The 57,887-nt window shown below is 40.3% G+C and overlaps 3 protein-coding genes and 1 long non-coding RNA gene across 6 annotated transcripts in view; 2 read left to right on the forward strand and 2 right to left on the reverse strand.

Annotated features, from left to right (window-relative positions):
* The window catches only part of LOC135550435 (transmembrane protein 164-like), a 62,223-nt gene extending 41,820 nt beyond the window's left edge, over positions 1–20,403 (reverse strand). The window contains exon 1 of the mRNA XM_064981226.1: positions 19,239–20,403. Within this exon, the coding sequence (XP_064837298.1) occupies positions 19,239–19,676 (438 nt within the window). The 5' untranslated portion in view covers positions 19,677–20,403. The remainder of the gene's footprint in view (positions 1–19,238) is intronic.
* Positions 20,404–32,088: 11,685 nt separating this feature from the next.
* On the forward strand, positions 32,089–40,735 carry LOC135550439 (FUN14 domain-containing protein 1A-like). 3 transcript variants are annotated; one of them, XM_064981232.1, is made up of 5 exons: positions 32,089–32,172; positions 34,774–34,924; positions 35,048–35,123; positions 38,774–38,902; positions 39,109–40,735. In XM_064981232.1, exons 1-5 carry the CDS (start codon positions 32,154–32,156, stop codon positions 39,184–39,186), a joined length of 453 nt encoding a protein of 150 aa, XP_064837304.1. In that variant the 5' UTR covers positions 32,089–32,153; the 3' UTR covers positions 39,187–40,735. The 3 variants fall into 3 exon arrangements, with proteins under 3 accessions (XP_064837304.1, XP_064837305.1, XP_064837303.1); XM_064981233.1 differs by lacking the exon at positions 32,089–32,172 and adding an exon at positions 33,092–33,260; XM_064981231.1 differs by lacking the exon at positions 32,089–32,172 and adding an exon at positions 33,529–33,623.
* An 890-nt stretch (positions 40,736–41,625) lies between these two features.
* Positions 41,626–42,718, reverse strand: LOC135550440 (uncharacterized). Its single transcript, XR_010457110.1, has 3 exons — positions 42,619–42,718; positions 42,238–42,307; positions 41,626–41,805 (listed from the first exon to the last, which is right to left on the reverse strand). It is a non-coding gene; the product is annotated as an uncharacterized LOC135550440 (long non-coding RNA).
* A 171-nt stretch (positions 42,719–42,889) lies between these two features.
* LOC135550438 (lys-63-specific deubiquitinase BRCC36-like) lies at positions 42,890–49,295 on the forward strand. The gene is made up of 8 exons (XM_064981230.1): positions 42,890–43,112; positions 45,628–45,747; positions 45,968–46,055; positions 46,166–46,254; positions 46,346–46,401; positions 46,590–46,721; positions 47,679–47,722; positions 47,865–49,295. Exons 1-8 carry the CDS (start codon positions 43,008–43,010, stop codon positions 48,011–48,013), a joined length of 783 nt encoding a protein of 260 aa, XP_064837302.1. The 5' UTR covers positions 42,890–43,007; the 3' UTR covers positions 48,014–49,295.
* Positions 49,296–57,887: the final 8,592 nt, after the last annotated feature.

Genomic DNA, 57,887 nt, shown 5'->3' on the forward strand with positions numbered 1-57,887 from the left:
CTTGTGTGTATAAGGTAGTAGTTTTGGAATTGTTAGTTTAGATTACTCGTTGGTTATTACTGCATTGTCGGAACTAGAAAAACAAGCATTTCGCTACGCTCGCATTAACATCTGCTAATCATGTGTATGTGACAAAATTTGATTTACAGTAAATTGACAGTTGATAGTCAGATTTGATGATTGTCGTAATAAGGAAAGGAGGAAGCGTTTTAAAATGCCTGAATAAAAAGTTTGGCAATAGGTTTAGCTACCAAAGAATCTACCTGCATGTTTGTAGACCAAGAAAGCTGTAGAGCAGCGTGTGTGTGTGCATTCTCACTTCTCAAACTACGGGCAGATTTGACACAATCAGAATGTGCATTGTCGCTTCATGTTTTTTTCCCTGCTCTTGCTGTCATTGTTATATTACGCACATGCATGGCTTGGTAGCAAATGTCATCGCCATTGAGCTAGTTATCGTATTAGCAATAAACCGCAGCCAGCAAGTCAAATGAGCCACAGAGAGAGATTTGAAAGGGAGTGGAGTTACAGCCTCGCTCGATCCAATCGCAGCAGTAGGATCAAGTTACAACCTGCCAATTTCTTGACTAGCCAACGGAGTCGTTATGATTTTTTTCCTGGCAGCTGAGTTTAGAGAGGCGCCCTGACAGCTGAAAAAAAGACTATATATAGTAGTTTCATAAGCATACGTGATCACAAATGACTTTACGTTGGACCATTTGCATTGAATCTAGAGTCGAGGTTGGAAGTTTACAAACACTTAAGGTTGGAGTCATTCAAACTCGTTTTTCAACCAATCCACAAATTTCTTGTGAACAAACTATACGTTTTGGCAAGTCGGTTAGGACATCTACTGACAAGTAATTTTTCCAACAATTGTTTACAGACAGATAATTGATATAATTTGAGTCAATTGGAGGTGAACATGTGGATGTATTTCAAGACCTACCTTCAAAATCAGTGCCTCGTTGCTTGACATCATGGGAAAATCAAAAGAAATCAGCCAATTGTCGACCTCCACAGGTCTGGATCATCATTGGGAGCAATTTCCACACGCCTGAAGGTACCATGTTCATCTGTACAAACAATTGTACGCAAGTATAAACACCATGGGACCACGCAGCCATCATAGCGCTCAGGAAGGAGAGACGAATTGTCTCCTAGAGATGAAGGTACTTTGGTGCGAAAAGTGCAAATCAATCCCAGAACAACAGCAAAGGACCTTGACCTCAATTCTATAGAAAATGTGTGCAGAACTGAAAAATTGTGTGCAGGCAAGGAGACCTACAAACCTGACTCGGTTACACCAGCTATGTCAGGAGGAATGGGCCAAAATTCACCCAACTTATTGTGGGAAGCTTGTGGAAGGCTACCTGACACGTTTGACCCAAGTTAAACAATTTAAAGGCAATGCAACAAAATACTAATTGAGTCTATGTAAACTTCTGACCCAGTGGGAATGTGATGAAAGAAATAAAAGCTGAAATAAAATCACTCTTCTATTATTCTGACATTTCACATTCTTAAAATAAAGTAGGAATCGTAACTGACCTAAGACAAGGAATATTTACTAGGATTAAATGTCAGGAATTGTGAAAAACTGAGTTTTAGGGCCTCTCGGGTGGCGCAGTGGTTAAGGGCGCTGTACTGCAGCGCCAGCTGTGCATTCAGAGACTCTGGGTTTGCACCCAGGCTCTGTCGTAACCGGCCGCGACCGGGAGATCCGTGGGGCGCACAATTGGCCTAGCATCGCCCGGGTTAGGGAGGGGTTGGCCGGTAGGGATGTCCTTGTCTCATCGCGCACCAGCGACTCCTGTGGCGGGCCGGGCGCAGTGCGCGCTAACCAAGGTTGCCAGGTGCACAGTGTTCCCTCTGACACATTGGTGCGGCTGGCTTCCGGGTTGGATGCGCGCTGTGTTAAGAAGCAGTGCGGCTTGGTTGGGTTGTGTATCGGAGGACGCATGACTTCCAACCTTCGTCTCTCCCGAGCCCGTACGGGAGTTGTAGCGATGAGACAAGATAGTAGCTATTGGAAACCACGAAAACGGGGTAAACATTTTTAAATAAATAAATAAATAAATAAATAAATATATATATATATATATATATATATATATATAAATAAACTAAAAAAAAACAACAGTTTAAATGTTATGAAAACTTTGACTTCAACGGTATGTTATTTTATATTCTCTAACAGCAGTGCCTAAATGATGTCCTTCTATACAGGTATGGCATGCTCCTATGCAAATGTTGCTCAGTAGGCTAATATCAAACCAAATGTTATTCGTCACATGCGCCAAATACAACAGGTCCTTAGCTGAGTGATGAGCTTTAGAGGGCAATATGGCATTGAATGTTGAGCTGTAGTCAATGAATAGCATTCTCAGGTTGGTGTTCCTTTTGTCCAGGTGGGAAAGGGCTGTGTAGAGTGCAACAGCGGTTGCATCATCTGTGGATCTGTTGAGGCGGTATGCAAATTGGAGTGAGTCTAGGGTTTCTGGGATAATGGTGTTGACCAGCCTTGCAAAGCACTTCCTGGCTACAGACATTAGTGCTACGGGGTGGTAGTTATTTAGGCAGGTTACCTTAGTGTTCTTGAGCACAGGGACTATGGTGGTCTGCTTGAAACATGTTGGTTTTACAGACTTGGTCAGGGACAGGTTGAAAATGTCAGTGAAGACACTTTCCAATTGCTCAGTGCATGCTCAGAGTTCAGGTCCTGGTAATTCATCTGGCCCTGCGGCCTTGTGAATGTTGACCCGTTTCAAGGTCTTACTCACGTCGGCTACGGAGAGTGTGATCACACAGTTGTCTAGAACAGCTGGTGCATGCTTCAGTGTTGCTTGCCTCAAAGTGCTCATAGAAGTAATTTAGCTCGACTGGTAGGCTTGTCTCACTGGGCAGCTCGCGGCTGTGCTTCCCTTTGTAGTCCGTAATAGTTTGCAAGCCCTTCCACATTTGACGAGCGTTGGAGCCGGTGTAGTAGGATTCAATCATAGTCCTATATTGACGCTTTGCCTGTTTAATGGTTCATCTGAGGGCATAGCGGGATTTCCAATAAGCTTCCGGGTTAAAGTCGCTCTCCTTGAAACCGGCAGCTCTAACCCTTAGCTCAGTGAGGATGGTTGGGGTATGCACTTCTGGTTGGGGTATGCACGTATGGTCACTGTGGGGACGCCGTCGTCGATGCAATTATTGATGAAGCCAGTGACTGTTGTGGTGACTGTTGTGGTGTACTTCGCAATGCCATTGGAAGAATCCCAGAACATATTCAAGTCTCTGCTAGCAAAACAATCCTGTAGCTGAGCATCTGCGTCATCTGACCACTTCCGTATTGAGTGAGATGGTACTTCCTGTTGTAGTTTTTGCTTGTAAGCAGGAAATCAGCAGGATAGAGTTAGTTAGATTTGCCAAAAGGAGGACGAGGGAGAGCTTTGTACATCTCTGTGTGTGGAGTAAAGGTGGTATAGAGTTGTTTTCCCTCTGGTTGCACGTGACATGCTGGTAGAAATTAGGTAAAAACGGATTTAAGATTCCCAGCATTAATGTCCCCGGCCACTAGGAGCGGGATCTCTGGATAAGCATTTTCTTTGCTTATGGCCTTACACAGCTTGTTGAGTGCGGTCTTAGTACCAGCATTGGTTTGTGGTGGTAAATAGACGGTTTTCAGATTTTCCGTAGCTGTCTTGGTAAATAGTGTGGTCGACAGCTTATCATGAGATACTCTACCTCAGGCAAGCAAAACCTCGAGACTTAATATTAGATGATTTCTTGCACCAGCTGTTATTGAGAAATACACAGACCGCCACCCCTTGTCTAATTGGAGACTGCTGTTCTATCTTGCCGATGCACGGAAAATCCAGCTTGCTGTATGTTATCCATGTTGTCGTTCAGCCACAACTGAGTGAAACATAAGATATTAGTTTTGAACGTCCCATTGGTAGGATAGTCTTGATCGGAGCTCATCACTTTTGTAATCCAATGATTGCACGTTGGCTAATAGGTACTGATGGTAGAAGCAGATTACCCACTCGCCGTCGGATCCTTACAAGGCACTCTGACATCCGTCTCTCCTTTATGCGAATGACAGAGATTTGGGCCTTTTCGGGTGTCTAAAGTAAATCCTTTGCGTCCGACCCGTTAAAGAAAAATCTTCATCCAGTACGAGGTAAGTAATGGCTGTCCTGATATCCAGAAGCTCTTTTCGGTCATAAGAGACGCTGGCAAAAACATTATGTACAAAATAAGTTACAAATAACGCAAAAAAAAAAACACACACACACACAATAGGTTAGGAGCCCGTAAAACGGCAGCCCCCAGGTGCCATATAAAGTCTCACATGGAAAGGCAAACAGATTGTCCTCTGTAGCACCATTGACTCCATTGATCAGCCAAAATAAACTTAATACATCAATGCTATGCACATTCACTTGTATTGTGAGTAGGCCTATGCCATCTTAATTTACCCAGTTAATCAAGAGATTTAGCTTTCAAATACTAGTATTACCATTATGTTGTTATGGTGCTACAGATGACAATCTGTTTTCCTTCGATGTGGGACTTATATTAGGCTACAGATCAACATTTGCATAGAAGCATCACCCCAGCATATCACGCATGTATGGAAGAACATAATATTAGAGGTCGACTGATTTAGATTTTTCAATGCCGATACCGATTATTGGAGGACCAAATAAAGCCGATACTGATTAAAATCGGCCGATTTTTTACAATGTATTTGTAATAATGACAATTACAACAATACTGAATGAACACTTATTTTAACTTAATATAATACATCAATACAATCAATTTAGCCTCAAATAAATAATGAAACATGTTGAATTTGGTTTAAATAATGCAAAAACAAAGTGTTGGAAAAGAAAGTAAAAGTGCAATATGTGCATGTAAGAAAGCTAACGTTTCAGTTCCTTGCTCAGAACATGAGAACATATGAAAGCTGGTGGTTACTTTTAACACGAGTCTTCAATATTCCCAGGTAAGAAGTTTTAGGTTGTAGTTATTATAGGACTATTTCTCTCTATACCATTTGTATTTCATTAACCTTTGACTATTGGATGTTTTTATAGGCACTTTAGTATTGCCAGTGTGACAGTATAGCTTCCGTCCCTCTGCTCGCTCCTACCAGGGCACGAACCAGGAACACAACAGCCACCCTCGAAGCAGCGTTACCCATTGCTCCACAAAATCCGCTTTCAAAGCAAGGGGAACAACCACTCCAAGTCTCAAAGCGAGTGATGTTTGAAATGCTATTAGCACGCACCCCGCTAACTAGCTAGATATTTCACATTGGTTACATGAGCCTAATCTTGGGATTTGATAGGCTTGAAGTCATAAACAGCTGCTGGCAAACGCCTGAAAGTGCTGTTTGAATGAATGCTTACGAGCCTGCTGGTGCCTACCATCGCTCAGTCAGACTGCTCTATCAAATCATAGACTTAGTTATAACATGATAACACACAAAAATACGAGCCTTAGTTCATTAATATGGTCGAATCTGTAAACTATCATCTCGAAAACAAGACTTATTCTTTCATTGAAATACGGAACAGTTCCGTATTTTATCTAACGGGTGGCATCCGTAAGTCTATATATTCCTGTTACATTGCACAACCTTCAATGTTTTGTCATAATTACGTAAAATTCTAACAAATTAGGCGGCCCAAACTGTTGCATATACACTGACTCTGCGTGCAATGAATGCAAGAGAAGTGACACAATTTCACCTGGTTAATATTGCCTGCTAGCCTGGATTTCTTTTAGCTACATATGCAGGTTTAAAAATATATACTTCTGTGAATTGATTTTAAGAAAGGCATTGATGTTTATGGTTAGGTACACATTGGAGCAACGATACGCACCGCATCGATTATATCCAACGCAGGACACGCTAGATAAACTAGTAATATCAACCATGTGTAGTTAACTAGTGATTATGATTGATTGATTGTTTTTTATAAGATAAGTATAATGCACGCTTGCAACTTACCTTGGCTTACTGCATTCGCGTAACAGGCAGGAGTGCAATGAGAGGCATGTGGTTAGAGCGTTGGACTAGTTAACTGCAAGATTGAATCACCCGAGCTGACAATGTAAAAATCTGTCGTTCTGCCCCTGAACGAGGCAGTTAACCTACCATTCCTAGGCCGTCACTGAAAATAAGAATGTGTTCTTAACTGACTTGCCTAGTTAAATAAAGATTAAATAAAGGTGTAAAAAATGTTTTTACATTTATTTTTTATTTTTTCATTTTTATCAGTCAAATCGGTGTCCAAAAATACAGATTTCCCGAGCGTTATGAAATCATCCCGAATTAAATCGGCCATTCTGATATACCGGTCGACCTCTACATAATATAGGCACTAGAGGTCGACCGATGAATCGGAATGGCCAATTAATTAGGGCTGATTTCAAGTTTTCATAGTCGGTATTTGGCATTTTTGGACACCAATTACATTGCACTCAACAAGGAGATTGCGTGGCAGGCTAACTACCTGTAACACGAGTGCAGCAAGGAGCCAAGCTAAGTTGCTAGCTAGCATTAAACTTGTCTTGTAAAAAACAAAAACAATTCATCTTAACTAGTTAACTACACATGGTTGATGATATTACTAGTTTATCTAGCGTGTCCTGCGTTGCTTATAATTGATGCGGTGCCTGTTAAATTATCATCGATTCACAGCCTACGTCGCCAAACGGTTGATGATTTAAGCACATTCGCGAAAAAAGCACTGTCGTTGCAGCAATGTGTACTTAACCATAAACATCAATGCCTTTCTTAAAATCAATACACAAATATATATTTTTACAACTGCATATTTAGTTAATATTGCCTGCTAGCATTCATTTATTTTAACTAGGGAAATTGTTCTGTGCAAGCAGTCAGGGTATATGCAACAGTTTGGGCTGCCTGGCTCGTTGCGAACTGCGTGAAGACCATTTCTTCCTAACAAAGACAGTAATTAATTTGCCAGAATTGTACATAGTTATGACATAACATTGAAGGCTGTGCAATGTAACAGCAATATTTAGACTTAAGGGATGCCACCCGTTAGATAAAATACGGAACGGTTCAGTATTTCACTGAAAGAATAAAAATCTTGTTTTCGAGATGATAGGTCATTAATATGGTCGAATCCGGAAACTAAGGCTCGTATTTCTGTGTGTAATATTATAATTAAGTCATTTGCCAGCAGCTCTTCACTGTGCTTCAAGCATTGCGCTTCCTGACGGGCCGCCGACAACGATGAGACAGCCTATAGGTAGGAGGTCAGAGACCTGGCTGGGTGGTGCCAGAATAACAACCTATCCCTCAACGTAACCAAGACAAAGGAGATGATTGCCTGCCATCCAGGACCTCTTACACCAGGCGGTGTCAGAGGAAGGTCCTAAAAATTGTCAAAGACTCCAGACACAGACTGTTCTCTCTACTACCGCATGGCATGCGGTACCGGAGTGCCAAGTCTAGGACAAAAAGGCTTCTCAACAGTTTTTACCCCCAAGCCATAAGACTCCTGAAGGAAATCACACACACAGAACGAGCTGTATGGCTGGTGGCATTGTCATGCTGGAGGGTAGTGTCAGGATGAGCCTGCAGGAAGGGTACCACAAGGGAGGATGTCTTCCCTGTAAACGCACAACTCTGAGATTGCCTGCAATGACAACAAGCTCAGTCCGATGATGTTGTGACACACCGCCACAGACCATGACGGACCCTCCACCTCCAAATTGATTCCGCTCCAGAGTACAGGCCTCGGTGTAATGCTCATTCCTTCGACGATAAACGCGAATTTTGCTTGGCTTGGGCGGTATCCAGATCATCAGTGTCCTCATCCCTGGACTGACGGTATTACCGACATAGCACACGAGTGGGCGCTAAAAATGCAATAAAAGACCATTGGACCTCTGCAAATTCTTTTAGAATTCTGGTACAAATTAATTACAAAATCACAGATGCTGTTAGCTAAAATGCTAATGACTGAAAATGAACAATCTAATTGCAAAGACAGGCACATTCAGCTCGAAGTTATACAAGTATAGCTAGCAGCTAATGGATGTCATTTTTGGTGGGTGTGTATATTTATAAGCGAAAGTAAACAAGAGAAGTTGTGCAAATATACAAAGTTGTGATGCATGCTTTTCTGAAGAAAGAGCAACACGTGTACACTGAGCACAGGGGAGAATAAAAGAGGAATTAAAACACTAGTAGGAAGTACATAGGGAAAAAAATGGCAACTGGACTTCTGGCAGAAAGCCATTATTACATGACCAAATGTATGTGGACACCTGCTCGTCAAACATCTCATTCCAAAATCACGGGCATTAAATACAGTTGGTCCCCCCTCTGCTGCTGTAACAGCCTTCACTCTTCTGGGAAGGCTTTCCACTAATGTTGGAACATTGCTGCGGCTTCCATTCAGCCACAAGAGCATGAGTGAGGTTGGGCACTGATGTTGGGCATCTGGCTCGCAGTTGGCGCTGCAATTCATCCCAAAGGTGTTTGATGGGGTTGCGGTCAGGGCAGTCAAGTTCTTCCACACTGATCAACAAACCTTTTCTGTATGGACTTTGCTTTGTGCACGGGGGCATTGTTATGCTGAAACAGGAAAGGACCTTTCCCAAACTGTTGCCACAAAGTTGGAAGCACAGAATCGTCTAGAATGTCATTGCATCCTGTTGCGTTAAGACTTCCCTTCACCTACCACTTTGCGGCTGAGCTGTTGGCCAAGACAAGTCATCAGTGGCAAAATAAATTCAACCACACCTTTGTTTCATTACAAAAGCGTAGAGCAACATCTGTCCAGTGAAGTCCAAACAGTTACATGGCCTACAGCATGGCGAAGCAAGGTAAATGTGTCCGACAATTTCGGACTACTAAACGATTGATTTAGAACCACAGAGAACTACCGCAAGTCGCAAAGAAAACAGGAGCGGCCTCCACTCTTCCAGCACCATTTCAACATCTACTCACCTATGATAAGTCTAATACAGTGACAACTAAAAGATACCAAAAACTATTTAGCCCAGTCAAGCTAAATATATTGTGGCTGTCCATGGTAGTGATTTCTGTGTGCAAGTAGAAAAAAACATGTGGACCCATCCTACTTGTAGAGGAGTAATGCCATCCTCTTTCATGTTGCCTAAACTGTCATACAGAGTACACACTTTTTGTTTATGTTGTCCTAGTCTACCTGGCTAAAATGCTTGCTCGCTTGCCTAACTTACTTTCATGGACAACGATGCACCAGGCTAGCTAGTTAACATTAGACTTCTACATTTTAATTTTATTTAACTAGGCAGGCAAGTCAGTTAATTAAGAACAAATTTTTATTTCCAATTACATCTAGCTACATATTGAACTTCCATCCTCTCAGGCCAGGGGCACAATGTATGAATTTATGGTTGGATCAGAATCATTGGCCAGAACGAAGAATTAAGCAAAACCACAAGTCCAAATCCTTATCTTCATCCATGGCTAATTTAGGAAAATGACAATTTTAGCTAGCTAGTCAACACAATGAGATGCAACAATCCAAGTGGTTTTTCGTCAATGACATTTGGCTTCTGATGTGATCAGTCTGATGCTTTCTTGACACTTTTTTTGGTGCGCCAAGACCATTCACAGCTGAGCTCACTCAGTTGCTTCCTCTGGTGAGATACATTTCCTTCAATTTGCAAGAGGCTGAATGTATGAAAACAAAGAGACGAAAGATACAACTTAATGTATAATTTTTTTCATACATTTTTTGGGGAAGCCTGGCTTCCATTGACATCCATGAACACACACCACTGCGTATCTAACAACAAAAACATGTTTTGGCCAAAGCATGGAAGGCTTGGCGCATTCTTATTTGCATGTCCAGGCAGGTAACTGAATGTGCAGCACCTAGCAAAGGAAACATTCCGGAATCCAGAGGCCCCATGCTAAGCGCTGCGGTCATAAATTTCCTGTTCTCTGCTGGGTGCTATGGCATGGTGAGCCATATTGTCATCTGCTTAGTTGTGTTGTTCAGTACAATAGACCCTTATGAATACCACAGCTGGCCCATTCTCCCCCAACACCAATTAAAGAAGCATACATTCTTCTAACCCAGGATAATCCATCTCCAGAGACTGGTTCAGCTCATATTCAATCCAACATCCTGGAACATACACATGATGGGACAATTCTCTTTCCAGGGATATCATTTTGGGTGCTATTTAATGTGATAATGACAGGACAAAGCATTAGTTAGAGTGCACGCCTGCACGCTGTGCTTTGGTTCCAGTGAGACGGCGGTGTGTAACAATGGGAAGCCTGAGATGAAAATGCAATCCAAACAAATCAATGTCCAGGTGGCACACTTACAAGATCTAGAAGCCTCTAGGTTAGGGACGCTTAAGCTACATACAAGGTTCAGTTGTTTGAGCCGGCCAGAAAAGTGATCAACTGACCAAGGTATTCCTGTTTGATATTACCACCAGCTTTTACATTGTAGGTTGATTCACTGAGTGATTTAGCAATCATTTGACACAAACGCAAATTGATAGAAGAACCATTGCCTAAATGAGTTTGTCATCGGTCTTCTTGACTGGCACTGTCCCACTCTCATACTGACAACACTGGAACTCAGTTGTCCTGGGTGTAGGTACCGAACCCCATAGACCTCTCTGGCACTCACCTCTGCATAGCTCATAAGTGACGGCTTTTATTTAACCTTTATTTAACTAGGCAAGTCACTAACTACAGTGTATACAGTTCAACCATGGAGCCCATCTCCCCATCCTTAATGAAAACATACATTTTGTTGTTGCTGCATTTATTCTACAGCATACTACACCACATAAATATCCATTGTTCCTTTGCATGTAAAACCCCCAACTAACTCAATGGTCTAACTAACTAATGGTCACAGCAGCAGCTCATCTTTGTCCACAGACTGACCAGATGCCTGACGGATGCTGATGAGGGGCCACAGAACAGAGCTGTAATTCTAAACCTCTGGGCCCGGTTTCTCAAAATCATCTTAAAGCTAAGTTCGTCGTTAGAACCTTTGTAGGATCATCGTCTAGTCTCCAAGAGTTTCCCAAAAACATAGTTATTAACTTGAAAACCTAATCTAGAACAGCTAAGTGTGTCGTTAGATGCTTTGCCCTTCTGCGTTACTTTATAGATCTCCTCGAAACATAGATAAACCATGTGATTCTGTCTCTGTGACCGCCGATAACTTCCGACTACAAACGCAAAAGTTTCCAATGTCTTCGCAATTGATATAAACAAGCAACGTATAGCCTAAAAAGATGCTTAAATGAAAAAATATAAAATAGTAGGCTATAGGCCTATTTCAATCATATTGAAATACATTTCATGTTCAATCAATCGAGTTCTATTTTGCTACTTGTAGGCTCAATATATTTACCGAATGTGTAACACTAACATGTGCGCAATGATGTGCCAAATCAGTGATTTAGTAGGCGATCTGTCGGTATCCAGATCGTCATACCGGGATATTCGGTAATACCGGCACTGAACACAAAGGGCACTGTTTTCAAACACCACTGATACTCTCATTCGAAGGTTAGCAATGCTAACAAGTACATGTAAAAGCACAGAGAATGCTAACTAACTGCTAACAAGCACATTGCAAACATTAGTGTCTGACCTAAACTATTCAAGTAATAAAAAAATGCTACTCACAGTTTGCTGTGTGCACAAAATAAATATTAGACAGCAAGGCTTTTGATCCAGAGGATTGTCTGCTGAAACTAAGCCAATGCTGTATTTTATAAGAAGCTAACAGGGTAGCTAGACAGCCAACTAACTACTAAATTAGAAAACCAAATACACAACTCCAGAGCATTTAGCACATTTTAAACAGTTAACTTAATAGTTCAAAGAAATCTAGCCGGCAAACATTTAGTTGTGAATTCCATATTGTAATCAGATCACAGTGAGTGACTCACAAGGCTCCGGTCTCATTGTTGTGTGCTTGTAAACAAAAACCACTTGACTGGGGATTACCGGTAAATTTAATAATAAAAAATATTTACATATTTGAAATGAAGAACACAATCTTCCTTATCTCCTAATGTATTGAGAAAAAACGTGCTACTAATGTTCACATTTATTAAAAAACTTCAAATAAATAGTTGACTGTATTGAAAAATAATCCCGTGGCTTTTTCCAAATACCCAGGTATACTTTCCAAATCTATGATTTAGTGCATTTTTATTGGGTAAGCATTAGAATAAACCACAATATTTTCAGCCATAGGTTGTAATGGGTATAGAAGCCCGTTCCCGCCACCAATAAAATTAAATCTGACTATGAGTTATGAGATAGTTAAATAAATAAAATGACTTACTAAAAGCAAGTCAGTTAAGAACAAATTTTCATTTACAACGACGGCCTACCAAAAGGCAAAAGACCCCCTGCGGAGACGGGGGCTGGGATTAAAAAATAACTGATGTAGGACAACACACACATGACAAGAGAGACAACATAACATAAGACAACAACATAGCAAGGCAGCAACACAACATGGGAGCAGCACAAAACATGGTACAAACATTATTGGGCACAGACAACAGCACAAAAGGGCAAGAAGGTATAATTAGGGTTGCTACATTCCAGGAACTTTCAATAAATGCACTGGTTTTACAAAAATCCTAGTTTGACATTTACGTATTTCCTGCTTACTCCATCCTGAATCCTAACTACCTCTAACCGGGATTTCCGGACACCGGGGGAATTTATTGAAAGTAACAGTCATTTTGCAACCCTAGTCATAGTTATGAGACAGGTTTAGGCAATCGGTATCACATGAACTCAATGTGCACTTTGCATCAGGCCCTCAACTTTCAAGGATAATCTTATGTATATCCTGAAGTCAATCACCCATTGTATACGTGTGCGTGAGAGTGAGCGAGCAAGAAAGCGTGTGTGGTGATTGTTTCATATTAATGGATTGGAGAGTTTTGTTAAAGTGAGTTGGTGTCTGTTTGATGACATCTGGTTGACATCAGATTGAATTAATTCAATTAAATCCATTAAAAAAAAGGGGAAACCTGGGATTGGTACCACCTTTTGGGGGGTTTTAAATTATTGATATATAGCCATAAGGCACGCACGTACACAGTTTGGGCTCTACCTGTGCAGAGCACATGCCTCTTTTCCCTTCCCGTCTCCAAAGTGCCCTTTTGGGTGGTGGTATAATGTCACCCAAAATAACAACTTGATACATTTTTTGTCATTGTTGTCACTTGTTCGGAACCCACTGCCCGCAAGTCATCATGACGTTGTTAAAAACACACCCCTGTCCGTTGGTTGCGCCTGTTGATCTGCCCTGTACGGAGATAGCATGCACACGTTTGTGCCCGTTTCCCAGTCTGCCCTGGTCGAAGATTGTGCATGCCTGGTCACCAGTCAAGTGTGTGTGTGTGTGTGTGTGTGTGTGCGCGCACGCGCATCTAGCTACCTAGTTTAAATATTAACAATACTGCCACAGCAGTATAAGATTTGATTAACACTTGATTGAGCCTTCATCGTCAATATTCGGTCTGGTTGGCTGATACCCGCAGCAGAGAGAGGCAGAAAGACAGTGAGGAGCGGCTACATCAACAACCCTCCGACCCAACTCTATCCATCTTCAGTCTGAAGTTGCACATGTGTCAGGGAAGCAGCAACACAGGTAGTCTAGCTAACCACCTTATTACTCTATACCAGTATTGATGCATGGACCGGTTTGGGATTTTACTTCCCTGTCTATAAAGTTGTTTCAATGTTTAGTTTGTTAAGTGTGATACGCAACTCAGGCTGCATACCACACCAAGCCCTGCCCCTCAAGGAGAGAGCAGTTGTTTAACCATGGAGTTACAAATTTTCTTGCCATTCACTCTGAAGTCTGCATGGTCAAACGGATGCAAAAGGATGTTGGTGAAAATGATACTGCTTTCCACAAGCTTTCTACAATTAAACTATTAGTTTGTGTTCCTTACTCTCTGCTAGTTTGCCTTAGCCACTAATGCTAATCACTAGTTAGCTAGCTTGCCAAATGTACCAAGAGTCAGAGCAAACTTAGATCGCTAATACAGCCCGGTACCAGTACTACTGTAGGCCTAGATAATCATGTTGTTTGTGCAACGGTATCTTAAATCAGAGAGGAATAGGTGAAACATGAATAGTTTAGCTAGCTGGCTAGCTACATAAGGTATGAAAACATGGAACGTAACATCTAATTAGGGTTCCCTGGAAACATTGATCAACCCTTTGGTTCTTACCCTGTCAATAATTCCTCCCTGGTTTATTGATTTGTTATGTCAAACAACAATGCGTTCAAGGTGCTGCCCACTATATGTGACTTGTTTCAAAAAACTAGGCGTATGTCGCGTGTCACTACTTCACAGGAAAGCAATTTGAAAGTAAACCTTCGACAGAAATGCCTTCTGGAACATGTGAACTTTCATGTGCCTAAATAACAAATGTGTATGCCATCTGTAAATATGAATAGAATTATGAGCCTAGTTGGTTTAGCCACAGAAAAAGAAAGCAACCTTCCCACTAGCCATGATTGGCTGAAATAATAAGTGGGCTGGACATGCCATCAGATGAGTTCAGATTGGTCTGTCATGTAGCACGCTTCTCACCATTGAGCTGGTCAGGTAGGTAATCCTGTCTAATATATAATATATAAATAATATATATATATATAGTAGAACTGCATAAGTGTTGCTCTCCACTTTCTGGAGGACTGAGTTTTGAAATCAGTGAAATTAGAATATGATAGCTAAGGTGATGGAGAAAACACCTGTCTCTGGATTACATCTTCAAACTAAGGGCAACCATGGCATCCGTGACGAAGAGGGAGAAGCATCCACCCATGTATACAGGTAAGAGTTCAGCCAGCTAAAGTATCAGATATTACACATTTCTAATTTTGTCATAAAGTCATTTTCATTTCAAGTTAGTGTACTGTTAGCTAGCTAACATTATGTGTATGATCTGTGTAGTAATATTATTTGTATCTAAAACATTAGCTGTCAGAGCAGCTTACCGATCACTGTACACAACCAATTACCTCATCCCCATATTATTACTTACCCTCTTGCTCCCAGTATCTCTACTTGCACATCATCTGCACATCTATCACTCCAGACTTAATGCTAAATTGTAATTATTTCACTTCTATGGCCTATTTATTGTCTACCTCCTTACTCTTCTACATTTGCACACACTGTACATAGATTTTTCTATTTTTCTTTCCTAATGTGTTATTGACTGTACGTTTGTTTATGTGGAACTCTGTTGTTGTTTTAGTCGCACTGCTTTGCTTTAATCTTGGCCAGGCCACAGTTGTAAATGAGAACTTGTCTCAACTGGCATACCTGGTTAAATAAAGGTGAAATACAAATGAAAAAAAAATCTGAGCCATTTGCTTTGCTAGTTAAAGCCTAATGTTAGCTAGCTAACATTGAACCGGGTTGGTTAGCTCAAGCAGGGTAGTAATGTCATGAGTTGGGATTATGGTTCATTGTTTACCTAGCTAGCTACATGTCTTAACAAAAGACTACACTATGCAAGTAACCATTTCAATAGAATGTTAATGATGTCACTGCGAAAACTGTTGATAGCCAGAGTGAATTTACCAGCTACATCTATCTATTTGCATATAGGCAATACAATCCTAATCGGAAGCGTTTTATCTACAACAAAATCTCTTGCATAGTTTGTTTTGTTTCGGTATGCTGCATTGAAAGTGACTAATATGGCATTGATTCAATCACAATTGCCACAGTAAAGAGAAACGTTGATAGTGTTAACAGGGAAAACTCTAGAAAGTTTAGTGAAGTTCAACCTCGTGCTTCTCTCCGTGGGCTGATACTTCTTATGCACGGCAGTCTTGGGGCTACTGCACGGCAGTCTTGGGGCTACTGCACGGCAGTCTTGGGGCTACTGCACGGCAGTCTTGGGGCTACTGCACGGCAGTCTTGGGGCTACTGCACGGCAGTCTTGGGGCTACTGCACGGCAGTCTTGGGGCTACTGCACGGCAGTCTTGGGGCTACTGCACGGCAGTCTTGGGGCTACTGCACACCCACGTAGGCAGCTTAGAGGAAACATTGGTTGCCACCCTAGGGTCATGACCTACTCGTTAAGGATATTTAGAACTTTTATTAATCAAAACATTTTTTTTTAAATCTAAAATATTGTGATATGATATTTTGGCCATATCACCCAGCCCTACACCAAATACAAAAGCCAGCCATATATCATGAGTTAGATGACGAATATTATGAAGTTACTATTGATAAAAGCATCAAAGATAAAGAAATCGAGCAAGCAGATTTAAAGGAGCTGGGGAGAACTATGTCTTAACCAATATTTGTCTGGTAAATAAGGAGTAAGTGCAAACAAGCTAGATGAACAGTCAAACACTTGGCAGCCTGTGAAAAGGTGTTTGCATATACAGCAGTCAACAGAGTGACTGATTGCAGAGATATGACTGTTGGTGATGGCATTTAATCAGATGTGTTAAAATGTAAAAGATTAGACTGCACCGACTTCATTTGATGTAACAACTTTTTTTAAACTTTTTTTTTGTTATATAAACACTGGAGGAGGTACAACGCCTATTAAAAAAAACATATGAAAGAAATGTGTACATTCAACAAGTAAGTTTGTACCACACTTTCCGTCAACCTGGACTCAGGGGTAGACGTAACATAGTAAATGTAAATCTGTCCTCCTCCATTTAGTATGATATGTTACATTTCGCATGGTATGTATTTATTTGTGGATATCCATCATCCATTTCATATGATATGTACAAATTACAATTCGTACAATATGTTATGAATTTGTAAAACGTATAATATGTTGCGAATTCCAATTTGTTGTGGCTAACGTTAGCTAGGTGGATAACGTTAGCTCAGTGGATAACGTTAGCTAGGGTTAGAGGCAATGTGCCCTTCACTCTAAGGGCCTGCCACACAGAAGAAATAGCAGCCTGTGCAGAGAAGCACGAGATAGAACTTCACTGAACTTTCTAGTGTGCGAATTGTGATCGAATCAATGCAATATTAGCCACTTTCAATAAAGCATACCAAATCAAAATGAACTATGCAAGAGATTTTCTTGTAGGCTGAGCTCATTGGAGTAGGATTCTAATGCATTGATAGGCCCATACTTTTCACATATCGGTGCGCCATAACCAATCCAAGCTGCAGTATCCCTACATGCAAATAGACCATTGCCATATATGGATCTGTGTTGTTTACTTCGAACTGGACTGCGTTTACAGCATGTCGCAAGAAGACGTACTTGTTTTGAGCTCAAAGCAAGAGCTGCATAGAGTCACGTGTGTACATTTGTTCATATTCGTTGCTAGTAAGTGAGTTATTAGCCCAGTTATAGCTCATTTCTAGTCAGCAATGGGGGAATGGTTTCTTCCTACAAGAGCACAAAACATGTACATTTCTAACCATCTTTGAAAAGCAAGTCAGGTAAAGAGCTTTTTTTCCTGTCTTAAAGGGGAAGTGTTGTATTGGAGACACGCTTGAATAAGCTAAGTAGCCCAATAGGCAGACGGTAGCATAGTTTGTCTGATTCTCTGTGACAAGTGGATAAACAGTCTAATGCCAAACCCGACATGTTTTTTTCTCCAAAAGTCTCATAGAATGTAGGCTTACATTGTACAACACACATCGGCTGCTACTATAGGCTGAATGATAGAACAGCTGTGTAAAAATGTTATGGGATGCGTTTTCCCCATTGTTTTTTTATGGAAGGCAACTCAGATAGGCTACATTTTGATCAAATAGCCACAGTAGCCTACTTGGTCACTGTTATAACTAACTTAAAGCAGGTGCAGCCTCAGTGTTCACAGTATACGTGCACCAGAAGCTGCACAGAACTTTCACAATGTTCCAGTTTGCACTCACCAGACCTGACATTTGCGCAGTGATGCATTTTTTTTTAAAGGAACATCGGTAAGGGGTTATGGTTAGAGTTAGGGGAAGGGTTAGCTAACATGCTAAGTAGTTGCAAAGTAGCAAAATTGCTAAAGTTGTCCGTTATGACATTCAAACGCGCAACTGTTGGGTTGCTAGACGTTCGCATTATACACCCATCTATCCATCTATCCTCCTTTCATTTTTTACTTTAAGTAACCATACCAAACAAAATATCATACTAATTTAGGTGTCTTGGATTTACATTTACTATGTTACATCTAGTCTATGAGACAAGGGTGTTTACATTTAGGCTTCAGTGCCCAATAAACAGACTTTCTTTATGACTGCAGTATTGTCCTAACATGCCCTTTTTCTGATCAATGATCTGAAACTGGTAACATTGCATATTACATGATTCAACATGATCCTTTCAATTAATTTGAGTGGGATTAAATCTGACAATTACAGTGCAGTGCACCCCTTTGGGAAGAGGGATACTCATGCAAGACATTACAAGAAGAGCCCTGCCCTCTGTGTTGAGTGCTCTCCAAATGTTGTTGGCTGTGGTTCAATAAACACACACACCTTATAGTCAGACTGAGGCTGACTGAACAAACCACTAGTCATGATATCCTCAAAACATTTCTCTATTTCTATTACTTTTCTTCACCATGCGTCTCTAGTTTTGTCCCCTCTTTGCCATCAAGACTCCCTTCAAGTTTAGGCAACATCAATATAACTCAAGAAATAGGGAGTGAGGCTAGTGAATCGGTTTACCATGTCAGATTGTGCTTGAAGTTTTCATCCTAGTAAGGCATTCCTTTGATTTTACAATTTCCTCCATCACTAATGCTGATTTACGCAAGTAAAACACAGGGTCGGTTGTAATTAAACTACATAGTGTATTGCCATATCCACATGAAAGATATTCATAAATCTGCATACAATTAGCTAGTGGGTGAGTGTTCTCCAGTCCAGATTGTGAGCTTTGTATGCTAAACCTAGAAGTTGAGTGAAAACATGGTAGAACATTTCTACTTAATGTTAGACACAATGGAAAGGCAAAACTGTTTTACCCGAGAGGCAGATAAAATGCTTACTTAGTGGATCATGTGCTGAAACGGACACAATGGGCATAATCTTTGTACATAGCATTGGTCTCTACACAGAAATTCACAATGCACATTCAACACTAAAAACGTAGTGCTGGTAGGCCAATCTTAAATTCAACGTCTGCTAAATGACTTAAATGTAAGTTACAATTTAAACTTGAGCGATATCTTACCTGCACCATGGTCATAACATGACATGGATTCAGTAGGTATATTACTGTCTTGGTGGCGAATTTGAATCCGACCTCTACTCCAAACGTCATACACAGAGCAACCAGCAACAGGTTCTTGCCGAAACTGTCCTGTTTCGTCCTTGGCCCATCTTTCGCAATCTCTTTGAGTTCTTTACAAATGTTGATTTTTCTCAATGCGACGACAACTTCCACGATGGAAATCAGAACCATGACAAAACTCTCGCTGATACGTTGTTGCGGTGCAAGAAAGGCGGCACATTCTGGGCCCCCGTTGCCTTCAAACTTTGGGTCCACGCCGCCATACAACCAGTCTAAAAGACTGTAAATGTTATATCTAGACATATTCCTCTTCTCGTGTTGGAAAAGGTAGGAACAAGACGGAATAAAAGACAGTACACTGACTTCTTGTCGAAACATGAACTGCAGTATTTCACCTCGGCAGTGATCTCTATAAAGCTGAGGCAGAAATGTATCCACCAAAGCTGCCACCGCCTCCTATTCTTGACAAGTAGTAATAGTAGCAACAAATCAGCTAGCTTGCGTGGACGGGAACTCGGTGGCGAACAGTGCCAGACCAAATTCCAGAGTGGGTGTCTCTAGCAAACTATAGCTACTTCTCATTGACATGGAAACGTGGACATTCAAATGACAGCAATGATTACAGTAGCTAACAGCATGTCATGGCCAGGTCACCAATTTGCAGTGGAAAATAGCTCACTGCAAGCAATTGCTAACGTTAGCTAGCAGGTGGCAGCCACATCCGTTTGCCAAATACATTGGCTAACCGGTAGGAAAAAAAATAGTCAAACAATTTATAAAACGTCCAGCTGTAGTTCTTCCGATGCTATATCTCACCAAGAGAGGTAATTTTCAGCACCCAGTTGCACGATGTGTCACAAACCAGAACTATTTTACATCGATCCAGCACAAGTGTGAAAGTAGCTACTGACTGTTAGCTTGCTACTGTATCTAACTAAATGGTTATATTACAACTATATGTGATTTAACGTGCATCACAAGATACAGTTCTTGCTGCAGCGATATTTTATATTAAATAATGTTATAGCTTTGGTCACAAAACCAGTATAGCTCTTTACATCCAGTTAGTCGTGAACCATTTCAATTTGTCTCTACACTAAATTACTTCCTGGATTGGATAGCTGCATTTTCCCCCGCCTTCTTTCCAAGTAACGTTCAGTTAACCCTTGATGCTAGACCCTAATGTGTACCCATACTGTATGCCTATAAACGTACAATATTCTTTATCTGATGCGTAAAAAATATACAAATACATTCAATAAGAATTTACAACAGTGTTCAAGATTTATGGAACAGTTTAAGAGAGAGGCAAACACCATTGAGGTTTTAAAAATATAATTTGAGATAGAAACCAATGTATTAAGCTGTTCAAATAAAGTTTAGAATTATTATTTCAGTTGACAATTAGAGACACTTTAATTTAGTGGACCTATGTTGGGTGTAGCCATAGGGTGTGTCTTTCGCAGTATCCTCAGCAATCGGCGTATTCGATTATGCTGAGCCGCGGGGCATCGGGCGAAAGAGGGGTGAGAGGAGCGTCATGCTTAAATTGAACGGTAATCTGTGCCATTAAGTCTTGTTGCGGACAAGGCAGCATTGTGCATTGTCCAGAAACATACAACATGTCTTTTCCATACATTTTTTAAATCAAAATCAATCACTTTTGCATGGGGAAGACAGAATCCTAGTAATTACTTCACGTGCTTAAAAACGTCACTTTTGTTTTGAGCCGATTTCGCCATAGGCTTTGAACGGGGCAGCTGGCTCACGCCCGGGAGGCAACCCGGTTCCAAATCGAAAGCATTCAACTTTCAGCCGATTCTGAACAAGGCTATGCATGTGCCCGGGCGAGATGATTATGATTACTTCCTCTCTTATCTTGTTTGCAAGATTGCTCCTAGGACATTGTACATTGAAGAATTATCATAATCATCTCGCCCGGGCACATGCGTAACCTTGTTCAGAATCGGCTGAAAGTTGAATGCTTTCGATTTGGAGCGGGTTGCCTCCCGGGCAAATCCGAATTTTGAATCTTGGTCCACCAACATTTGGAGGGCCCTTAAGATCAGAGTCCCATCTCTTTGTATTATTATTATAATTGATTTGTATTTTATTTAAACTTTATTTAACTAGGCAAGTCAGTTAAGAACAAATTCTTATTTACAATGATGGCCTACACCGGGCATACCTGGACTGACCAAAACCTGGGCCAATTGTCCACACCTTATGGGACTCCCAATAATGGCCGGTTGTGAAACAGCCTGCCACACATCTATCAAAATGGCCCCGATCTTACATTTGTCCTCACCTCTACCCAGTGGAACATTAATATCAATTTTATCTTGTTTAAAGCTTTTTTGGCCATCTGGTCTACAATTTAATTCACTTCCACACACAAATGGACTGGGACCCAGTAGAATCTTACTACTACACCCATTCTCTCAATTCTCCATAATAACATGAATTCCTCCAATAGTAGGTCACTCCTGTTAGATTTGCCAGCTGATACACTATTCAACACAGACAGGGAATCTGAGCATGTTATAATTCTGACAGGTTGAACGTCCTCAATCCAGTCACTTTACCTCTACCTACATGTACATATTACCTCAATTACCTCGACTAACCTGTGCCCACACACATTAACTCTGTACCGGTACCCCCTGTATATAGCCCCACTACTGTTATTTTATTGTTGCTCTTTAATTATTTGATTTTGATTTGACAGCAACTACTATCTCCAACAGTTCAACTGAGTATACTGACAGTTAATTTGTTAGTCTTCTATATATCCCCACATCAAATTCAGGAATGTAAATCCTTGCTCTGGTGTGAAAAAGTGTAAAAATGCTTTAAAACTTCTTCCAATGTAATTGTAAACCAGTTTCCCTATATCACTGACTTCTGACAAATCTTTTACTTTCTTTACCAAGGTTAGATCAACAACAGGATCTGGGACTAACCATGGAGGAACATCCCTTATCACCACAGAGGGGCCAACCTCCAATTCCCTCAAACTACTCTCATCAGCAAGCTTTCCAATTGTCCAACCAAAACCACTGCCTAGTCTAATAGTATATTCCCTATTCCCTAGTCATCTAGAACAATAGCAGTGGGAGGATAAACCTCACAGCCTTTCAGCCTAACCCAATAAGCTAATGACAATTTATTACGCTGTATATCCAAAGGAATCTCATCTACCTCTACTAATAAGGCAACTGCTCGGCATCCGACCGTAAGGCGCAACAGAGGGTAGTGCGTAAGGACCAGTACATCACCGTGGCCAAGCTTCCTGCCATCAAGGACCTCTATACTGGGCGATGTCAGAGGAAGGCCCCAAAAAATTGTCAAAGACTCCAGTCACCTAAGTCATAGACTGTTCTCTCTGCTACCGCATGGCAAGCGGTACCGGAGCGCCAAGTCTAGGTCCAAAAGGCTCCTTAACAGCTTCTACCTCCAAACCATAAGTCTGCTGTACAATTAATCAAATGGCTACCAGGACTATTTGTATTGACCCCCCCCCCCCCTACTTGCTGTTTATTATCTATGCATAGTCACTTTACCCCTACCTACATGTATAAATTATCTCCACTAACCTGTACCCCCGCACATTGACTCGGTACCGGTACAATCTGTATATAGCCTCGATATTGTTATTTTACTGTGTTACTTTTAACAAATTTTTACTTAAGTATTTACTAAATCTTTCTTGAAATGCACTGTTAGTTAAGGGCTTATAAGTAGTCATTTCACGGTAAGGTCTACACCTGTTGTATTTGGAGCTTGTGACAATTACAATTTGATTTGATACAGATGTTGATTTAAATGAACCAATACATATCCTTAAAGCTATATACTCGATTCTGTCCAGCCTCTGAAGCCAAGTCTTCGTCGCTGTTCCAAAAACTATACACCCATTGCCAATTGGCGTCCTGATCAGAGCTCTATAAATATCCATCAACGATTGTCTGTCAGCACCAGAGACCAAGTGCATAAGATTCACCACCTTCTTACACTTTGTTTCAACATTTATGGCATGATCTTTCCATGTATATCGCTCATTGAACCAAACACCCAAATATTTGTACTTAAAAACCCTCCTCATAGACTGTCCATAATGAAACAACTGTATATTTTCAGCAACTTTCTTCTTTGAGAAGAACATACAGCAAGACCTGACCATTTAAAACCCCAGTCAATCGACCATCTTTCAACATCCTCTATAGCTTGTTGAATAAATTTGGTCACAAGATACTTTCCTTCCCCTCTTCCAAAAAGCTACTTCTTCAGCATATAGAGAAGCCCCAATGCCCCTACCTACATTTGAAAATACATTGTTAATCATAATATTGGATAAAATAGGACTGATAGCACTGCCTTGGGGAATACCATTGTCAACTCCGTAGGCATCAGATAAAATGGATCCCATTTTAACTTGAAAAGATTGAATAAATAAGAAGTTCAAAATCCAGTTATATAATCTCCCACCAATACCAAGTCTTTCTATCTTAATCAGTAGGCTCTCTCCATATAGTGTCATATGTCTTTTCAATGTCAAAAAAGACATTAACCATTACTTCTTTCATGACCAGAGTTTTTTTCAACTTCATTGCTCACCTTTACTAATGCATCCAAAGAAGATATATCTACCTTTACAGAATCCACTTTGACATTGACTCAATAAATCTCTATGTTCCAGGAAATAGGACAATCTGTTAACTATCATCTTTTCCATCAGTTTACACAAGTCAGAGGTCAGTGCTTTTGGTCTGTAACTATCAGCACATGAAGGGTCCTTACCAGGCTTTTCAAATGGTAATATTACTGCACCTTTCCAACCAGAAGGTAATTTTTATTTTATATTGAACCTTTATTTAACTAGGTAAGTCAGTTAAGAACAAATTCTTATTTACAATGCCGGTCTACGTCGGCCAAACACGGACGATGCTGGGCCAATTGTGCGCCGCCCTATGGGACTCCCAATCACGTCCGGTTGTGATACAGCCTGGATAGGTATAACCCCCTCACTTCAAATCGTATTAAATAATCCCAGGAGAACATACATAACCTCATCAGGTATATGGTTAAACATTACATAACACAACTGATTATGATCTTGGGCTGTATATCGACAGTATCCATTTTCTTCAAATCAAATGTTATTGGTCACATGCGCCGAATACAACAGGTGTAGAACTTACCGTGAAATGATTACGTACAAGCCCTTAACCAACAATGCAGTTCAAGAAATAGAGTTGATCAAATATTTACTAAATAAACTAAAGTTTTAAAAAATCAAATCAATCATAAAGTAACAAGAAAATGTACATAACAATAATGAGGCTATATACAGGGGGTACCGGTACCGAGTCACTGTGCGGGGGTACAGGTTATTCATGTTAATTTGTAAAGGGACTATGCATAGATAATAAACAGCAAGTAGCAGCAGTGTAAAAAAGGGGGAGGTTGGACCTAGATTTGGCGCTCCAGTAACACTTGCCGTGCGGTAGCAGAGAGAACAGTCTATGACTTGGGTGACCGGAGTCTGAATTTTTTTTGTTTATAGGTCCTGGATGTCAGGAAGCTTGGCCCCAGTGATGTATTGGGCCGTACTCACTACCCTCTGTAGCGCCTTGCGGTTAGATGCCGAGCAGTTACCATACCAGGCGGTAATGCAACTGGTCAGGATGCTCTCGATGGTGGAGGTGTAGAACTTTTTGAGGATCTGAGGACCTATGCCAAATCTTTTCAGTATCCTGTGGGAGAAAAGGTGTTGTCGTGCCCTTTTGAACACTGTCTTGGTGTGTTTGGACCATGATAGATGTTGGTGATGTGGACACCAATGAACTTGATGTACACATTAACATGAGCATGTAAAATCTCACTTGCATTGCATTATATACTTTGTCCAAATAACCCCACTTTGTACCCTAGCAAAAGTCTTCCCCAACAAGTCTGCTTTTTAAAAAATCAATTATGGCCATTTTTTACCCACAAACCCAGGCGAGATTAATCAAACCCCCTCATTATTAGTGCGTGCACGCCCTCTAGTGGTTTTCATTTTTCTTCACAGCTGAAGTGACCCAGGAAATTTCATAGGAGGACATATCATCTGATATCACTCCATGTCTGCACTCCCCTCCCTGAAGCTTGGGCTTTCCCACCTGTCCATGGAGAGAACCTACAGGAGATGGATAATCCATACAATGGACTTGTAGGGTTCATGCAGCAATGGCTTTTTTATTTTATTTACAAGAATATACTTTTTGGCTCAGAACTTGCATATCATTTGCATTGAACATTAAGTAGCTAGGATTAGAGAATGCAACCAAGATGTAAAGGTAAATGTGCCACCCTGTCTTGACTTAATCTGTGCTTTGGTTTTACCAACAAAAGCCGGATGTTTTAGTCTGATCTAATACTGGCTCCCTCCCAGTGAACATCAAAGACAATGTATATACAGACAGAAAAAAGCCCCACCCACACTCTGGGGTGGGCGGTAGTGATGAGCATTTACTTGCTGTACTTTGGGCTTCAAAACACTAAAAAGTTTCCCCTCTATGGATGCTGGTGTCAGTATGATTCACCAAAATGTTTATGCAAATGAAAAACTTCTTATGGAGTGCACAGCGAAAATAATGAAATTCTGATTTCTTGAAAAGATTATGAGATCACAGGAGGTCAACTTCGCCCCCACCCATCACACTCTCGCTGTTGTAAAAAGTTTTTTTTTATGTCAACACATACGATCCATACTTGGAAATGTCAAGTAATATCAAAGGCATAAACATTTGTAATAAGTGTCTTTAATTTTATTTTGTATTATTAAACTTTATCTACTTACTACTTTGTAGCTACTTGCAACTACTTAGCATGTTAGCTAACTCTTTCCCCAACCCTTAACCCTTAGCCCTAGGGTTCTGAATCTTTTTGGGCGACGGACCCCTTTTGTGATAGCAAATTCATCAGTGACCCCCTCATAATCAGAACACAGCGCGAGTGAGATAATAAATTGCATACAAGGAGTTTTACCATGACTTTGTGTACAAGGCCGGAGGTAACAAATCTCGGTTTCTTGGAAGGAACATTTTAAAGGTTCAGCTCTTGGCATTGGAGAGAGAAACCCCCAGTTTAAGCTCATTTCCTGCTATTCTAACTTTGGTAAAAAAAGTTCAAATTAAGATATCCTTCCCATCAATACTGTCCCAGCATCAACCGTTAGGGCCAGTTCTATGACTGTCTGGCAAATGTGTTACGAGCCTGTCATCTTGTGGTCATCACACAACACCTGTACTGAACTTTCAAGAATTAAGTCATAACAAGTCTGATAAACTTTTCAGAAAAAGTTGTGATCATAATAACCTTAATTGTTTTTGTTTTTTTAACAGATTCTTCTGAAAGTCTGTAAAAATGTAAATGTGAAATGAAATGTATTCATGAAATAAAAATGCTCCTTTACTGTTTTTTTTCTTAAATGAATGTACATCACCCTGGTCTTATGGCCTCATCCTTGTTTATTATTATTATCATTGCCATGATACTGTAGTAGCAAGAGAGAGGACAAAGAACAACACAACTAAAACTTTCACTAACATGATCTATTGTCTGTAACAAATAACATAGTCACTACTGTTGTATTCTGTTCTTATGGGGAAAAAAAGACAACAGAACATTTGCGAAAAGCACAAAAATCTGAAGTCATAATACACAATCCATTGACAATGTCAAATGAAACACTGTTCTCTCTCATCTTGACACTAAATATTAATATAAATATAAAGTATTATGAAGCAATATTATGAAGTAAGTACTAATCCAACTGCTAATGTTTAAAAGAAAATGTGGTTATTAAACTCCCTGCTAATAAAGTTCATAATGACACACAAGTTATGTTAATATTGAGCGTAAGTGCGTCAAAGAGCTACAAGAATTGGCTGAAGGGACATTCCCTAAAAGCTGACTAATTCATAATTCCCATCCAGGTGCCGGGAGAGACCCAGGGGAAATTTGATCGAGTGTGACATTACTAAACCATAGTCACTATCCCCTCCACTGTCACACAAACTCTTCAAGGCAACCCAGAGGAACCTGTCCTCTCAGACAACACAAACATAGGGCAAATCAATGTTTAAACAACTCTCTTCTGCAACCGAGGAAGTAACCTTTTTCTTCTTAGATTCTTAGAATTCGAGGTCTACTGAAGCAGGAAGGATGTGGAGCAATAGGCAGTGCTGCAGAGAGGCACCAAACGACAGATTCAGGTGGAGACAGGTCCACACAAACCAGCGGGTAGGTCTATGAAGAAATTGTTTCATCTTGAATGTTCATACAGTTTTAATGGTGAAATAATATTTATAAAATAACAAGCTGCAGGAGAATAAATGTATTGCAGCCTCTTGTATAGTTTAAGTCTTTAAAAAGCCAATATTGGCTGTTTCACATATCTAGTGGTTGAAAAGGAATCATCATGAAAGTAGATTTTAGATTCTATATAGTTGGAATAAAATGAGGCTAATTTGTTAAAGATGAAAAGATAAGATTCTGACCCTACATTCATTAAATATGGAAGTAAAGGTTGTGCCATTAACATTAAAAGTCAGATTTGGTAAATGTGACATGTTAACATGACCCATCCTTAATGAACATAGACATCACCCATCCTTAATGAACATAGACATCACCCATCCTTAATGAACATAGACATCACCCATCCTTAATGAACAGGACATTTCCTTGTGAGAAATGAATGTGTGAATGAATGTTGTAAAGGTAGTGTGGACACTCTTTGGAAATAAATATGTCAACTCTGTGAATGATAACTGGGGCATGGCGCTCCTTTCTCCGTCCTACAAAGACATAGACACTTTCACTTTAAAACAGCATGTAAAACACAACATGTGAGATTGGGCTTCTGACAAACCTTGCTGCAATGATATGTACTGTAACTCAAAGTTAATGGAGATGTAAGACTAGATTCAATTTTAATAAAGAATATATAATTGTATCATTTCCAAGTGTTTCTTGGGCTCAAGAAGTGGTTGTTTGTAATCAATAAGGCAAACATTTGCCTTTAAATTGCCAGGTTAGCATGGTTAAAATATATGCATCGCCATCTATTTTTATTAAAAACAATGGTTAGATCTTCACATCTCAAAGATTGGAAATATTTCAATTGCCATTGAGCTGCAGGCGCCTTCAAGACGGATCTGAACTCTCAACATGGATCACTAACACCAAGATGCCCATGGCTCACCCAGTACTCAGTGTAAGGTCTGTGTGATCAAAGTACAGCTACATCTGATTACTGGGTCAGTAATGACATTATAAGCTGCATGTGCCCAAACTGAGCACATCAATAGGTATGGGGACCATTATGCCAACTGTATTCTTGTTTAATAAAACACACCTTTGACTAAGTACAGTGTTGGTTATTATTTAGTGGTGTCTGCTAGACTTGTGTGATGAAGGGACAGAGATGAGAAGAGGAAGCCTCTTTAGACTATTGAGATGCAGCCTTTCTTAGCCAAAAACAACTCTCCTCTGCTCTACTTTCACTTGGAACATTTCCATTCTTTCTCACTTGGATACATTCAAAATAACAAAAACACAAAAGTATATTTAGTTGTCTTAACACTTTCATCAACTTTTCAAACCAGGATGTCCAACTTGGAAGAAAGATTGGAGTGAGATTTTACCCAGATGGCATCTGGGGGTCCTTCACCAGGAAAGTTGTAGTGGTTTAAAGCTAATTTCCTGGAATTCTATGTATTTTGACATGGCTTAGGCCTATGAAAAGTGTCAGGTGTAGTCAGAATGCTTTGAACATTAAATGAACACTCAAAATTCCACAACTTTGTTGCTTTGGGATTTTGGGGGAATTAAATTTAAGGTATACTAATATTTTTTGCAAACATACTTTTTAGGTGGTTTGACACTTTACTCAGACAGTAATGAAATTAGATGGGGAGACAGGCAAATGGGAGAAACAGTGGGATGGTCAGTGGGAATGCTCTGCACAGGAAATAATAATTAATGGTTGATGGCAGTGGTCTCCTTGTCCATAGACTGCTTTCAAGGTAATGACACAAACGTTTTGTCTTTTGTAATTTTGATGAACTATCTTTTTAAAAATAGGCCTGGAAGAAAATCCCGCTGGCTCTCCAGGAGGGTTGGCCACCCCTGAGCTATTTCTCAAGTGATGGGTATTTGAAAATGTTCTTGTAATAACAATACATTTTCTCAAAAACAAAATCACTCAACCTTCTATCACTCAATCTAATCAATATTCTAGTGGTTTACTAAATGAAGATCCTTGCCATCATCTTACTTTACATAGAAAAAATATGATGCATTGTGAGTCACCCGACCATCTCTGCCTAGCATGAGCACCGAGCTAAAATGTAAAAAATATATATTCTAGGCCTGGAGCATTTAATATCCAATGCTTATTTGTAGGAATTATTCAAAACTGTCTAAACTGCAAAAACTGCAAAAATACACAGCCTCAAATAATTCATTTTCAAATATCAGATTCCAAATCTATGACAACACTGCCAAAATTGGGAAGAAGAGGGATAATAAAATACTGTTCGTGTGGAGAATAACAGTAGTGTCCTTGCTGACAAGCACACTAACTACCTTTTATTTTAGCCCAATGTTAAGAATGAGAATTGTTCAACTGATCAGACTAAATAAAGTAAATTGATAATAAAATATCCTGAAGACAAGATTACATCAATCTTCCCCTACAATAAACCAAATGCAACCTTAAAGGTCCTCAATGATGTCACCATTGCCCTTGATTCTAAGTAAGATTGTGCTGCTATTTTTATTGACTTGGCCAAAGCGTTTGATACGGTAGACCATTCCATTCTTGAGGGCTGGCTAAGTATTGGTGCCTATTCGAGGTCTTTGGCCTGGTTTGCTAACTATCTCTCTCAAAGAGTGCAGTGTATAAAGTCAGAAAATCTGCTGTCTCAGCCATTGCCTGTCACCAAGGGAGTATCCCAAGGCTCAATCCTTGGCCCCACACTCTTCTCAATTTACATCAACAACATAGCTTAGGCAGTAGGAAGCTCTCTCATCCATTTATATCCAGAAGACACAGTCTTATACTCAGCTGGCCCCTCCCCGGATTGTGTTAAATGCTCTACAACAAAGCTTTCTTAGTGTCCAACAAGCTTTCTCTACCCTTAACCTTGCTCTGAATGCCTCCAAAACAAAGGTCATGTGGTTTGGTAAGAAGAATGCCCCTCTTCCCACAGGTGATATTACTATCTCTGAGGGTTTAGAGCTTGAGGTAGTTACCTCATACGAGTACTTGGAAGTATGGCTAGACAGTGCACTGCCCTCTCAGCACATATCAAAGCTGCATGCTAAAGTTAAATCTAGACTTCCTCTATTGTAATCGCTCCTCTTTCACCACAGCTACCAAACTAACCCTGATTCAGGTGACCATCCTACTCTTGCTAGATTACGGAGACATAATTTATAGATCGGCAGGTAAGGGTGCTCTCAAGCGGCTAGAAATTCTTTACCATTCGGCCATCAGATTTGCCACCGATGCTCCTTATAGGACACATCACTGCACTCTATTCTCTTCTGTAAACTGGTCATCTCTGTATATCCGTTGCAAGATCCACTGGTTGATGCTTATTTATGAAACCCTCTTAGGTCTCACTCCCCCCTATCTGAGATATATACTGCAGCCCTCATCCTCCACGCGTTCTGCCATCACATTCTGTTAAAGGTCCCCAAAGCACACACATCCCTGGGTCGCTCAACTTTTCAGTTCGCTGCAGATAGCGACTGGAACGAGCTGCAACAAACACTCAAACTGGACAGTTTTATCTCAGTCTCTTCATTCAAAGACTCAATCATGGACACTCTTACTGACGGTTGTGGCTGCTTTGTGTGATGTATTGTGGTCTCTACCTTCTTGATCTTTGTGCTGTTGACTGTGCTCAATAATGTTTTGTGATGCTACCATGTTGTTGTTATGTTGTGTTGCTGCCATGCTGTGTTGTGTTGTCATGTGTTGCTACTTTGCTATGTTGTTGTCTTAGGTATCTCTTTATGTAGTGTTGTGTTGTCTCTCTTGTTGTGATGTGTGTTTTGTCCTATATTTATATTGTATTTATACTGTATTTGTTTTATCCCAGGCCCCTGTCCCAGCAGGAGGCCTTTTGCCTTTTAGTAGGCCATCATTGAATAAAAATTAAAATAAATATTTGCATATTTATAATCAAACTTACACTATTGGGTTCACAATCCTTTTGACAAAATAATTTTCATAGTTATAAATCAGGTCATCCTGCCAAACTTCCCTGCTAAAACAGCGCTACCATGCTGCTCTTTTGACTGTTTTATAAACTCAGCAGAGAACCTTGCTCTCCATTCAGCTCCACTCTAATCTTGAGGGCCGTTACTTTAAAATGCAAATCCTTACATTGCTAGATCACAAGATAGGACAATGATAGAGGTTCCGTGCTTGATGTTAAATTGCGGTCTCAGTTGCTCCTATTTCAAAATGATTTGGAGCACAGTTGAAAAGTTAACACGCTATATACAATGGACTGATTAGAAAAATAAAATCAGTACATTCCAATGCGTGAGATATAAGAGGTGGGCGTGTGAAGAAAGTCAATATGTGTAGTGCTAGGGCAAAAAACAAAACGTACACCCAGGGGCCCACGACCGAGTTTTGGAAACCCTCAATTGAGCTATGGTCTAATGAACACCAGAAAGGTAGGATGTGTGTAAAGGCCCTATTCATCGAAATGGTACGGGCCAATTTTGTGATGTAACACGTGACATGTCGGATGGGCTGGGTTACAACCAAATGTATTGAGAAACATGGCCGAGAAGAATAAAGGTGAGAAACAAGTTAGCAATATCAATATTTTAAATATATTGCCATCGCTACCTATATCACAAAATGTAGTCTTTAATCTGAGTAAAGAGGTCAAATACCATCAAACAAATGCAGTTACGCTAATGCACATGAACACGGTTGTCCTTCGGAAGGTTAGCTAGCTAAGGTAGAATGTGTAACGTGGGTGGGTGGGTGTGTTGGTTGGTAGCTAGCTTTGGTAGGCTAACTACTGAACTAGCTAGCTACAACATTTTACATACTACGACAAACATTGGGCTAGTTCAATCACTTCGAACATGTATTACTCCTTAGCTGTTATGACATTACAGTATGTCTGACTGTTTACTGACAACTGCGGAGGTTATAGGACCCCGCCTACTTGTTTTACACTGAACCAAAATATTAACGAAACATGCAACAATTTCAAAGATTTGACTGAGTTACAGTTAGTAAGCAATCAGTCAATTGAAATAAATGAATTAGGCCCTGATCTATGGATTTCATATTACTGGTATCTGGTGTGACCACAATTTGCCTCGTGCAGGGTGACATCTCATTCGCTTAGAGATGATTAGGCTGTTAATTGTGGCCTGTGGAATGTTGTCCCACTCCCCTTCAATGGCTGAGCGAGGTTGCTGGATATTGGGGGGAACTGGAACACCCTGTGGTACGCGTCTAACCAGAGCATCTCAAACATGCTCAATGGGTGATGTATGCAGGCCATTAAAACCTGTCATTTCCAGCATCCAGGAATTGTGTACAGATCCTTGCGACATGGGGTTGTGCATTATCACGCTGAAACATGAGGCGGTGGATGAATGGCACGACAATAGGCCTCAGGATTTCATCACAGTATTTCTGCATTCAAATTGCCATTGGTTTAAAATGCAATTTGTGTTCGTTGTCTGTAATTTATGCCTGCCAATACCATGACCCCACTGCTACCATTGGGCACTCCGTTCACAATGTTGACATCAGCAAACCACTCACCCACACAACACCATACATCTGCCATCTGACCAGTACAGTTGAAACTGGGATTAATTTGTGAAGAGCATACTTCTCCAGCATGATAGTGGCCATCGAAGGTGAGAATATGTGCTTCACTGAGATGGTCTGTGCAGAAGTTCTTCGGTTGTGCAAACCCAGTTTCATCAGCTGTCTGGGTTGCTGGTCTCAGACAATCCCGTAGGTGAAGAAGCCTGATGTTTAGGCCCTGGGCTGGTGTGGTTGCAAGTGGTCTGCAGTTGTGAGGCTGGTTGGACGTACTGCAAAATTTTCTAAAATTATGTTGGAGGTGGGCTTATGGTATAGAAATTAATGTTAAATTCTCTGGCAACAGCTCTGGTGGACATACCTGCTGTCAGCATGCTCCATCAAAACTTGAGACATCTGTGGTGTTCTGATGACAACTGCACATTTTAGTGCCCTTTTATTGTCCCCAGCACAAGGTAATCATGTTTAATCAGCTTCTTGACATGCCACATCTGTCAGGGGGATGGATTATCTGGGCAAAGGAGACATGCTCACTAACGGGGATGTAAACAAATTTTGTGCACAAAATTTGAGAGAAATTAGCTTTCTATGCGTATGGAACAGCTTGTGGATCTTTTATTTCAGCTCATGAAACATGGGACCAACACTTTACATGTTGCATGGGTCAAGAATTAGCTCTACTGAGCTAATCACAAGTCTGTCTGACTGATGAGAAATCGATACCCATTAGATGTCTTTGGGCTGGTCTATTTTAGGCTTTTAATGCAGCTTTTCCCATTCTTGGTCCTCTAGGCCCCAAGAGGTGCATGTTTTTTTTTTTTACTCAACATAGTGGCTTCAAATGATCAAAGTTCTTAATTTTCTTTTACCCCTTTTTCTCCCCAATTACGTGGAATCCAATTGTTTTAGTAGCTACTAACTTGTCTCATCGCTACAACTCCCGTATGGGCTCGGGAGAGACAAAGGTTGGAAGTCATGCGTCCTCCGATACACAATCCAACCAAGCCGCACTGCTTAGTTTTTCATTTAAAATTATTATACAAAATTCTTGCAACCAATAGAATGCTCAGCAGATTTTGCTGCAACTAGACAGAATCATTACATCACTTGTTTTGGTACTGCTTGTATGTAGCTTGTTTTTGAATAATTGCAACACTTACCTGGAGCAAACTCTGTAAATAGCACTGCTGGGTGATTTGAAAAGTCAGTAAATCGAAAAATAATATAATACTCTTAGCAAACATTTGCTTCTTTAATTTGCAATCTGTAGACAATGACAATAGAAAGGTTCAGAACTTTGGTGAAATAGCACAGTTAAATGTATATATACAAATGGAAATCAAAACTGGATGGTGGGACTAAAAATAACAAAAATGAACTAATATAAAATATATACTGTCTGTAAAATATGTCTGTAAAATGTATGTATAAACTGGGAGTATATGTGGGGATTGGAAATTATGCAGATGTGGCGTAAGATACACAATGCACACATTATTTCTACTGTTGAGGCCATCCAACTTGCATTTCAGTGTCTTGCAAGGTCATGTGAGCCAAGGACGATTAAGCGTATGACACATTTTTAATTATTACTTTTTCTTCTAGATAAGAGTGAGGAGACCTTTGAAATCATGGACGTAGTAGAGTATGCCAAGAAACAGAGATGGTGGAACAAAATATTTGGCGAGAACTCTGGGCCCGTAGCAGAGAAGTATAATGTTGCCACCCAGCTTGCCATTGGTGGAGTGTCTGGCTGGTGAGTCGATCAGTCCTGAATGTGTTAATATTAAACAGAACTAAGCCATGAGAATCTGGTGGTGTAATTTAACCGGTTAAATTACTTGGCAGTTCTCTGTTTGACTGCTGTGTTTCCTCTTAGGTGTGCAGGGTATTTGTTCCAGAAAGTTGGGAAGCTGGCAGCTTCGGCAGTGGGTGGAGGCTTCTTTTTCCTTCAGGTAGGGCTTGACTTATTTACGTCAATTTATTTTCTTGTTTTGATAATCCTTAGTTCTAAATGATACCTGACCATTTTTTGGAGCCACATTTAACACAGATTCTGACACTCATGTGTCATTAGGACACATGGAGGTGTGTTATGACCATAGACTATGGCCGTGTCCGAAATCTGGCTTGCCTACTACTTACTTAAACTGCATACTGTGTACTAATCATACTACATACTATTTAGAATGTACTGTTTAGAAAAATAAAAAGCAGTAAGTCGCTAATATTAGCACATTAGGCTCAACCTACTGAGAATGCAACATTAATTCACAGTTGCGGTGATTCCTACCATTCGTTAATTTTGGTACAGCGTGTCCCCTTAGCTGTTTAGCAGCTGTTGTCAAACTCACACACAGGTTTGACAACACACTCAAAGACGAATCTGGCCGCATGAGGGGCACAGCATTCTAAAGCACTGCATCGCTATAGACCTGGTTCGATCCCAGGCTGTGTAACAGCCGGTAATGACCGGGATACCCATGAGGTGGCGCACAATTGGCCCAGCGTCGTCCGGGTTAGGGGAGGATTTGACCGGCTGGGATTTCCTTGTCCCATCGTGCTCTAGCGACTCCTTGTGTCGGCCGGGCGCCTGCAAGCACCCTTCGGTCGCCAGCTGTACAGTGTTTACTCCGACACATTGGTGCGGCTGGCTTCTGGGTTAAGCGAGCAGTGCGGCTTGGCAGGATCGTGTTTCGGAGGACCCATGGCTCTCGACCTTTGCCTCTCCCGAGTCCGTAGGGGAGTTGCAGCGATGGGACAAGCCTGTAACTACCAATTTGGATATCATGAAAAAGGGGTAAAAGTACAAGAAACGGAATAACAAAAAGACTATTCTCTTCCTCAAGTGTACAGCGAATTCTACGAGATGAAAATACAAAAAGAGTATGACATCCTGGCATTTAAAGCATCCAACATTTTAGAATGTCACAAACGACTATGGACAATTAGGGAATGTAATACATGGAAGATATCAATAGCCCTTTGTATGGAACATATGGGATGACAAATACACTGATAGAAATGAGTTTGCTCTAATTATTTCTCGAATGTTTGTTATTCTCAATGCAACCCTTGCCTAAGTACTTAGCATTAGGAAAGTGTAAAATGTGCTGTCAAAAGCTTTAGTAGTATTTTTCACTGTTAAATTTAATAATGCAAAAACACTGTTGGAGAAGAAAGTAAAAGTCCAATATGTGCCATGTAAAAAAGCTAACGTTTAAGTTCCTTGCTCAGAACATGAGAACATATGAAAGCTGGTGGTACCTTTTAACATGAGTCTTGTATATTCCCAGAAATTTTAGGTTGTAGTTATTATAGGAATTATAGGACTATTTCTCGTTCTATATACCTTTGACTATTGGATGTTTTTATAGGCACTATAGTATTGCCAGCCTAATCTCGGGAGTTGATAGGCTTGAAGTCATAAACAGCGCTGTGCTTCAAGCATTGCTAAGAGCTGCTGGCAAACACAGGAAAGTGCTGTTTGAATGAATGCTTACAAGCCTGCTGCTGCCTACTTCCGCTCAGACTGCTCTATCAAATATCAAATCATAGACTTAATTATAATATAATAAACACACAGAAATATGAGTCTTAGGTCATTAATATGGTAAAATCCGGAAACTATAATTTCGAAAACATAAAGTTTATTCTTTCAGTGAAATACGGAACCGTTCCGTATTTTATCAAACGGCTGGCATACATAAGTCTAAATATTGCTGTTACATTGCACAACCTTCAATGTTGTCGTCATTACGTCAAATTCTGGCAAATTAATTACGGTCTTTGTTAGGAAGAAATGTTTTTCACACAGTTCGCAACGAGCCAGGCGGCCCAAACTGCTGCATATACCCTGACTCTGCTTGCACAGAACGCAAGAGAAGTGACACAATTTCCCTAGTTAATATTACCTGCTAACATGAATTTCTTTTCACTAAATATGCAGGTTTTAAAAAATATACTTGTGTATTGATTTTAAGAAAGGCATTGTTTATGGTTAGGTTCATTGGTGCAACGACAGTGCTTTTTTCACAAATGTGCTTGTTTAATCATCACCCGTTTGGCAAAGTAGGCTGTGATTTGATGATAAATTAACAGGCACCGCATTGATTATTTGCATCGCTGGACAAGTTAGTTAAACTAGTAATATCATCAACCATGTGTAGTTAACTAGTGATTATGTTAGGATTGATTGTTTTTTATAAGTTTAATGCTAGCTAGCAACTTACCTTGGCTCATTGCTGCACTCGCGTAATAGGTGGTCAGCCTGCCACGCAGTCTCCTTGTGGAGTGCAATGTAATCGGCCATAATCGGTTACCGATTGTTATGAAAACTAGAAATTGGCCCTAATTAATCGGCCATGCCGATTAATTGGTCGACCTCTAGCATATACCCAGGTGGGTGATTGAACGCTGAACTGAGGTCCACACTCCAGTCCAGTTGGTGATGGTAATGCGCCTTAAAGTTGGTTTTCAACCGACATATAAAGTTCAAAGAAGATGAAGACAAAAGAAGACTGAAGGAGGAAAGATTACAAGAATCTGTGGCTTAATTGCCGGGGTAGAGGACCTTGTGCATTTCAGATAAAATAACAGCCCAATGTTTATATCCCTGAACAAATGATCTAGCTAGCTAGCTAAATGGCCATGAATGTTTCATGTGTTTCGACCTGTCCCCAAATTAATATAGGAGGTTGAGTTTGTTTTGATATTTCAACCTGCGTGTCCCCATCGCGTCTGGTGTGGAAGGACAAAATGAACATGCACGCGGACACACCTGGTCTAGTCAACATTGCATTTATGCCTTGTATCATATACATGTTTTGGAATATTTGTTATCTGTATCTATATTTTTTCTTGTTATTTTCATTGTCATTTAGGTCATTATTGTGGAGTCACTACAATGTTGTTGATCCATCCTCAGTTTTCTCCCATCACAACCATTTAAAATCGTTAATCAGTTTCCTTACTGTCCTGCAGCTCAGTTCAGAAGGACAACTGCATCTTTGTGTCTGGGTGGTTTTAATACATCATCCACATCATAATGATTAACTTGACCATGCTTAAATATATAGTAAATGTTTGATTTAATGTTGTAACCGATATACCAATCACTGAGGCTGTTGAAAAGCTCCCTGGTCTTTGTAGTTGAATCTGTGCTTGAAATTCAATACTTGATTGAGGGACCTCACAGATGTATTTATGTATGTATTGGGGACAGAGGAAGGGGTAGTCATTCAAACGTCTTGTCATCCCCTATTATTTCTCAGAGTCCATATAACTTTTGTGATTAGTTAAGCCAAATGTGACTTCTGAACTAATTTAGGCTTGCCTAAACAAAGGGGTGAATACTTATGGAACAAATTCATTTTTTAATTTGTAAACATTTGTAGAATTTTCTTTTCACTTTGACATTATGGCATATTTTGTGTAGATCAATGACAAAAAAAATACAATGAAATCTTTCAATCCCTCTTTGTAATGCAACAAAATTGGAAAACAGTTCACGGGGCTGCATACTTTATATAGGCACTGTATCTCTGTGGTTATGATGACCAAGTCACATTGCCATTATTGGTGGGTGTGATTAATTTCCTTCTAGATTGCCAATCACACAGGATACATCAAAGTGGACTGGAAGAGGGTGGAGCGTGATGTAAACAATGCCAAGAAGCAGCTGAAGTTGAATGCAGAAAAGCCCACTAAGGAAGTCAGGACAAAAGTGGATGAGGTAAGGGGTTATCATGGTCTATTACAAAATGGTGGATGTTTCTTCTCTGATTCATGTTTTAATATGCTCAGGACTAAAATGATTTTGAAGTCATCCACACCTCTTTTTTTTTACTCTAGAGTATAAAAGAGAACAATGTTAAAGAACAATACTCTGCAAAACTTTACCATCGATTTAAAGGTGCTTTTTCTTTTTTGTCTTACCAGGTGCAGACATTTGTGAAGAAGAATATTATCCTCACAGGAGGTTTTGCTGGGGGATTTCTGCTGGGCTTGGCCTCTTAAGAGCCTCTCATTTCGGTCTTTACTTAATATGTTTTGTCTCATACAAGGCTGAAAACAGCTTAAACCTAAGCAGCTATCTAGATATGTAAGTAGACTCCATTGATATCATATGTCAAGCTAATTCATAGGTTTGGTGGGTTTTTTGGCATGTGTCAATTTGAAAACAGCCTTTTAGATACTATGTCTGTGGTTAAAGTTTATGCATGGTCTATGCACATATGGCAGGAGCATTGGCTTTAATTTTTCTATGGGTTGTTTTGGTATTGTACTTATTTGAGAGATTGTTCAGATCCACTTCAATAGTTGTATCTGTATGCATTCAGATGGCACTCAGGGTTCTCCCCAGGAATTTTTTAAAACAAGGTGTTTCTGCTGAGTATGGCTGGGGGGTGGCCCTGAGGGGTGTAGTGCCCCCCTTTGGACTCAGTTTATTTATTTATTTATGACGCACCTCTAACTGCCATTTCCTGCAATCTAGAGAAAAAATGGCCTATGATACATAAAGTGGAGCAGCGCCTCTTACATTCTTTAGGGAGAACCCTGGAACTGGAGCAAAGCCCTTTAGCGTGTTTTGTAACATCCTTCATTTTCTAAGTTAAGATCAACAAGGTTGTTATGTGTTTAAATGTTACTTCAAACCGAAGGGTTTGAGTTAAAAGCCGTCATTGAAAATAAGAATTTGTTCTTAACTGACTTGCCTAGTTAAATAAAGGTAAAATAAATAAAAATGTATATGTATGAGTAAATACTGTATGACAGGACTAGGAGGACACAGTAACGCAAGTTTGAATGGTATTTGAAGTTATATTCTTACCTGAAAATCAGTGACATTTCAAAGTATAACTCAAAGAAAATCATGTGTGCATATTAACCGTCCCCAATAGTATTGACTTATTTACCAGTGCAGGAGGTTGCGTGTGAAGTATTTATTTGAGACCAAAGAGTGAGATGGCAAGACTGGACATATGATTTGGCTTTCTAATTCCCTGCAAAGAGTGAGGCGTGTCATGTGTGTAAGTACAGGCTGTGCACATTATCAAAAGCTAGGGTGTATTTGTTATTTGGATTCTGTTGTAAAATGTAGTGCAACGGAACCTGTTTACTCCAAACAGAAAATGTTTTGCAGTGAAAACAAGTTTGTTCTTTCTGAAAAATTCAAGTAGGTTCTGTTTGCTTCCTCGTAAATGTTTTTTGTTGCAGAACTTTTTGCAATAGACCAAACATTTTACAACAATCAGGCTAATGAATACACCCTTGCCTAACAGCATACAAGGCTTCTGTTTCACAAACAACTATGGACAATTATGAATGTAATACATGGAAGATATCAATAGCCATTTGTATGGAACATATGGGATGACAAATACACTGATAGAAATTAGTTTCCTCTAATTATTTCTCCAATGTTTATTCTCCTCAATGCAACCCATGCCTAAGTACTTATCATTAGGAAAGTGTAAAATGTGCTGTCAAAAGCTTTAATAGTATTTTTCACTGTTAAAATGCAATATTTTGTTACAAGTAAAATGTATCATTCTGGGAGAAGTAATCAAGTGAATTGTCTTTTAGAATGATTTTGTTTGAGTTTTACTGACTGCGTCCTCCTAGGATAATTGACTGTCAATATAAACAACTCTATTACATTACAACATGGATGGGCAACTCCAGTCCTCGGGGCCTGAGTGGTGTCACACATTTACCCCGGCTAACACAACTGTGACACCAATCAACTAATCATGATCTTCAGTTAAAAATGTAATTAGTTTAATCAGCTGTGTTTGCTAGGAATGGGTTAAGTGTGTCAGCACTCCGGCCTCCAAAGACGGCTATTGCCAATCCCTGCATTAGAAGCATTGTCATTATATTCTACAGTTTCAAGTGTCCGCAATCATGTCAGGATGCAGTAGGGATTTTAGGCTCTGTTGACTTCTGTTCCCTCACAAACCCTAAACTATCAAAATAGAGTGGCACACTCCATATATAAACTCCCAGTAAATTATTGGGTATTTACCAACATTTTGGCATCACTGTGCCTTTGTCAGGCTAATGTCATGAATACTTGAACCAGGTTATGTAGACAGTGCAATTAGTGTAACCAATGACAATAGTGAGGGGTGTGTCAAATCAAATTTATTTATATAGCCCTTCGTACATCAGCTGAGGCGGCAGGGTAGCCTAGTGGTTAGAGCGTTGGACTAGTAACCGAAAGGTTGCAAGTTCGAATCCCCAAGCTGACAAGGTACAAATCTGTCGTTCTCCCCCTGCCCCCTAACCCACTGTTCCTAGGCCGTCATTGAAAATAAAAATTTGTTCTTAACTGACTTGCCTAGTAAAATAAAGGTAAAAATTAATATCTCAGTGCTGTACAGAAACCCAGCCTAAAACCCCAAACAGCAAGCAATGCAAGGAAAAACTCCCTAGGAAGAAACCTAGAGAGGAACCAGGCTATGTGGGGCGGCCAGGTGGAGATTATAACAGAACATGGCCAAGATGTTCATAAATTACCAGCATGGTTGAATAATAATAAGGCAGAACAGTTGAAACTGGAGCAGCAACACGGCCAGGTGGACTGGGGACAGCAAGGAGTCATTATGTCAGGTAGTCCTGGGGCATGGTCCTCTGAGAGAAAGAAAGAGAGAATTAGAGAGAGCACACTTAAATTCACACAGGACACCGAATAGGACAGAAGAAGTACTCCAGATATAACAAACTGACCCTAGCCCCCCGACACATAAACTACTGCAGCATCTGGAGGCTGAGACAGGAGGGGTCTCATAATGATTAAGTTAATTTGTGAAACTATTCAACAGTTTATCGCATATTAAATATTAGGCTATTATCATATAGAAACAATTTTATATTGTGCATAATATTAGCATCAACATACATTGTTTTGTATTTGATATGTTACATGTAGTCTTTTGGTTCAACCTTAATGCACAATAAGCATCATCAACAGTGGGAACATATTAGGTGTACACTAATAAGCTGTAGAAAGAATATACATTTGAGACTTGTTCATATGCAAACCCTGAGCAGCAGACTTCTCACCTGCATGCTCACAGCACATATGCATAGCTCTTATCACATCACCGCACCTGCTCTCTCTGTACTTGTTTGCCTGGAAGAAAAACACAGTGGGCCAAGTTAATGTAATACATGAAACCCAATCAGATATCAAAACATTTATTCACATCATATAAATAGGTAGATAATGCTGGGGGGGGTTATAAATAAGCATCAACCAGAGGGTTTTGCGATGGGTACACAGAGATGACCAGTTTACAGAGGAGAATAGAGTGCAGTGTCCGTTAAGGGCCATTTTTGGACATAATTAATTACGTGGAAAAATATTATGACCCATTAACCACCAGTAGATATTAAAATTATAGATGTTAAACTCTGATTTTATACCTGTTCTTCAGGACTTACACAATATTTGCTGCAAACGTCTCCGGAATCCCGGGTGCTTACTCAAATGTCGTCCGACTGGATTGGCTGCGCTACGGACTTTGCTAATTAAATTGCAGAATAATAATTATATTATTTTGTTTGTCTATAAATGTATTGTTTTTGTGGATAACGCACGACTATAAAAAAAGTGTACGCTTTTGAGCGCTAAGTGGTAATAGTTTGTTACACTAATGTAGGTAGGACCACAGACTTTACCAGCCTCCTTGCAACAACGGAATATTGTTTCTGTAACAAGTTTTGATAGAAAAGTCGCTGACAAGCAAGCTTTAGCTTGTGAAGTTTGAGAGATAGCTTGTAGTAATTGATCCTATTTTTTTTAGAGAACAAGACAGTTATAGTACTATAACATGGCAGTGATCGCAGTTCACCTCGAATCAGATGCTTTTTTGGTTTGCATGAATCATGCATTAAGTACCGAGAAGGAGGAAGTAATGGGACTCTGCATCGGGGAGGTAACGTTTGCAAGCTAGCTATTTAGCTAAATCATTTGATAGCAAGCAATAACTAGCTAGCTACCAGTGGTGTGTCCAGAACATTTGAAATGTGGTGGCCAAAGTGGGGGCATAGACCCAGTTTAGGAGGGCAGGGCATCATATTTTAATGCAAGGTGTATTTTTTCAATGTAATAATGATGGTTCGACATTACAGGTATAAGATGCCCATAAACTCGCGCTAACGCAAGTTAGCATTGGCCCGCGAAACTACCTCTTAACTTCCTTCATACTGGACACATACAAATGCGTTCACCTGACTCTGGGGAAGTGGATAAAGCTTTTTCCGAAAAACTAGCATTTGGAAAGTTTGGTGTGGTGGAACAAGTATTGTTAGCATTGTTATGTATCTTGCTAGTTGGATCGAATTCTCCGTTAGCTGGCCAGAGAAATGTTGAGTAACATTAGCCAATTTAACTGATCAAATCACTGAATTCATGGTGTGAAAATTAGCTGGCTAATAAAGTCAGACAGCTAACTTAGATGAGATAACGTTAGTAACCTAACCAATTCGCTATAGTATTAACTGGTATGCGACTCCTTGCTGTTCCTCAAGTTATAACGTGTTAGTTGCTTACTGGAGCCTGGCAATCTGTGTGAAATGTTAACTAGCTAACGAACTAACTACTATCTGTGAACTAATGTTTTCCCTCTAACGTATCTGGTACATTTTTCAGAATGAGAGAATTAGGTGAAAATTAGGCGTTGCTTGTTAAACAAGTGGATTCAGGGATGAAGTGGAGCTGGAGCTGGGCCTGGTTTGAGCTGGGCCTGGTTTAAGCTGGATGCCACTATAGAGTTGAAAGGAACACCACACACTTTCCCTCTCACTTTTTAAATATAGTGCTGATAAAAAGGGGTATGGCAGGGGTACTCTCTGCCTGAAAGAGACCCTTTGTTGGCATGCTCTGCTGGCACATTGTAGAACAGATGTCCACAGGCAGAAAGTGTATAATGCAATAATGTGTAGTGTAGCCCAAATATATTGCCTTTGTTGTGTTGAACGTGATAGTAACACGTGTGTCAGTGAGGGGGGCTTATTTCATGTTTTACTCAGTGAATGTTATTTTTGCACACATGTAGCCTTGTGCACTTGATCAATGTCTACTATAGTGGTGACTATAATAGGGCAAAAATGGAATGCATGTTTGTTTCATTCTATTTCTACTTTAAGTTGTTTTTTTGCCCAGGTGCAATATTTAGATGTGTGTGTGTGTGGTCACCAACATTCTATCATAAAGGCTGTCTTGGCTAACTGCAATATTAGTGTGTTGTTTTTTTCTCAAGACTTGAGTGTCATTTGCTGTAAAGTCTAGGCATCAAATAAATTGCCTTCTTTAAATTTTTTAGCTGTGAGTTAGGTTCACATTAACCACTTTCTATTTTACACACAGAGACTGATCATATATATATTCTTTTGTTGTTTAATTAGTTAAACCTGCATTTCCCCCTAGCACAGATTATTTTTTTGCATGTTTCGGGGCAGAAAAAAAGTGTAATCTTTTTGGATCCCCACCAGTTTGCATCCCTGTTCATTTTGTCCCCTGACACTATTAGAAATCCATTACCAAAGTCTTGTTACAGTGTTTGCATTCAAAGTCAGGATTGTATATAAGGGTATTAGCATACAGCAGTAAATTCACTTGAAAGTGCCATCCAGAGTGTGAATTATACTGTGAGATTCTGGAGGTTTCTATTTTTTTTTTATGGGACATCCTATGTGTGCATGCATGGGCTTTATAGTAAAGATGTAATTTAACTAAAAATGTATTACCTTTTTTAATGTGTCAAAAACATAATGACTGGTTGTGTTCATATCTGATTGTCATACGACTCACTCTTAAAAAAGTAGGTTACCTGTGCATGTTTTTCTACTCCAAAATAAATCTAGCATTTGAACACTGCACTGTGCACCCACCATTTGAATGGAAAGGGACATCTATTACAAACACCATACGTGTAATGACGCTAAGCCTACAAAGTGGCGTGTATTCAAGCATGCCAAGTGAAGCCAGGCTTTTTACAATAAGGAAACAAACATATAAAATGATTACACATTCATGTCTCTCTGTGTTTCATAATTTTCCCTCTTCACAAGAGGCTGAATCTTATTTCACTAGAGAAAGCATCTGAGCGAGGCAAACGGCGCCCCTCTGTCTTAGTATCTGGAGCCCAGATGCTTTCTCTGTTGAGATTGACGGGTCTTTCTGTCAAAATTATCAATGTGTTCAGAGACAATCAATCAGAACTCAGAATTTCTGGGGGTGGCCAATCAGATTTCAGGGGGAACCCTGGACACGCCTCTGCTATCTACATGCATGCATAGTATCTCCCTTTAATGTACCCTTTCTTGTTAGATTCATATTCTCAATTGGCCTATACCTCCAACTTGGTATTAGGGGCACCTGATATTGATTCTTGCTGGCTACCCTGTTAATTCTTCTGCTTTCTAAAGTCACCTGGTTTGTTTACATAGGTGGACACCAACCGCATCGTCCACATTCATTCTGTTATTATTCTCCGACGCTCGGACAAGAGGAAGGATCGCGTAGAAATTTCGCCTGAGCAGCTGTCTTCAGCGGCAACCGAAGCGGAGATATCCTTTGTACGATGTCTCATTCAATAACTTAAATCTCTGTCTTCTGGTGGTGCCTTGCAGGTCAGTGTGACATACTCTGTGACAGAGATGTCAGTGTGACAGGTAGCGGTATCATAGAATTCCTGTGACAGAGATGTCAGTGTGACAGGTAGCGGTATCATAGAATTCCTGAGGCCATTGTCTCATTTTGATCATCAATTTCCTTAGTAAGAGCTACAGGTTGGCTGAAATGACTGGACGGCCGATGCGTGTAGTTGGTTGGTACCACTCTCACCCCCACATCACTGTGTGGCCATCACATGTTGGTAAGAACCAGAGCACCCCTCCACCACATCAATGCCACACTGTTAGTTCTCAATGTCGTGGCAAACTTTTTCAGTCAGAGTGTCTGAAAATCATTCATTTTCTACAACAGATGTGAGGACACAGGCTATGTATCAAATGATGGACCAGGGCTTTGTTGGGCTGATATTCTCCTGCTTCATTGAGGATAAGAACACAAAAGTAAGGATTAATGACAGCTATTTTAAAATATGTGATGTCATTTTGATTTACAAAGGGGCTTCGAACAAATTCAATAATGATTTTATCTTAGACCGGTCGAGTTCTCTACACCTGCTTCCAGTCTGTCCAAGCCCAGAAAGGCTCTGAGTAAGTATGCTCCTGTTTGTACACCACTGTTTGCGGTGAAATGAATATCCTATCCAGATGTTAAACAAAATGAAGTGTTATTAGATGATTTAATCATTTCTCACTCGTGACTATTAATCAGACAAAGATTTAATTGATTGTCTTTTGACACAAATACTGAATTACATCCCTGATCTGTGTTGATAAAGGTACGAGAGAATCGAGATCCCAATTCATGTGATTCCACACGAGGCCATTGGGAAAGTGTGCCTTGAATCAGCAGTGGAGCTTCCCAGAATCCTTTGCCAGGAAGAGCAGGACACCTACAGAAAGATTCACAGGTCGGTTGCCTCAGAAGCCCAGGGGAGCATTCAGTTTGGTTCAGAGTTGGCTACGTTGCGTGACTGTTTTTACTGAATGACATGTTTCCCCAAAACAATGTGCACTGCTCTTCAACAGCCTTTGATGATGTGTGTTTGCTCTTATTCCGTGGGTGTGTGGCGAGCTGTGGCCCGATCAATATGGGTGTGACCATTTGAAATCGCAAAACTTGTGCAGAACACCATACACAATCGCCCTCTGGGCCACCATAATCACACCGTTATTCAACTGGTCATTCAGTACAATTCCATTTTCCGTTGAATTAACCATTAACAATACTATTCTGTCGTACTGAATGCACCCCAGGGATCTGATGTTTTGTTCGAAAGCCTGGGGAAGTGTTCCTCAGGGAGACGGTAAAAAGAGGGGGAGTCGAGATGGAAGCTAGTGACGCATTGGCACTTTTCAAACCAGTGTGATATTTCGCGTGGGTGGAGCTCTGAACGAAGGTTGTATTTCTGATCATTTGTCTGACTTGCAACACTAATGTCGCATAGGCTACTAAAACTTTGTCGAACACGGTAGTAAAAAGAGAGACAAAACAAGGAAAAGCCTCTCATGGGGGAAAATGTCATTCTACTCAGTCATTTAAATGGGAGTGTTAACAGCCAGCGCTCTCATTCAAATGCAAAATCCGGTAATAAAGTTCTCCAGACTTCCAATAGTCAAGTCAACGAGATGAGATTTGGATGGATGGCCCCGCAAGACTAACTGGTAGGTACCTCTGATTTGGAGTGTGTTGAGCCGCCTCTGCAATTGCCTTTGCCACGCAGAAGATATTTCCCCCTTGTCTACCATAATAAACAAAATTGTCTTGCAGCAAAGACTGGTTTCAGAAGAAAATACTATGAACTCAAGGCAGCTCATTGTGTATTGCTCATTGTTAAGAGTAATTTCAGGATTTAATTTCTTTGCAGCTTAACTCAACTGGATCCGATCACGAAGATACACAATGGCTCAGGTTGGTCTCTATGTATTTGTTGATAACTGATATTTAATTGTGTCAGTATGCATATTAATATCCCCAACGATGCATCCAGGTCTTGACTGCTTTCTTACTCCACTTGACGTGTGTGTGTGTGTGTTGTGTGTGTGTGTTTCAGTCTTCACTAAGAACCTGTGCAGCCAGATGTCTGCTGTGAGTGGTCCCCTGCTGCAGTGGCTGGAGGATCGTCTGGAGCAGAACAAACAGAACATCATTGAGCTGCAGCTGGAGAAAGAGAGACTAACTCAGGAGTTGGCAACCATGTGAGAGGGAGAGAGTTAAGAAATAGACACGTGGGCCTACCGAGTGGCGCAGCGGTCTAAAGCACTGAATTGCAGTGCTTGAGGCGTCACTACAGACCCAGGTTCAATCCCGGGCTGTGTCGTAGCCGGCCGCGACCGGGAGACCCATGAGGCGGCACACAATTGGCCCAGCGTCGTCCGGGTTAGGGGAGGGTTTGGCTGGCCGGTATGTCCCATTGCGCTCTAGCGACTCCTTGTGGTGGCCTGGGTGCAGTGCACGCTGACTTCGGTCGCCAGCTGTACTGCGTTTCCTCCGACACATTGGTGCGTCTGGGTTAAGCGAGCAGTGTGTCAAGAAGCAGTGCGGCTTGGCAGAGTCATGTTTCGGAGGACGCATGGCTCTCGATCTTTGCCTCTCCCTAGTCCTTACGGGAGTTGCAGCGATGGGACAAGACTATAACTACCAATTTGGATATCACGAAATTGGGGAGAAAAAGGGGTAATGTTGACATGTTCCTCATAGTGCCATAGACCTAACACGAGAGCAAGTGACTAAGTGAATCTCCTCATTGCTAACTGAATGCCACCACACACCTTAGGGAGTGTTTTCCTGTCATCCTCTGTGTATTATTAAACACTACTGTATTTACTAGAACATGTCACTATTTCTCTTTATTTTAGTTCCTTGGCTCCGATTATTGGATGTGTTTTTCCATATTGCTGATATATTTATATTTTGAATGGATGGTGCAATGTACTGTGAACATGAAAGGATGTCCCGTGTGAATTGCCAATTCAAAATGTGACAACATAGTCTATCCAGGTATTTGCTTATTATAAAGTTAAAAAAAAAAGTTTTTCAATTTCTATGTTGCAATATGTCATGCTTTATTTGTGCTCCAAGTTAAATCAAAGCCATCTACTTTGACAGCTATTGGATTTCTTGTACTTATGAATGTTTTCATAAGGTATTTCATGGAAATGTTCCAAACCATTAGCTTTGTCCTCTCTTGTAGAGTTTTGAGTCCTGAGTGAGGTATTTTGTCTGAAAACCTCAAATGTTGATTCTCATAGAAGGGCAGAGGGACAATTTGTAAAGAACTATTTCATACGAGGTGGGGGAGATGGGATATTGCTTCATATCCGTTTGGAAAATACAGCGTTGTTAGCTAAACAATGTCTACATGTGAATGTATGGTGTAACCATTGTAGCTTATTTAGCAGCCATTGCTTAGTCATTGTGTGCCTTGTCATGCTTGTACAGGTTCTGTTGTTTTGAGGGATTAAACAGATTTTTCTCTTTATGACTCACCATCTTAAATATTTGTGTCAGTTGACTGAAGCCATACCAGTTCCAAATCTAAAAAATTGGGCGAGCAGTTTAAATAATGACTGGCTTCATCTATCATTACACCAAACATAATCAAAAGTAAATGTTGTTTTTAGTACAAGGATAGGTCAGCAAGGTACCAACAGCACATTTTGACGTTGATTGGTTAAAATAATAATAAACATTTTCAGGTGGCCTGGTTCTGTGTGTACTATAGAAATCATGGAAACAAATAATGTAGACAAGCTTTGAAAATATTATCTTCTGATCATCTCTATGTGTCTGAGAGTTGCTATAGGAACAGCTTTGCCCATCAGCTGGAGTGGTTCAGTATTCTGGCTGAGTCATGCCGCAGCGCTCACGTCAGGGAGATGGAACGAGCAATTTCCTGAGCCATCTTCATTATGGTCTTATTGAGTGATGCCTCACAATGCTGAAATAGCCTTCCGTGAGGTGAAAAAGTTGCTTTGTGAGAGGAACTATAGAAGGCCCTTTTAGCAGTAATGCCAACCAGAAATCAGTGGCAACTGCAAGGCGTCATGTACGTCAGATGATGCACACGGTATTAAGGCGTTTTGATAACATTAGATTTAATGTCTAAAGCTCACTTGAAATCTGGCAATCTGAGTGCTTTGGCTGCCATTCTAATCACAATAATAATTACCCTCATTACATCCTCAATCATCCACAAACCTTATTTGGTATTCCACTAGGTAGAGGCATTGTTCTCCAGAGATACAAGGCTTTTTGCATCTAAAAAATGAAAGACAACAGATGCTGAAATGGCCAGATTACCGGAGTAAATATGTGCTGGATTCTTACTTGGTTCTGTGTAATCACATTTTCATCAACAACCCAACACAGATGCTCTCATCAGTGATTCTCTGTGGATGGTGTTTGCCTACGCAGCATATCATTGCTAATGTGAGATGGCATTGCTTGCATCATTCACTGTGGATCCGAGACTCTCCAATATAGGGGTGGAGGGAAGGGAACCCATGATTCTCGGGAAACGGAGGTTGGGTGACAGGTTGATTACGATAAACTGCTGACCGGGAACTGTGTCTGCACCATTGCTGCCTGCTGTAATTCATGGTGACTTCTGCCTCAGCCCCACCTAGGTTATAGAACTGTAATATATTGCTTCAGAATAGATAAATGGCTAAAGTCCCCTGTTAATCATTTCAGATGACTTTAACATGCTACATTATAAGGGAATCCTGTTTCTGGTGTCATTTGTTACCAATGCCACAAATTAAGCATTTAGAAGAAAAAGTGCATCAGACTAATTTGTTGTAGATTTATCGAAGTACTGCCATTGCAATCTAATCCAGAGGGGAACATCTATTGTCAGTGGACCTATCCCAAGCAATAATTACAATTAAAATAGAGACAAGATAAAATATTTAAGCAAATTCTACCCCACCCTTCACTATTCTGCAGTAGAGGCCTCAAGTTGAGGACTGAATGTTTTTCAGATTGGATGTTTGGACTGATGACTCCAGTTTTCCAAGTCTTGTTTGGCTTTCCTTCTTCTCTCTCACAATCTGCTGTTGCTATGGAATCCTTGTGCGAGACCAGTGGCCATGACATCATCCCATTCACAGTAGACAGCCTCTTTCAATCCCCCAAGGACTCGAGCAAAGGAACAGTGGTTTGATGGACACGCATCAGCTGTAATTCACTCTATGGACGGAAATAGCCACATTGTCGTATCCCATTGTTTGTGCTGGAAAGAACGCTGCTGGTCTTTCTCCGTTAGCACTACAAACTAGAACTATTAATCTGTAAATATGCTGCAAATGTTTATATGAAATAGAGGCATTCGAAACAAAACTTCCCTCGCTATTACTGGAGCTGAAACACACATGCAGGTGCAGTAGGTTCCTCATTAAGTCTTAGACAGTTTTGGAGGTGACACTGGACAGGAGAAGTAGAGGAAAGCATTATCGCGTAATTTTAATTTGACACAAAAATGTGTAATTTGCATAAATGTAGTTTGTTTTTAGATAACTAATATGGCCCCTACTATGGAATCGATGTTGATGGAGTTGATGTTCGATGTTGATGTCATCATAATTCTCAATCATCGTCAAACAATGGTATGACAAACATGTATTTCCACAAGGGGGCAGTGCAAGCCTACTTTTACACATCAAGGTGCCGCTGCTGCTGCTTGCACGACATGTAGGGATACAGCCCTACATTTTCAGCACATATCTAACACAACAGTTAAAAACGTTGATTACTTTTATCGTACCAGATCCTGTATATTTACCTATATTCACATGCAGGTTGCAATCTGGTTAGTCTTATGGGTAATTGGTCCTATTACTGTGAAGCCCCTCTGGTTGTGGAGGATGTGAGGCAAACTCACAGAGAAAGTGACGCTCCACCGCAATCACAGCAGTTCTCCTCCCATCATTTCTGTGTTTATTAGTTCTGGAAGAAGTGCACCTTTTATTGAATGAGAGGAGTGAAAAACTGCAAGCCTCTATAAATCAGAGTGTGTATGGAGGTCAGGGTGGAGAATGGGAGCGGTGGGTGTAAGGCCAGCCCTTGATGGGACACAACAGGGAGTTGGCTGAGGCGGACACAGAGTATGGCACACAAGTGCATTTCTAGCTTCAGGGTGAGGTCTTGATGAACAGTCACGTCCCAGATAGTGACAGTGCTTAATGACTATCTCTGAAGTAGTCAGGGGCCCATCGGACACTGTCCACTGCAAACACACACACACTGCTCTTAAAGTGCCTCAGTGAAAACCAGATGCCATTTTACTTGGCCCCTGGGAGAAAAACTGTAAATGTTAATTTTACAGGATGTGCGTTTCTTAATTCCCCAAAGTGTATTTTGTTAATTCCCGGTTGGGAGTTGAGCGTCTAGACAATGATGCTATTTTAAGCTTGGAGTCAGGCAGTAAATGCCCCTCCTCTCTCATTTCATACTCTCTCTCTCTCTGTTGTTCTCTCTTGTTCTCTCGCTCGCTCTCTCTCTCTCTCCTCCCCTTATTTATACAGGTCAGTCAACCATTTCCATCCCCCCTGTCCCCAGAGATATCACCTGATATGTGGGTCTATGTTGTCATCTTCCCCTCTAGGCTGTGTTGAAGGACATCCCTCACTAACATCACTCCAGAGGCTTCACACTGGGCTCCCTGTTCTTGTCCCAAAGACTAAAATACACTTACTAAAAATGGCTGAATATAACAAGAGAAAAAAATATGATTCCCCCTCAGATTAATTCCAGATATTGCATACATAGATAATATGTTACTGTTAACCCATATTCTTTTTGCAATTTTTGGGATACGTTTTGGATCCTGATATTTTTGGAGCCTGTGTTCATTTACCATTTCCAGCTCATGGCCTGAAGAGTGTTTAAATCACCACCTCTCCCACCAAGAGAACCATCATCTTTCAAAGCCCTCGCTGTCTTTTGGTTCCCAACCTATAAACTCTAAAAGTATTTACGTCTTTGATTTAGTCTGAGATGTATTAATCCATTAGAGAAACGGTTTCCCGTTCGGCGTCAAGTCCTGATGCAGTTTTTTTGCTCACCGTGGGCAGTCAGTAGCAGTGGCTTCCCCTGTTTTATTGACTTATTCCAATTGAATAAACATTCTGTGCTGTTGTAAATCACAGCACACATGAACAAAAAAAGAAAAGAAAGATGAATGTGTCAGTTACAGGTGAGGCAGGAGTTGAAGTGAATACTAAAATGTGATTGCGTTTCCCAGGCCTGAACCATGGCGACATGTTATCCACTCCCAGAGATCTAACACTATTGCATTTACTGTCTATGTTGCGTTTCCTGGCTGTGTGTTAAAAAAATCACATTCTTAAAAAATGCTTTGGATGGACATATTCTGAGCCTATCTGCTCATTTCCTCTATGCTAGTTTTATTAGCCATCATTCATAGCCTTGGCGATGGAGAGGTACATTGACCACATGACTGCAGAGTGCCAGTAAACCAGTTGATGACTTCCATTTTCTAGAAGTTTTTAAAATGAGATATGAGAGGGTAGATGAACAGGTGCACAATTCAGATACACCAGCAGCAGCTCCCCTAATGGGACACGACAGTGAGACGATGAGTGAGCTGTGACCCCCCTGGCTGTGTTCAGGAGCATGACTCTCTGGTCCCAGCCCTAAAACTCTGGCCCACACTCCTCCAGACAACCGTCTCAGCTTGACAAACCTCCCCAGTTTAGTGAGTTGTGTTTGGATAAAAAAAAAATGCCGGAAACATGACTATGTGGTTCAGTCAGATGAGTCAAGATGTGGCTGCTTGGTTCACTTGTCATCGTCTGGAGGGAAGATAACACTGGTGCCCAGTCAGCCTCTTGTTCCTTCAGTTGGGCTGCAGAAAGTAGCCTTTTGTTACAGTGAGTTGAGCTAAGCTGAAATGAATGCAGTCCACCTACCCTTTTGAACAATTAGCATTTTCCATGTCCTGTTAAACATTAGTCAAGTGCAACAAATGTGCCACTGTTTGGAGTGATGTCACGTAAGTGGCTCCATGGATGAAGGGAAGGCCTTTTTGTCACACTGTCACTGGAGAGCACCAAGCATAGAGGGACTTACGGTCGGTTTACCCTGCTGAAAAGGATCCAAATGTGCCTCCCAGGTACCATGATGCATCAACATTTGAAACCATGGTTGGTTGGAGGGTGTGTGTGTGTGTGCAGAGGAGTCATGTCCATAGGGGGCACAAGGGCACGTGCCCCCTCAGATAAAAAAAAAAGTCATACATTTTCTTTTTAAATATATAGGGTTATTCAGCATTCAGATGTGAAATGATTTACTAGACGCAATATTTAAGCCAACGTTTTATCATAATTATTTATAAATAGATCTGCCAGTTGTATTTTGCGGAGGGGGTACACTGACTGGACCAGACCATTCTCCTTCCAAGGTGCACCAAGGAAGAAAAGATATGCTAGGCAGGATGCTAGATACTCTAGTGCGTGCAAACAGTATAGTCAGTAGCGGAGGACAGAGTGTCGACTGTCAAGTGCCACACAGTTTTTTTATTTGATTTTAGCTGGCGGGGATGAGCAGGAATCACCTCGCAGGAGGTATGTTTGGAACTTGATTTGATCAAGCTATATAACCTATTGATTCCTTCTTGATTAATAAAAAATACAAATATCTCCGTAAAACTAGCCACCTAGCAATTTTATTAGCTTGGCTTTAGCTAGCCAGCTAGATAGTGTAGGTTCCCAATCCCCCAACCTCATAACTAGCTACCAATCAATCAAGTTGGAGTAGCTTGTCTAACTATCTTAGCTGGTATGCCTGCTGGCAAGCTTGCTAGACTTTAGAAAATACTAAAATTGCTTTGACCGCTCACACCAGTAGAAATCCTTTTTCGAGCTGAAAGACGATGGCCCGAGCTTACCCGTGATGTTGCGCAACGATGTTTGTCAATAAGTCATTGTTTTACTCAAAGTAGGATATATTTGTGCTTGAGGTGCCAAATCCGAATGTGTAACTTCGGATGTTTCTGAGTCTTACGGATCTTTTCCAATGAGATGACATGCAAATTATTTTCAGCCTACATTTAGTTTCAGGGCTGGGTTTTATTTCAATGTTACCACCCACCTGCATGGCAAGGCTTATTAAATCAGAAGCACCTGCTACAAAGTTATTCCTATTCTCAAGTCGTCTGAGAGCCTAACAGCTTTTCTCTGTAGCCTACACTTGGGTTTCAACTAGATAAAACAGCCACAATGTCAAAATTGGCTATATCGTACAAATTTATGAAAACAAACATGAGCTTTTTGGTCTTAATTTAAGGTTAGGGTTTATGAGTGTGGGTTTATGGCTGTGTTAACTAGTGACAAACCTACACTTGGTCAAATGTAGCAAATTCAAATAGGGTGTTCAAGCCTTTGTTTTTGCACCTCCCATTTTTTACCAGCAAATGATCGTAGTCCATCCAATAATGCTCCAAACTGTTCACTAGTAAGGCTATCCATATTACCAAACCGTTCACTAGTTAGACTATCCATATTACCAAACCGTTCACTAGTTAGGCTATCCATATTACCAAACCGTTCACTAGTTAGACTATCCATATTACCAAACACTAGTTCTATCCTACCAAAGTTAGACTATCCATATTACCAAACCGTTCACTAGTTAGACTATCCATATTACCAAACTAGTTAGTTCACTAGTTAGACTATCCATATTACCAAACCGTTCCAAACATATTGTTCACTAGTTAGACTATCCATATTACCAAACCGTTCACTAGTTAGACTATCCATATTACCAAAGTTTAGTTAGACTATCCATATTACCAAACTGTTCACTAGTTAGACTATCCATAACCAAACTGTTCACTAGTTAGACTATCCATATTACCAAACCGTTCACTAGTTAGACTATCCATATTACCAAACCGTTCACTAGTTAGACTATCCATATTACCAAACTGTTCACTAGTTAGACTATCCATATTACCAAAGTCACTAGTTAGACTATCCATATTACCAAACTGTTCACTAGTTAGACTATCCATATTACCAAAGTTCACTAGACTATCCATATTACCAAAACACTAGTTAGACTATCCATATTACAAAGTTAGACTATCCATATTACCAAACCGTTCACTAGTTAGACTATCCATATTACCAAACTGTTCACTAGTTAGACTATCCATATTACCAAACCGTTCACTAGTTAGACTATCCATATTACCAAACTGTTCACTAGTTAGACTATCCATATTACCAAACTGTTCACTAGTTAGACTATCCATATTACCAAACCGTTCACTAGTTAGACTATCCATATTACCAAACTGTTCACTAGTTAGACTATCCATATTACCAAACCGTTCACTAGTTAGACTATCCATATTACCAAACCGTTCACTAGTTAGTTCACTAGTTAGACTATCCATATTACCAAAACTAGTTCACTAGTTAGTTAGACTATCCATATTACCAAATTGTTCACTAGTTAGACTATCCATATTACCAAACCGTTCACTAGTTAGTTAGACTATCCATATTACCAAACTGTTCACTAGTTAGACTATCCATATTACCAAACTAGTTGTTCACTAGTTAGACTATCCATATTATCCAAACTGTTCACTAGTTAGACTATCCATATTACCAAACCGTTCACTAGTTAGACTATCCATATTACCAAACTGTTCACTAGTTAGACTATCCATATTACCAAACCGACTATCCATATTCACTAGTTAGACTATCCATATTACCAAACTGTTCACTAGTTAGACTATCCATATTACCAAACTGTTCACTAGTTAGACTATCCATATTACCAAACTGTTCACTAGTTAGACTATCCATATTACCAAACTGTTCACTAGTTAGACTATCCATATTACCAAACTGTTCACTAGTTAGACTATCCATATTACCAAACCGTTCACTAGTTCTATCCATACTAGTTAGACTATCCATATTACCAAAACTAGTTAGACTATCCTGTTCATCCATATTACCAAACTGTTCACTAGTTAGACTATCCATATTACCAAACCGTTCACTAGTTAGACTATCCATATTACCAAACTGTTCACTAGTTAGACTATCCATATTACCAAACAAACCGTTCACTAGTTAGACTATTCTGTTCACTAGTTAGACTATCCATATTACCAAACTGTTCACTAGTTAGACTATCCATATGTTCACTAGTTAGACTATCCATATTACCAAACCGTTCACTAGTTAGACTATCCATATTACCAAACTGTTCACTAGTTAGACTATCCATATTACCAAACCGTTCACTAGTTAGACTATCCATATTACCAAACCGTTCACTAGTTAGACTATCCATATTACCAAACCGTTCACTAGTTAGACTATCCATATTACCAAACTGTTCACTAGTTAGACTATCCATATTACCAAACCGTTCACTAGTTAGACTATCCATATTACCAAACTGTTCACTAGTTAGACTATCCATATTACCAAACCGTTCACTAGTTAGTTCACTAGTTAGACTATCCATATTACCAAACCATTCACTAGTTAGACTATCCATATTACCAAACTGTTCACTAGTTAGACTATCCATATTACCAAACCGTTCACTAGTTAGGCTATCCATATTACCAAACCGTTCACTAGTTAGGCTATCCATATTACCAAACCGTTCACTAGTTAGGCTATCCATAGGCTCCCTAGAAAGTCAGAAACCTAGGAAAAAACCTAGAGAGGAACAAGGCCCTGAGGCGTTCTTCAAGATATTAAAATGTTCATAGAAATAATCACAGTGTACATAGAGGGTGCAACAGGTCAGCACCTCAGGAGTAAATGTCAGTTGGCTTTTCATAGCCCAGCATTTAAAGGTCGAGACAGCAAGCACGGGAGAGGGTAGAAACAGCAGGTCTGGGACAAGGTAACATGACCGGTGAACAGGTCAGGGTTCCATAGCCACTGGCAGAACAGCAGAAACCCCCGGACAGGGCCAACCAAGGTGAATATAACCTCACCTACTTTGCCAAAGCACAGCCCCCACACCACCAAAGGGATATCAACAGACCACTAACCTACTACCTTGAGAC

Source organism: Oncorhynchus masou, chromosome 12, assembly GCF_036934945.1.
Source record: "Oncorhynchus masou masou isolate Uvic2021 chromosome 12, UVic_Omas_1.1, whole genome shotgun sequence".
Taxonomy (NCBI): Eukaryota; Metazoa; Chordata; class Actinopteri; order Salmoniformes; family Salmonidae; genus Oncorhynchus; species Oncorhynchus masou.

Coding starts and splice junctions, on each gene's coding strand:
- LOC135550439 (XM_064981231.1), top strand. CDS start 33,578: ATGACAACTGCACATTTTAGTGCCCTTTTATTGTCCCCAGCACAAG. Junction 35,124..38,773: donor GAGGCTTCTTTTTCCTTCAG/GTAGGGCTTGAC, acceptor ATTTCCTTCTAG/ATTGCCAATCACACAGGATA. Junction 38,903..39,108: donor TCAGGACAAAAGTGGATGAG/GTAAGGGGTTAT, acceptor TTGTCTTACCAG/GTGCAGACATTTGTGAAGAA.
- LOC135550438 (XM_064981230.1), top strand. CDS start 43,008: ATGGCAGTGATCGCAGTTCACCTCGAATCAGATGCTTTTTTGGTTTGC. Junction 46,255..46,345: donor TTGAGGATAAGAACACAAAA/GTAAGGATTAAT, acceptor ATTTTATCTTAG/ACCGGTCGAGTTCTCTACAC. Junction 47,723..47,864: donor GAAGATACACAATGGCTCAG/GTTGGTCTCTAT, acceptor TGTGTGTTTCAG/TCTTCACTAAGAACCTGTGC.